Below are 72,089 nucleotides of genomic sequence, written 5' to 3' on the forward strand. Positions count from 1 at the left end.
TTGGTTTGGCTTAGATACATTGATGACATCTTTACCATATGGACTCCTGAGGAGGCTGACCTGCTAAAATTCTTGGAATCTCTTAATATCTTTCCCCAATAAAATTTCACATGGTTCTATTTTGAATCCTGTGTCACTTTCCTTGATGTTGATTTCGTCCTCACTGAAGTCCAGCTACACACTCAACATTGCTAACGAAAAACAATACTTACATTTTTCAAGGCAAAATTATTTGTTAGGATGCTGACTCTTTACAGCCATACACTACCATTTTCACCACAGCTTTCACTGGACGTAATTACTCCACCAGCCAAGTTCGGATTTCCCAGGCCACCACATCCGATCGTAGTACAGCTGATCCCTCCAACAAACAACTTTGGAGCACACCACTGGTCACTCAGTATTATCCTGGTCTGGAATGTATTAACCAGATACTTGACAACACCATGACTTCCTAAAATCATACCCTGAAATGAGATCCACTCTGTCAGATTTTGCCCACCACACCTAGAATAGCTTTTCATCACCTTCCCAATCTCTGCAGTGTTCTTGTCCTAGGAGGGAGGACGGGGGAGAGAGAGGGGGGAGAGAGGGAGAGGGGGGAGGGAGAGAGGGGGGGAGGGAGAGAGGGGGGGAGGGAGAGAGGGGGGGGAGGGAGAGAGGAGGGAGAGAGGGGGGGAGGGGAGAGAGGGGGGGAGGGAGAGAGGGGGGGGAGGGAGAGAGGGGGGGAGGGAGAGAGGGGGGAGGGAGAGAGGGGGGAGGGAGAGAGGGGAGGGAGAGAGGGGGGGAGGGAGAGAGGGGGGGAGGGAGAGAGGGGGGGAGGGAGAGAGGGGGGGAGGGAGAGAGGGGGGGAGGGGAGAGAGGGGGGAGGGAGAGAGGGGGGGAGGGGAGAGAGGGGGGGGAGGGAGAGAGGGGGGGAGGGAGAGAGGGGGGGAGGGAGGGGGAGAGAGGGGGGGAGGAGAGAGGGGGGAGAGAGGGGAGAGGGGGGGAGAGAGAGGGGGGGAGAGAGAGGGGGGAGAGAGAGGGGGGAGAGAGAGAGGGGGGAGAGAGAGAGGGGGGGAGAGAGAGGGGGGGAGAGAGAGGGGGGAGAGAGAGAGGGGGGAGAGAGAGAGGGGGGGAGAGAGAGAGGGGGGAGAGAGGGGGAGAGAGAGAGGGGGGAGAGAGAGAGGGGGGGAGAGAGAGGGGGGAGAGAGAGGAGAGGGGGAGAGAGGGGGGGGAGAGAGAGGGGGGGAGAGAGAGGGGGGAGAGAGAGGGGGGAGAGAGAGGGGGGGAGAGAGGGGGGGAGAGAGAGGGGGGAGAGAGGAGGGGGAGGGGGAGAGAGAGGGGGAGAGGGGGGGAGAGGGGGGGAGAGGGGGGAGAGGGGGGAGAGGGGGAGAGGGGGTGAGGAGAGGGGGGAGAGAGGAGGGGGAGAGGGGGGAGAGAGAGGGGGGAGAGAGGGGGGGAGAGAGGGGGGAGAGAGAGGGGGGAGAGAGAGGGGGGAGAGAGGTGTTGCTTTGTTGCTGCCACTGGCAGGCTGAGTGGCAAAATGCAGTGTTTTTTGGATGAGTCAAGCTTCAACCTGTTCTAGTCATGGTCACTTACATGTTAAATGCTACTTTGGTGAAGGCAGTTGGCAAGACCGCATTCTTGAGGAGCTTAATGGACAATTATCAAGTGTGATGGCTTGTGACACTTTCCTTTCTGCTGGCATCTCCTCACATATTTCAGCAGGACAATGCCTGACCATATGTGGCAAAGGATGTGGAAGCCTTCCTAGTAGAATGACTGCTACCACTGCTTCACTGGCCTGCACATTCACCTGACGTGGCCCCCATCAAAAATGGCTGGGGTACAGTCGGCCGGAAACGTGTCAGTTCTGATCCTCCTGCAACAACTGATGATGCTTTGGGGACACACCTACAAACCACACACGAGTGTGTTCCCCAGCAGCATATTCAGGTCCTCTTGATTCCAAATCACAATGTACAGAATGACAATTATTGAACCATATGAAAAAAATATAAATAAATTAGTTACAAACTATGGCATGCACACACTTTATTCAACAAGTAAACATCATTACACGTATTCGGATTTGGGTTTGACATGTTTGGTATGCCTGCCATCCTTGATGATGATGATGTGACACAGATGACCAGCAAAATTCAGCACGGACAGCAAAATTCTGCATGACCCGCTGAAGTGTTGGAACACTCATGCTGTCAATGACCTCCTGAATGGCTGTTTTCAGCTCAGCAACGTTTTTTGGGTCAATGCTGTACACCTGGTCTTTAATATAGCCCCACAAAAAGGAGTCACATCTGTTCAGATCCAGAGAATATGGCGGCCAATCGAGGCCCTCCCCAGTGGTCTCTGGGTACCCCAGAGCCAGAATTCAGTCCCAAAAGTGCTTCTCCAGGACATCAAACCCTCTCTTGCTTTGCGGGGTTGAGCTCCATCTTGCATGAACCACATCTTGTCAAAATCAGAGTCACTTTGGATAATGGGAGTGAAATCATCTTCCAAAACCTTCACATACTATTCGGTATCACTGTGCCATCAAACAATATCACACTCCTTATTCTGTGACTGGACACTGCACACCACAAAGTCACCTGGGTGAGAGAGAAGAGACTTCTCAATCATGAAATGCGGATTCTCAGTCCACAAAATGCGCCAATTTTGCTTACTGACGAACTCATCCAAATGAAAGTGGTCTCTATCACTAAATCAAACCGTGCATGCACATACTAATTCCCATCATGCACTGCATCCAACCGTGCCATTTGAATGTCCTAACGCAAACCATTCAGAAGTTGACAGTTTTATTTCCTACAGTTCAATAATTTTCAACCTATATGTTAGCTCTGATGCACACGGCAGCTTCACACTGCACTTAATTATGATAGTCAACATGCATCTGCAGAACTGTAGTTCTAATCAGTTGAGTATTGTCATGTCCCTAACCTGAACAACAAATTTCATCGTAATAACATGTCTTTCAGGGGTTGCAATTTTCACAAACATTAGTGCACCATAAGGATATGGCAAATTAAGGATGATTTTTTACTGTAGTAATATTTTACTGATGATAAACAGCAAAATCTCACATGCAGCAACAGTCTCACCAACTCTCATTTCAACAACATCTGCATCCTTTCACCTCAAGTGTCTCATTTATCTCCACCCACATTTTCCTGTCACCTGCCTCACATACAAAGTGGTCAGAAACGGTCTGAAAAGCTTGTATAAGTGTTGTAGGGAACGTTTTGCTGAAAAATAAGTGTTAAGAAAAAAACTGGATACATTACGCCATTTCCAAGTTAATTAGCATTGAAGTTAGCCAATCAGGTCATTACGCTTGCAAATTCAAGTGGCCTGCCAGGCACAGTTAGTGTCTGTTGTTCTCACAGCATCAATGATAGTACACAACACTGCTCACCCTTTGGCTCCCATCCATTCCTTACTACAGTCCCATGTTAAATATATCATTGGGTTTTAGGAAATCAAGCAAAGCGCACACTTGGTGACATCGTGTCTGGCAGGCCGCTTGAATTTGCACGCACAATGGCCTCATTGGCTAACTTCAATGCTAATTAACTTGGAAACCTGATCATCTTCATTGCATTCACTGTCTTCTGTCTCAGTCCTGAATATTGACTTGAGGACAGTTACTATACACACACTCCAAGAAGTCAAACATAATTCAAATCTGATTCATTCATGTTAATTAGCTGTTCAAGTTTCACATCACTTTTTTTTCTACAAAGAAGGCAGATCACATGACAGCATGTATCAGTTTATTACCTGCAATGGAGAGAGGAACAGTTATTGACACCATTGCAATGATAATATGAACTAAACTGTTGAAAACACACACAAAAACAAAAACCAGGGACTGACTGGTGATAATTCTTGGCATCTCAGCAGAACTTTTTAATCAATAAGTCAACTTTGAGATTGTCTCAAGTCTCCTGCATGAACCATTTAGAACAGTTTCTGGAAGCAGTTTACTCATTTTTACCATGGCAGTTAACATCTTAATCAGAAGAGAGCTAGTTCATTTTATAATCTCCTTCCCCAGATGATCCAAGCTAATGGCCTATCCAGTTTCTGCCTGTATGTCAACTGGACAAATATTAGCCACAAGAAGCAATTTTAACATTAAAGTTTATTTCAGTCAAATGCTCACATATGTTATTTAAGGACAATACTGGTTTTGACTGACTGCCATTACCACTAGACCTATAAAACATAAGTAACAGTATAAAAGAAGACATAAGGACATTTTACTGATGAATTATGTATACTAACTGACTGTCCTGGAACCCATTACCACTTGCAGGTTGCCTACCTAACAGCTTCCAGGGGCAACATTTCATCTTCAATTTTTTTTAAATTACTGACTGACTTTACATATTTCAAATGGTCACAATCAACTCTATGAGAGAGAATCTTATGTTAAAAGTTTAACGTAAAAAGAGAAATATTACAGTTAGAAACTTTGTGTTTGTCTTGAGGCAGCATAACTGATGGCACACAGATACCTGAAGTTTATTTCTCCAGTAGTAGAGAATGAGAGCATTTAGCGGCTTCCAACAAATTCAAACCTTTATGAAACTTTTTCTTAATTGACCCCCCCCCCCCCTTTCCGTGCACAAAATGGTGAAATGAAAAAATTATCATTTACTACATTTTTGCTTTACACGCAGTAAAACTTCAATAACAGACATGTTTTAATTTCTTATTTCTTTACTGCTATCTCTATTCACAACACAATTTGCTAAGAGTGTCAATATATATATCACTGAATGTAGATGCAACATTATATCTTTGAACACACAGTTCAGGAGATATCACATCACAAACATTGATATGTGTGAAAAAACTTGCTTTTGCTTAAAATGAAGCAGTGACTATATTTGAGTATTTCATAATGACAGCACTTAGGCCTTCCAACAAATTGGGCTTAACACAATTTCAAACCTTTTATAACTTTTTCTTGTTTACATGCTTAATGTAAAATATTTGGCCCTAACTCCTTTGTAAAATAACCAGACATTTGAAGCTGTTTTATACATGGGAGATCCTTTCTTTGAAGAATTTGAGGTTTGTGGTCCAAAATTAAACTACTAATTATTAAAGGTGATAGCACAAATACTCCTTAGCCAATGGGACCATATGACAATAGGAACTACTTACCTTTTTTTTATCTTTGAAAGTCATTATTTGCCACTGGCTGGGGTTTCTGTGGATGTGGAATACTATACATTCATTTTAAAAGATTTTTAAGCAAACACACTTTTGTGTTATTTTATGGTCACCTCATTTTAAATAAAGCACACAAACCGAACTATAATGGTACCCCCACCCCATCTGACTACCCAAGCAGTTCTCTAGTCTGAGCCCACATTGGCATGTTGACTCTTGGTACATTCTGACACAGCCATCAGCCAGTCCGTATATAAGGGGTATCCAGAAGAAATTGAGTTTTTTAAATTTGTTTATTCACATTTATGCACAAACCTTCAATCCCCTTTAAAGTACTCTCCACTTGCACTAAACACACTAGTCTAACCTTTTAATCCAGTTTTCAGAACATTGTTTGAACTCATCTTTTGTGATGCTTGACAGCACCTCAGTAAATTTTTTTTTTCCACCTCAGTGAAATGCTTTCCTTTCATGTCTTTTCATTCTAGGAAGCAAACAGTTGTGCAGGGCAAGGTTGGGTGAGTATGGGGGTGAGGGACAGGGGTCCTACCAGTTTTGGTCAATAATTATCATACAGACTGGGCGAGCAGGGGCACTGTCATGATCGAAATTAAACAGTCAGCCGACTGCCATAAATCAGGCCATTTCCATCACACATTGTTGCACTATCTTTTCAAAACTTAAAAGTAGAAAGCCAGGTTAACTGATGGACCCTGCAGAACAGACTGAATGGATGAAACGAATCGGTATTGTCTTAATGTTCGATTTCACCTGACAAGCTTTTTTGGAGCAAGGCAAATTTTTAAGTCTTCCACTGGCTTGACTGTTGCTTTGATTTAGGATCTTAAGTGTAGCACTAAGTTTCATCACCTGGGACAATTTTTGAAAAATGTTTGAATCATTTCAGGACTATTCTTTCAAAGCACAGTGTGCTTCCATGCAACGTTGTCTTTGTTCAGCAGTCCGCAATCATGGCACAAATTTGGCACCCACCCTTTCTTCTATCACAATTCACTACACTGAACTCTAAGTCACTCCCAACAGCTCCACAACTTCTTCCATCATCATCATCATGTCTTAACTGATGATTGCATAAATGTTTTCAACATTTCCATGTGCTCAGGCTGTGGAAGGACAATCAGGAGGTGGTTTATTCAACAATTGACATTTCACTATTTTTGAAACTGAAAATAACATTTGAGTTTTCCCCATAGCATCATCCTTGTATGCTGTTTTTAACATTTTAAGAGCTCCTGTTCCAATTTTTCTGAGCAGAGAGCAGGACTTCAACACCACACGCTGTTCACAAAAATCAGCCATTGCAAAAACAACAATTACACAAAACAGTTGTCACTATGAATGCTGCCAAACCTAGTCCTGAACTCCATCAGTGATGGCACTCTGTTCACTGTGTCTAGAATGTTTTCTCCATGCACTACTAGCAGCAAAATGCAGCACTACAAAAGCTCTGCACACCACCAAAAAATTAGTTCAGTTTCTTTTGGGTGCCTCCTTACATATGGTATCACTACAATTTTATGTAGTTACATTATGTATGTAGTTAATCAATGTAATATCATGTGTACTTTTATACTGCACTTTTTTTAACCAACTAAAGCAATTAAAGAATTTACATTATCATTTGACTGAAAAACTTTAAACACTAAAGTTGTGTGTCTGCATATGTCCTCTACCAATAACATGACAAATACGGGGAAAAAAGTTTGATCTCAATCAAGTTAATGTCTAGTTCCCTGGGAAGCCAGTGCTCTTTTTGAGGAACACTATTACCAAGTAGAGAACCGGCATCTGGAGTTGACTGCAGAATGATTCTACAGCCGTCAATTTACACTTTGCTTAAGTGTCCATGAAGATAAAATACAAGAAATTGAGAAGCATGCAAACGCTCTATTTGCTAGTGTAACAGGGAAGGTAATTACTAGTAGCAGTACAGGATACCCACTGCCAAGCTCACAAAGGTACCAAATACCACAAAGGCTCCTCCAGTAACACCACACTGATTCTTTCATTCATATTTACAAAAATGAGTTACTTTTATTCTACATTTGCTATATCCTTATTTTCATATTAATGTTTAAAAAATCTAATATTGAAAGAGATGTGTCATGGATATGTGCACTACAGTAATTTATTTAAATGAAAATTATCCCTGGAGATATAGTAAACAGTGAAGTAAAGAGTTTGTGACAGGCAAGAAAATGAGCAAAAATAACAATAAGTGAATGATTTAATTATATTTATAATTATGTGATCTCCAAAAATTCTCATAATAATAAATAAACAGTCAAGATTTTTCATTACATGTGTGTGACTAGCATGTTACATCATTTTCATACACGAAGTACGTTTTTCTGTAAATAGAATTTGATATCAAGACTTGAGATGGCATGATTACATTGAAGTTACACATTATATAAAAAAGAAAAAAGTTAATAAGGAAAATATTAGTTTTCATGTAACAAAAAGTTATTTATTATAATCAATGTGACAGACAAAACATTAGAATATTTTAACAATCAAAATGTGCAATAAACTTTTTAATATCTAGTTACACTGATTATTTTCTTAAAATATACATCAATACTATCAAATAGAAAACATTTCTTTTCAAAAATTTGACAGTAATTTAGTATGAGATTTTTTGAAAATATTACAGCAAGGCCAAGGTGGATGGAGATGAGTAATTGCAATTTAATGCAAAAACAATATGGTTCCTTTGTCCAGAACAGATCACAATAGTTGCTGCCATAGAACAAGCCCCTATATCACTTAAAATAAAATCAACATTATAGTGAATTATTTCCCAGATGGCTACAGATGAATCAGTATGGAAAACAATTTAAGTTTTAACAACTTAAATAGATGGTTATCAGAGAGAAAGTGACAGCATCATAAATGTGGGTGAGAGATGACCAACACCAGAAGGCAGGAAGTAGCACAAATGAGTGGAAAAAAATTTGTTGTTGCACTACTATATATGTGAAGATAATACCTGAAATATCAATCTGTCTAGTAGTCTTCCTTACTGCACACATTTCAGCTATTAATGATGAACAACAGATGTTTCTCATTTTAAGTGTGTTGTATTATGTAGTAAATCTTGCAGAATAAGAATTATCTGAATGACACTGTTACGCAGAGAACTGACTGTTCAAAATTTTAAATTTTCAGTTACAGGCACAGCCTTGAATATGAAAGCTTCCATTAATTACATATTCAGTAGTTTACATGCAAAGCAGTGTAACAGAAACCTAAGCTGTCGTTACAACACAGCCAAGCCATCGTTTTCTCACAAAAAGCTTTCAAGTTAAATAATGCTGAACTCTAGTGCTGTGACAACACATGAAAGTCACTTCCAATAATTAATTAGCATGCCTCCTAAACATTCTATACAATAGAGTTAGCAATATGGTTATTTTCCCAAGTTGGAGAGTTGATCCTTTCTTTTCATGAAAAAACTTTAAAGTGATTGCTGAATACAAATTGTAAACGACATCTTATTTCAATAAGCATGCCTCTGAAGTTCTCGTAACACCTGGAGTGGACAGTTTAGTCAAACAGTTTATTATGAAATGTTATAGGCAAAAGATACCATTAAATATTGTATTATAAAAATATGTATAGCTACATTTAATGTAATAATTAATAAGTAACCATAAGTTCAGTCTGCAGTAAAGCTGTACCAATCCACAATATACCCAGTAAAGCTGTACCAATCCACAATATACCCATTGCATTTTAAGCTGAACTGAATTAACCATTCCACATCAAGAGGTAAGACGCCTAACTAAACCCAGTTTTTGTAGCCAAACAAGTTATTCCTCTAGGAGAGTGGCTTCTCTTCTGGTATGGTTGGTGTTGTAGCAGGTGTCGAAGCACTGTTACTGGGTCTTCGGTTTGCCTCTGCCTCTCTCAGAGCCTCATCAAAACTCTGAGTTGAGTTGGAGCGTGAAGTCACCACTTTTGTCTGTAAATGAATATTGAAAAGTTTCTCACTTCATTCCATCTTATCAAATACTCTGGCAAATTACTATGGAATTTACTTGTTTTAAATACAAACAACAGTTAAATATTTTAAAGAATATAGTTTGTATGCTGCTGTTCAGTAGGATCTCATTAGACACTTTTGCACCAACCTTCACATTCTCATATGCTGACCCAACCTTCTCTTCTAAAGAGCGAAAAGAATCTGAATTTTTCAGCTGCCCAATTTTTGTTGTTACACTGGAGCCTAAACCACCTAGAAGAGTAGTAGTTTTTTCAGCTGTAGTTTTAATCACAGATTCAGTCTTCTGATACCTAGAAGCAAAAGAATGAAGAACAGCCAATGACCAAACATGCATTATGAAGCTAAGTTCATCATAACTACTTGCTATGCATGGAGACAAATGTAATAAATCATAAAAAAACACACACACACACACACACACACACACACACACACACACACACACACACAAACAGTTACTTGTTGAGAAGTTATCTTCGTTTATCAATGTGAATTAAATGTTATAGTAAATTATTTAGACATTCTGAATTTCAACAAAGAAAAAATTTATTGATAACTGGACTGAAATGATATGTAACTAATCTTTAAAGAAAAATTAGTATTACCTATCTTCTCACAGGATAAACTATTAGAGTAAAAGGTAGAATAAATTAGATAGGTAAGTATAATTACAATGTTTTACGCTGCACCTGAAGTAAACATTTTAAAAATGAAGCATTCACTTAACACAGAAGTAGCACTAATGTCATGTCTACAAGCACATAAAGCAAACATTAGAAACATACAAAACTGAAGGAATTTCATGTATGAAAGTAAATCAGATTGTTTCATAGCTACACTTAATGGTAAAGTTTGTGGACTGAGATTCCAACAACATGAAATAGTACAGAAGAGGTGAGGAACCATGCACTGTAGGTATACATTTTTCGATAACAAATTTTCAGCACTGAGAGATATAGGAATTTAGAATGACATTATGAAAACATCAAACAATGAAGAAGGGTAAATTGCTGTACTCATCTAAACTGGTTGTCATTAAAGAGCCATCACAAAAACTCAATGTGAATCACACTGGGCTTTCATAGCAAGTCTCTAGGTGATGGCAGCAATCTAAGGAGGCAGGGTGAGGGAACACTGGCTACTCTGGCAAGGATACATTACATGACAAACACCCGCAACAGAGGAAACATCAAATATTGAGGAAAATGACAAGTGACTGAAGGAACAGGACATCAAGAGCCACCAAAATGTCACAACTTATGTCTCTGTAACAGCAAATTGTTGACTGCTTAAACTACAATAGCAATGATGAAGGATAAATCAACCTAAAACATGAGGCAATAAACACACCTAGTAACTAAAATTAATTATCAGTGAATGTCCCTACAGATAAAGCTCAACAGTTACCATGAAGTCAGCTTATGAGATACTACATGAGAATATCTTATTAATATTTGTAGTCAACAGATAATGTATTACCAAGCCACTTGGATCATAAGTTGCACATTGAAATACATACAAAAGTGCTTCGAGTAATCTCTCCGAAATATTAATGGGGTTTCCTCCCATTTAAATCATCTTTAACTGTTTACAGTCTCATACACAACTTTTTCTATGAAATAAACACTTTATATCTAAAAACAAAGAAGATGTGACTTACCAAACGAAAGTGCTGGCAGGTTGATAGACACACAAACAAACAAACATACACACAAAATTCCAGCTTTCGCAACCATCGGCTGCTTCGTCAGGAAAGAGGGAAGGAGAGGGAGAGACGAAAGGACGTGGGTTTTAAGGGAGAGGGTAAGGAGTCATTCCAACCCCGGGAGCGGAAAGACTTACCTTAGGGGGAAAAAAGGACAGGTATACACTCGCATACACACACATATCCCTGGGATATGTGTGTGTGTGTGTGTGTGTGTGTGTGTGTGTGTGTGTGTGTGTGTGTGGGCGCGCAAGTGTATACCTGTCCTTTTTTCCCCCTAAGGTAAGTCTTTCCGCTCCTGGGATTGGAATGACTCCTTACCCTCTCCCTTAAAACCCACATCCTTTCGTCTTTCCCTCTCATTCCCTCTTTCCTGATGAAGCAGCCGATGGTTGCGAAAGCTAGAATTTTGTGTGTATGTTTATGTTTGTTTGTGTGTCTATCAACCTGCCAGCGCTTTCGTTTGGTAAGTCACATCTTCTTTGTTTTTAGATATATTTTTCCCACGTGGAATGTTTCCCTCTATTATATTCAAATAAACACTTTATATACACAGAACAAGGATAGGCATGGATGAAGGTATGTGTAGCGACAAATTCCAATTCGAAATTGATAAGTTTTGAATCACGAATTACGCCATCAGTCTCTTGAAACATAAAAACAAATTGATTTCAATAGGTATTATTTCTCAGTTCCAAACTAATTCAGTTTCCAACTGATCACATTACAGCAAACAACTAAAAATAGGAAAGTGTGCATCATGAAAGTAGCATTTACAGTACTTACAATGGTGCTTCTGTAACAGCCCTGCTGAACTTCCCTAGTTTGTCTTCAACATTCTGATAACTGTTACGATAAAAATAAAAATAAGCAAGTAAGGAGTGCAGAACACAAAACTGAATGTGTGTCCATAATCTATGTGGTATTTTCTTTGAAATGTTATTTTCATTCCTTGCTAATATTTACCTCTATTTTAACAAAGTTCCCTCAATGTATAAGACAGGAGGACAGGTGACCACTTGCCTGCAAATCAGTAACAATTTTGAGCTTTCACTCCTCTTACAGCTTTGGTGTGTGCAAATAAACCCAAAACATGCAAGAAAGCAAAAAGCTAGTAAAGTTGTCTCGTCTAAGGTTGCACCACCTACCATTCATCTGCAGATGGGTGGTAACAAGTCTGTATTCTTTCTGTTTCCATCATAATATTACCATCAGTCTTATTTAAAAGAGAACAGTCTTAATGACAAGTATGACAATCAGGTTCTGGATATTCTACTTACAAATAGAAAGTATTTCACAACACAGGGGGTGGAGGTACCAAAAAATGTCATGTTTCTTTATTATGGTACCATCTGAAATACATGAAGTGTATTTTGGGACAGTAAGCATAATTCTTTGTTGTGTCACATTAATTTAAAAATTCTAGAAAGTCAGCCAAGGAAAAAAATTGATTGATCTTGGTTTTCTTCTTTCTCTTTTTCCCCCCTAGCATTTATCCTCTCTAGCACAGGGTCTGCTTTTTGGGAATTTAGCAGTATTATTTAACTATGTGATCAGATGGACTTCCTAATGTCCCAACTGTCAATGCAACCTAAGGGATCAGTAGTGCACTCCATCAGTCTGTGAATCATGTAAATTTTGTTCTCTGTGTAAGTTAACTGTTTGTGTATCGTATTCTCTGAGGCAGAAGCTAGTGACCAGCCCAGAATTTGCCTAAATGAAACATGGAAACAGCTGAAAACCACCCTCAGGCTGGCCCAGGTAGCATCCCACCACATTAATCCATTGCACACATTCTATATGGAAGTGGCCTACCTTCCTGTCTCAGAAGGTAGCACACTGCACATTATGCTGTATGAAATGATCTTTAATGTTTGTTTTAGTAATGAATATTTAGTGTTTTTTATTTTTTTACTATGGTCAGATGAACAAAGTAATTTGAATTTCAGATTATGCTCTGAACACATTTCTAGGTAATTAGGCCACACGAGTGCACAGAATGACAAACATTTCCCTACTGGCCACATTGCTCTAGGTATCCATATATAACTGTTTATGTCTCAACCACTACATCCATTACTGTTGTACACAATTGCAAGCCGAGAGAGTATGCCGTGTGGCTTTCTTTAATGAGATAAACAAAGGCACTTGAATTTAAGTCAGAGAAATAAGGGAGATTCAGAATCCTTATCCACTGTCCAGACACAAATGTGACCACCTGTCAAAATACTCACCTTTTCCAGCGTGGGGCACTGTGAGACATGTAGGAAGAGTGTCAATGATATTCTGGAAGTACCAGTAGGGATGTGGAGCCATGATGAGTCCAGTACTGTGGCCAGCTGCGCTAAGTTTCTTGGATAGGATCCATGGCATGAATAGTCTGAGGTTGTCCCACAGATTCTCAACCATTTTTCTCAATTCCATAAATTTTACCAACAGCCATATACAAAACTTCCTGGCAGATTAAAACTGTGTGCCCAACCGAGACTCGAACTCGGAACCTTTGCCTTTCGCGGGCAAGTGCTCTACCAACTGAGCTACCGAAGCACGACTCACGCCCGGTACTCACAGCTTTACTTCTGCCAGTACCTCGTCTCCTACCTTCCAAACTTTACAGAAGCTCTCCTGCGAACCTTGCAGGACTAGCACTCCTGAAAGAAAGGATATTGCGGAGACATGGCTTAGCCACAGCCTGGGGGATGTTTCCAGAATGAGATTTTCACTCTGCAGCGGAGTGTGCGCAGAAGTAAAGCTGCGAGTACCGGGCGTGAGTCGTGCTTCGGTAGCTCAGTTGGCAGAGCACTTGCCCGCGAAAGGCAAAGGTCCCGAGTTCGAGTCTCGGTCGGGCACACAGTTTTAATCTGCCAGGAAGTTTCATATTAGCGCACAATCCGCTGCAGAGTGAAAATCTCATTCTGGAGCCATATACACTTTAGGTTATTTTATTTTATATTGAACACTACCAGTTTCAGCAATTCATTTTGCCATCTTGAGGCCACATATGCCTTTATCATACCAAAAACCTTATTGTATGATGCCATAAGACTGGAACCATGAATCCGAATCGTTATGCAACTGATTCATAAGAAAGGGCGACACTGGTTCAACTGGTAGCATTCGATATAAAATAACCTAAAGTATATGGCTGTTGGTAAAGTTTATTGAATTGAGAAGTGTGTATCAGCCGGTGTCCCCTGGCCATAACAGACCAACAGAAACTGGAGCTATGCAACACACTGTATTGTCCTGATGTCCAATGTCATCAAGTCAAGGAAAAACAAAATGCATGTGGAAGTGGACATGGTCCTTAAGAATAGATGTATACTATTGTTGATCCACTGTGCCTTCCAGAATTACAAGATCACCCATGGAATCCCCCAGAACATGAAACTTCCTCCTCTGGCCTGGACCCTTCCACCAACAGTTGCAGGGTGTTAGCTTTCAGATGTTTTGTGCTAGACACTCCAACAGTCGTATGTCTGATGGAGTGTAAAACATGCTCCATCTGGAAAGGTCACCTGTTGCTACTCAGTGGACATCCAATTTAACAGCAGTCAGCATTGGCGCACCAGCCAGGTGCGTGCTTGCGGAGGTCAACGTGCGGTAACATTCATTCACTGAATGGTTGCTGAGGAGATACTGTTGGCGGCCCCACGGTTCACCTGGGTGGTCAGTTGCTGAACGGTTGAACATCTATTTCCCCATACATGTCTCTGCAGCCATCATTCACCCCTGTCACCTATGGCCTGTGGTGCACCACAGCTGCTTTGGCATCGGTTTTGCATGGCACCATTTTGCCGTGCACAGTATACTTTAACCATGGCGGCATGCCAACAATTTACAAACATAGCTGTTCCGGAAATGCTCCCACCTTTGGCCCAAAAGCTAATGATCGTGCTGTTCTGAACATAAGAAATCGTTCCATATCTGCATTACGACAATGACTGCACTGTTTCCCGCATCCTCTGACATGCTTTATGTACCCTCCACTGCTAGTGCTGCCATCTGCTGCTGTGAGCGGTTATGGCATGTTGATGTCTAATGGAGCCAGTGGCCATATTAATGTGATTGGAGTGTGTAGAACCTCTAATTATCAAAACTCATTCAAGACACCACATTTGTCCCATAGGAAGAATGTGACTACAGCAGCATACAAATAAGAAACGTATATAATTATCAACTGATCACTTCAGTGTGGATGCACACCATTCTCAAACTCTTAATGGAAATCTGTGAAATGCTGTGAGTAATAAGAATAATAGGCAAGGGGCATTACATTAGTAGTGTGTGCCTAAGTTGAGAATTTGGGCTTGATAGGAAGCTTGCTAGTGTAGCCATGCAGCTGCGATGACCACTTTCCCAACTGATTTTAATCAATGCCTATTGGCAACTAATACCATTAATTTCTTTGTGTCTTACTAAGACAAGGGTGACAAACATGCAATTCATTCCATTACTCCATTAATAAATTATTATACAATGCTTCTTTCATCATATGACTTTTCCTGAAAAATTAATGTGTAGTGCAGATTTTGCATGTGACTGTACATGTTACCAGCAATGGAAAAAGGAAATTCAGTACCAGGAAGAAGATGTATAAAAGTAATCTACAGATGACTTGGAACATTTGTCAAATGCAATACTGTGAATCACAATAACTTCACCATTATGAACTGCACAGTTGCATAAATTACTTTCACTAAAATTCTCAGTCAAGTAAACAAGAAGCGTAGGATATCACTCTGAGAAAACAAGTTTATAGCATTGTCACTGTAGATGATATTCTACACAATTTACTCTTTTATGATCTTGGCTTGTAATAATAAAAATACCACCACAAAAAAAAAAACACTTTTCCGGGGAGGTAATATAAGCAAAAAACTGAATTTAGAGATGGATACAAGAAAAGATTTCCTCCCGTAATGACCAACATAAAATTGAAGTAATAATTGAGAAAAACAATGGAGTAATGTCCACAAACAAATTACCATGACTACATTACTACTGCTGCAACCACCACATAAGAACCACATTTTATTACTGTATAAATTCTTGAGACATCAACTAAGTCATTGCTGCTAATAATCAAGACTCAACCTAGTTATAATTAAGGAGAACAACCTACTAAAATGTCAGAAATTACTGAAAAACTTAGTCATTATGCAAGGGAGGCGAAAGGGTGGGGGGTGGGGATGGGGGGCTGTCAAGAGTCCCGACAGCTGTGGTGCCGAAAGCAATTCAGAAATTATTTGGAGACAAGCTACTAATTTCTACAATAACAAGACTTTTATGGTTACTGTCAAATTATACATGCCTAGGAAATACAATTTTTAAAAATAATGAAAGTTACAATCATTAAAGAGAACAAGTGATTAAAGTAGATTGGCTAGGGGGGTCGCAAACAGTATGCTGAGGAGAGAAAACAGCAAATATCTATGGCAACTTTGTTTTTCTTACATCACTTCCTTGCAGCCATTTTCCCCAATACGAAAAAAAGAGGGGGACAAGTACAATAAGTATGCTGTTTGCTTTTATTTACATGAAATGATATTTGGACCCGTTTCATTAGTAAAAAAGTTATCTGCAGTCTTTGGTTCCATCTGTGCCATCACCACCACCACCACCACCATGTAAGTTTATGGCCTGCACTGCGTACAGATTAAGTTTCTGATTGTTGTTTCCCTGCTTAACTTTTGCTAATATAAACCTTGACTAATTCCACATCCCCCAAAAAGCTATTGCTCATAAGCTAGTATAAGTGCTATTTTCACACACTGATCCGCTGTTTCCCTTATTTTACATATTTCTCCATTCATAATTTCCATTCTTGTTTTACGTGATAACTTGAAACACCCCCAAAACTTCCTTCGCTACAGTTTATTTTGAAGTCTTTCCCATCATTAAAAAAAAGTGAGTCGCGTTACTCTTTTTCATTTTCTCAAAACCAGAAAGTAAGTAGTTATTTTCATCATTCACCTTTATGAGAAAACTAGCTAACTTGGCAACGCTTCCCATCTGCTAAATATGCATGGCAATTGGATGCTCAGTACATTCTGTGATATACCTGGGAATTCTGCAGGGGACAAATTTCTGCTCCTTCACCATTTTCAAATTATAATAAATCATATAGAATCTGAATAAAAAGACTCCTTTGTTTGGGTTTTTAAATCCCTGTTTTTAATTTTTTGTATATGATACAAAACTTCATAATATACAACATATTTCAATTTTTTGAATACTGTGTGGTAAGAGTATGAAATGGTTTTTTGCACCACCAGTTCATGAAAGAGCAACATACAAGTGACTATGCAAAAATTTGTCTAATTGTTTAAATGCCCCACTATTACAGTTAACACTGACTGTGAACAAGAAAACAAAACAGTATATCTAATATAGGTTATTGTTATGTATTAACTGTTGCTTAAAAAATATTTAGCACATGCCCCAATATTGTATAGTTTTAATTTTTCGGATACTGTGTGTCAGGAGTTAGTTAAAGATCAGATATAACTGACAGTGGTAAAACACTGATCATAAATAAACTCCAGCGTGTTTGAATGTTGGATCTTGAGCTTTCTTTATTGTTACTGCAAACGAAACCTGGAGGGGTAAACTGGTTGGGACATCAATATATAGAGTATGAGAGAGACTTCTCTACCTGCTGGCTCTGTGAGGAGAGCACCTTAAATGACATCATTACTTTGCATAGTTTTAATCTGGGAATGGGTAGCGTTACAAAGTTTTGGATGATTCAGATTGCGTAGTAGTATTCTTTTCAAAAACCCGTAAGGTACAAATACAACATTATCAACATATAGGTTTTCTGTTAAAACTGGCAAAGGAAGAGATCAAAACAGCACATAGTTGTGTACATAATTTTTGTTTAGAATTTTATATATAGAAAAGCAAAATGTACGGTGGAAAAATTTGTCTAATGGTTTATACACTCTGCTATTGTAGTTACAACAACTGTGAAAAAGAAAATACACTTTCAAAGCATGGTGCAGCATTTTCTTTCTTGCAGTTGGTTTTAACAGAAAACTTATACACTGTTTTTTTAAAAGAACAATATAGCCTATGTCCGTCCGAATGTTTATTAGAGTATTGTATCAGAATTTGAAGTAAATCAGTCACGAACATTGAGATTTTTTGAGACAATATTTCCTTTTTATATATTAATATGGATTAAAGATCATTGCAGTCTTTAAAGAAAAAACTTGAGAGAAATTGCTTCTTCCTTCTGTATAAAATAGTATCTATAAATAATTCCTTTTACAGTCCCCTTGTGCTACTTAGGGACGATACCATGTACACACATCAAAAAAGAGTCTTTCTTGGTTCCAAGAGTTCCGGAACACGTACAGAAAATTGGAATAGAGAGCAACATAAACGTCATTTCCGCCCTTTTTAATGTTCATGAAAATCACACATTGCATGTTGTACCACCATACAGCAAGACCTTCTGAGATAGTGGTCCAGATTGCTGTACACACCAGTGCCTCTGACACCCAGTAAGACATCCTCTTGCATTGATGCATGCCTGTATATGTCGTGGCGTACTATCCACAAGTTCATCAAGGCACCGTTGGGTCTGATTGTCTCACTCTTCATGGCAATTCAGCGTATATCCCTCAGAGTGGTTGGTGGGTCACATCGTCCATGAACAGCACTTTTCAATCTATCCCAGGCATAGTCGATAGGGTTCATGTCTGGAGAACAAGCTGGCCACTCTGTTCGAGCGATGTCGTTATCCTGAAGAAGTCATTCACAAGATGTGCACAATGAGGGTGTGAATTGCTGTCCATGAAGACAAATGCTTCACCAATATGCTGCTGATATGGTTGCACTATCGGTTGGAGGATGGCATTCATGTATCGTACAGCCATTACGGTGCCTTCCAAGACCACCAGCGACATACGTTGGCCCCACATAATGCCACCCCAAAACAGCAGGGGACCTCCACCTTGCTGCACTCACTGTACAGTGTGTCTAAGGCGTTCAGGCTGACCAGGTTGCCTCCAAACACGTCTCTGACGATTGTCTGGTGGAAGGCATATGCGACACTTATAGGAGAAGAACGTGATTCCAATCCTTAGCGGTCCATTCGGCATGTTGCTGGGCCAATCTGTACCAGACTGCACGTTGTTGTGGTTGCAAAGATGGACCTTGCCATGGGTGTAGGGAGTGAAGTTGCGCATCATTCAGCCTATTGCACACAGTTTGAGTCTTAACAAAATGTCCTGTGGCTGCACGAAAAGCATTATTCAATATGGCGGCGTTGCCGTCAGGGTTAACCCGTAGGTAGCGGTCATCTACTGCAGTAGTAGCCCGTGGGCAGCCTGAGCGAGGCATGGAATCGACAGTTCCTGTCTCTCTGTATCTCCTCCATGTCCAAACAACATTGCTTTGGTTCACTCCGAGATGCCTGGACACTTCCCTTGCTGAGAGCCCTTCCTGGCACAAAGTAACAATGCGGACATGATCAAACTGCGGTATTGACCCTCTAGGCATGGTTGAACTACAGACAACACGAGCTGCATACCTCCTTTCTGGTGGAATGACCGACTGATTGGCTGTCGGACCCCTTCCGTTTAATAGGCGCTGTTCATGCATGGTTGTTTACTACATCTTTGGGAGTGCTTAGTGACATCTCTGAACAGTCAAAGGGATTGTGTCTGTGATACAATATCCACGGTCAACATCTATCATCAGGAGAACTGGGAACTGGGGTGATGCAAAACCGTTTTTTTAATGTATGTACTACAGAACTTGCTTCATGCAACATATCTAATTGCACAGAACCCCTAATTACCAACAACAAAATACAAAGTACAAACTGATTTACACACTTGCTTCAACTCTAAGGCAGTCACACTATGAATGGACCCAGTGCACTGCTTTGGATACTACAATGCTCTTTCACATTCAAGGCTATTAGCAAAAGATTAACAGATGAAACACACACACACACACACACACACACACACACACACACACACACACACACACACTGCCCCTCCCTATCATTTCCGTAGATTATACACTGAAAATTATGTTAGGAAATGGCAATGATAGGTCAACAATTCATATGTTATTGATCAATGAACCAACAAGGCACACCCAAGTATAGTACATGAAAAAGCTGTAAGAAACATGATTCTTCTCAAATTTGCAGTACAGTTTAACAGCAGGAAGCCCTTTATCCCTCCACACCATCACATTTTGCCTCAGCAACTGTGCAAGCCAAATTTACCGAAAGAAACTGACACTGAGCAAATACTTAAAAGTCCTCAATGAAAAGCATAGATTATGAACACACAAGCAACAAAAACTAAACTACACTAATTTAAAAAGCAAATATGAGCAATAAAAAGGAAGAAAATAACACTGCTTAAGTGCTAAAGGTGAATAAGTGACCGCTACAAGTGTCATAGAACGTTAGGTTTCTCTTCGTTTTTCTTGTGATCGTATTTATGTACATTGTTAATTACAGATGTCAGTTGCTGTTGCTGGGTACTCCGCTGCAAAATTACAACCATCAGTAAATGGTATCATTGTTACCTAACTGAACAGCAAACTACCAGCTGTATCTCAAAAACAGTGATACCCATTGTAAATTGAAAATCGTGTATAAACATAACACATACAACTTTCCTTACATGAAAAAATGCAGTGGTCCTTAAAACAATTCATAGGTTTACCATTAGTGATTACAACATGTTGCCATGAATTCCCGATCTCATCTGTTACAGACAAATTAAGTGTATTGTTTATCCAAAGGCCTACTGCCCAATTGTTAAGAGGTTTTCATAAAAGTGCCATTTTTAAAAAAAAATTTCCTTCTTTGTTCTGTTTCTTATTAAAGAAGGAATATCCTGATCTAAAGTTCGGGACTTGGACTCTACTCTTATCAGTAACAATCTATCAATAATTTCACCTCCTGTGAGTGCGATTTTGTTCCTTATTTTTTTTAATAATGTCTTCAATGATATTTTTATTTAGGTATAGAAATATAATTACAGCAGTTATGGAGAAGACTATGATTTTTGGGTTAGGTAATTTAAAATGATGGCATTATTAACACAAAATGATAATCCTGCAATGAAATACAAGTACAAAGTATGGTGTTCATCCAGATTAAAAAGACCTGCAGACAAATTTCTTAAAAGATAAGAAATGCATTTCAATTGTCTGTAACCCTTGCTGGAGGGCGACAGGCAGCACCATAAGAAGACACAGCAAATTTGAGTTTGTCTTCTTAAATCTGAAGGAGGACTTTACATGAAACCACAGTAAAATTTCCCATTTTTTATTCACCCTCTATTCACCCAGTCATTAGTAAGTACTGGTTTACTCGATGACAACTGGCATATCATATACACTTTATGTCCCATCCCAAATTTTCCAACAATTAATACTGAGCAATCTACTAAATAAGGTACTCAATCCTGAATCTTTACACAACACAGACTGCAGTTTGTGCTCATATGTGGATCAATAGGCATGACAAAATACTTCATGATTTGTAAAGCACTTTAGAATTCAGGCTAGCTGATTACATTAAATTTCAGTGATAAGGCAGCTTTCCACCTGATCATGACTGTCAGTAATCAGAACTTACAGATTTGAGGCACGTTCTGCACAATGAAGGGGCTCTTTTTTTCTTATCATAGCCCACTACTAAGTATACATGGTAGCCATTCAGCTTATAACGTCTAATACAGCAGTTTAATACGACCATGTTCCCACCCGCATGTTTACCAATCGTGGAGTAGTACTGGACCAGTCACGTAGGAGATTAGGATTTTATTCTCCTCCTCCACTGCTAGTTTTAGCACCTCTGCCTATGTTACTAAGTCACCTTTCTTGTAAACCCACAGTAAATGAAGTCTGAAAATGCGCATCTCCTACACAACATATCTGATACCGTGTAATATGGGAACCCCACATGGAGAGATGTGGACCACTAGTTGGACATGAGTAGGTAACATGGTATGGCACATATCAACCAACATTTACTGAAAATAAGTTTAATTTGTGGTTCTGTACCATTACAGTTTTTTGTACATAGTTTACCAGATATGTTTGGAATTTGAAATAAGACTGTACACAACATTCATTTGTTAAGAAGGCCTTTTCCTTGGCAGTAATTATTTGTGAACTTTGTGAACTCACTACCTAAAGTTATAGAATTGGAAACACAAAGGAAGCTAACATAAATTAAGGGTATTGCCCTTAATTATGATTCTAATAATTAAGTAATTCTGTAGTAACTAATCAATCATGCATCTATTTATGATATATATTGAAGTAACATCTATTGGCAGTCACCTCAGATACTCAAGCACATGCTCTACAGAATATTTACAAAGACAAAGGCGGTGTATAGCCTGTACTAGAGTGCATGAGAATTAATAATCTGCTAATAAACTACATTTCAAAGTTTAAAAAGTGTATCTGTCATCATAAAATAATCAGTAAATAGGTACACCAGCAAATTGTGAACAAATTAGTCATTTTCAACCCGTATACTCACATATTTGATTCCTTCACATTTCGAATGCTCTGTGACATATCATCTTGAAATTCCTTCCACACACTTATCCCAAGTTTACGTTTAAGTTCTTGAGAATGTTTTATTTTTGATGCCAAGACATGGCGGAGAGTCTGAATTTCCTCTTCAACCTGAAAATGAAGAACGTCACTAACATTTTCAAATAACTGTTCTACCTCACTAAAGGAGATTATGTACTTGCACATTTTTCACCTAGATCGCCTGAACACTAAATTGGACAAAGAAATTTTTTATAATCATAGGCATCAATATATTCATAAAAGGCTCACTATTTAGGTATAAGGACTTATTTGTGCATAAATACATTGTTGTATTGTCTCAATCTGTGACTTCATTCGATTGATAGGAATAAATAATCAGATTTATACAAGTTTTTTAAAATTGTATTTGTACTCTGTATTCTTGCTTTTCATTATTTAATCACACTGCATTTCAGAATCTATGATCCACCTTCAGGTGGTATTCAGATTCTTTTAATGTTTAATGTACTCTAGTTTCTAATGACATAACCGAATTATCTTTTTATATAAAACAAAAATTCTGCCGCCGGCCGAAGTGGCCGTGCGGTTCAAGGCGCTGCAGTCTGGAACCGCAAGACCGCTACGGTCGCAGGTTCGAACCCTGCCTCGGGCATGGATGTTTGTGATGTCCTTAGGTTAGTTAGGTTTAACTAGTTCTAAATTCTAGGGGACTAATGACTTCAGCAGTTGAGTCCCATAGTGCTCAGAGCCATTTGAACCAAAAGTTCTGCCATTCAAATGTAACAGTGAATTTTGAAAAACATCACACATCATGATTTTTAAGCCTGCCAGCAGCTGGCAATCCTGCAAATGGCAGGGTATGTGCTGGATTTCTTGTCTGAAACACTGTTGTTCTAGCTTCAAATTTAAGCACTTGTCAGTCAAGAAAACTTTTCACCACATTTGCTTTTGTTTGACAGCTAGACATCTGACATTTATGGAGGTATTTTTTTAACTAAACATCATAAGCATTCAGAACTAACAACCTCGAGTTATGGTATTGTATGATCTTGTCTTCTGGGATATTCTGATAGTGTTATTTGGTGGTGAAAGTTGTTTTTAATGCATACGTACGAACAAACAAAAAATTACTAACTAGTTTCAGGTAACTTTTCTCACCTTCGGATGGGCTAACAAATTGTGTGTATTTAAGTTCATGGCTAGCACATGCATGATTTTTGGGAGCTTCACAATTCCACACAAAATGACTCATTTATTAACATTGTTTATTTGGCTTCTGACAAATATCTGATATTTGTCCTCTTAAAAGGTACAACCACTGACATCTTTTTATGCAATGTCCTCTGTTGTAAATCACATTGTCAGTAGTTCTCATTTCAATGCATGTTTATACAAGTTATTTAAACTTGAGCCATGGCCCTTCTACACAAGCTGAACAGTAATCTTTCCGAGTGTGTGGCATATACCGCTAACCAACCCAAAAGAAAAGCAACATCAACCACTAGCCTTGTTAGAATATCACAGGGTTTTACTTGACATCATACTGGGAGCTACCTTCCCGTGATCTGACAATTATCTGTAATTTGTCCTCTTAAAAGGTACAACCATTGACATATTTTTATGAAATATATTTCATTAAAACACACAATACAAAATTAATAAAAATCACCAGTTTAACCATGGGCTTTCTGGTACACTAAAGGCAAAAACTTTGATGGAAATAATATGAAGAGAGGAATAGAAAGGTAAACAACAGTTTGGAAGTGCAGATTTATCAAAAATAATTATTTGGTAGAAAAATAAAGATATGAAAAGAGAACATAATAACAATAAATAATAGTGATGGAACTGCTAAATACAATTTTTACACACAGTTCATTTCACAATAACTGCTAACATAATTCCCAGCAGTGCATTTAATATATAAGGATTCCTTGTTGGCTTGTAAAAAAATTGTGAACTCTTTGTAAATAACAGCACTTGTGCAGAAATTCTACTTTCAGTAGCCTGTTTCTTTCTGACTTTGTGCATGTCAACAGTATGTAGTTAATGTTACCTTCTGCAGACATTGTGTGGTCACACTATGAGGTTGGATTGATTTGAGTGCAGCGATGGTGTGGTAAATTATAACAACACAAAACAACAGACTTTCAATAGTTGGTGTGCTGACTACATGTATATAATCACTTTGTGGGGAGAGGGCCAAGTATTTGTACATATAATTATAAAGTGCTTATGCTACGAGGATTTTTGTGGTCAGGTGACACAAGGTTTGAAATATGTAGAGCATGATCTGCTATACTATTTTGGTAAATCAAGATGACGATTTGGGTTTTGTGATCAGATGGTTTTTTGAAGTAAGTGTTTCTGTATGTAAGAATTTGCCTGCCAGTAGCTGTCTCTGAATATATAATGGCATTTCTGTAGCTTCAATTAAAACGGCATTTGTGGAGGTTGAGACCACAGCATCCAATCACTGACAAATACATCTAAACTTAAGTATGTATAATTTCCACAGGCTATCCTTGCACCCACTGTGGACTGCCAAAAATCTTAGTCCAAACTGTATGCAATCTTGTAGAATCAGTGGTGGTAGGGTGCAAGACAAACCAAACCTGGGAGACCAGATGATATTTGATGCCTTTTCAAGATCGATAATTTTGGTCTTCATGTACGGAACCCATGAAAACTATGAATCAAAAACAATTACTAAATATAAGGACTTCTCTGACACTAGATATCAGTAATGTAGAAGTATCTTCAGGAAGGCATGTGTATCATCAAGAAGGCATGGATATGAAGGCTTAGAAAACCCAATAAGATAAGATTTATCTGTCAAAGCTTACAAGTTGTTAACTCATCGCCAGCTTTTCACCGATGCAGCGACTACATAGTGTTAAAGACTCTGGATCGTTCCTTGTAGCAGAACAGTTTAGCCACTGCAAAGGAAAAATCAAATCTTATTTTCCATAATCACACAGTCAATTCTGCAAACATCTTTTTCCATGAAGCCTAATAACATTAGTTTGTGTAGTAAAATGTCCACATTTACTTGGTCATATGCTCCTTTGATATCCAGGAACATACCTTGCTAACTCTCTCAAAGAGACACATGATTGCAAGTGTCAGATGACAAAAGGACAATATTGTCAATTGCACCTTTTCCCTTCTGAAACCAACCTGAGAAGAGGCTGAGACATTCTGCAATTCCAACCAACACCCTGGACTTTCATTTCCCTAATTGTTCCAGTCTTTTAGCAAGACAAGACGAACATGCAACAATTGGTATGAAATTGCTGTACCATTACCTTTTCCCTTTTTCGAAAGTGAATAATCATTCGAGTTGTTAGACTTCCAACACTGATTATGTTTGCAAAAGGAGGAATAAATGTTTAAAGGTATTTCATACCATCAAAGCTGGAAGGTATTCCAATACCAGTGAAGCCATCTGTTGATGAGTAAATACTCCCTCAAATTCCTCTAAAATAAAGGCAGAAGTTAAAGAGTCTTCAAAATGTGGATGTCTGGATGGTAAAGGAAACAATTTAGTAAGTACTGAAGAGTGATATAATTGAAAATTTTTCGAGACAAGCTGTTTCTCCATTACGAGAATTAACAGAATGTTTGTTTTTAAACGCATTTATCTTGTTCCATAACTGTGATACTAATTTTCCTAGTTAATATCTGTTTAATATTTTTTCTCAAATAACTTACTATTTAACTTGTGTGGTTATAAAGGAAAAATTACCACACTGAAAGCTAAAAAACACCAAGATTTGTTAGTAATTATGTGTCTGTGATCTTTACATTTTAGTAATTAACGTAATTTCCTGAAAGAATGTCCAGAATGTGGGACTTAACACACTTTTCAACTGTAAAATGGCTCTGAGCACTATGGGACTCAACATCTTTGGTCGTAAGTCCCCTAGAACTTAGAACTACTTAAACCTAACTAACCTAAGGACATCACACACACCCATGCCCGAGGCAGGATTCGAACCTGCGACTCAACTGTAAAGAAACATCTGGTACCCTCACAGTACACGAACACAGATGTGTCTACACACTGGTTTTAATTAAGTAGTGTCTTTAGAAACAGTAGCAGACATTTTTGTCCACTGGTGGGTCAAGGATTTTGGAATATTAAAGCTGCTAAGTTTTTCCTGCTACTTTTTCATGCATCCACCTTCCACTAAGCACCTTAGTCAAATATGTATGAGTCAGTGTGTTTATATGACCAGTCAATTTCAATACAATAACCATCTCAATGAAATTCTGAACTCCCGCTCATCTTCTGTCTATCTCAGATGTCCCTACAATTGGTTCATGTCATTTTTTCACTACTAATAATATTTTTATGATATTATGAATTAAACTGTAATACAAAAGTTATGTAAATAAGTAACTCTGATACGATTTAAGCAGATCAAATAAACAAATTAAATATGACTTTCAGGTCCATTTCATTATTCACAACATTTTCTTTCTATAGTGCATTGCACAATTTGCATTTTGCCCTTTATTTTATAAAGAAATAAGGAAAAAAATACATTTCACTTTCTTCCAAAGGAGAGAAACTCAGGTTATTATTTATATTCAAATGCAATTGCTGTGCTTCTAAGAGAACACACCTTATTGAGAGCAGCACTCTTGTGTCATCAACAAAAAATCTCCCGTGTATCTTTATCCCAGTACCTTTTGAAGGGTCTCTGCTTCTGAATACAAATATTCATTTTGGCTCACTAATGTATCACCAGCATTTCCACTCCAACATTGACACTACTACTGCGGAACAGCTTCCAATAGCATGTTGAGTACTTCAATGCCTCACTGTCTCCCAATCAGAGACCAGCATGCTTCTGGTATAATATCAGCAGCACAGCTACTCCAATATGTGACTTTTTTCTGTTTGATAGTGGGCCACATAATGCATTACATATTTTTTCACTGTATCAACACTAGGCAAAAATTTTATTTGACTCAATAAATAAACTAATTCTTCTTTTGAGCAATTTTCTTGTAGCTCACCTTGGGTTCATCAAACCCTCAAGTTGCCCAATGAAGCTACTGATAACCTTCAATGTTTTCCTTTCAGGATACTGATTTTATATGGTTTTTGTCTTTAAATGTTAATTTTGAACACTACACTCATACTAATTTGAATGAGTTGTTGGACAACTGTGGCAGTCAAAACTAACCGAAGATATTTTGAATACAGAATACTGACAACACATTTCATTCTCCTCACAGTTTAACGACTTGAGCACCTCCCCACATAGTTGAACATACTTCTGGTGAAATATCACCTTATCTAACTCATTCTTCTGTTCTGTTGATCTCATCTCCAGGCTGGCTGTAATGATGCCATGTAATATCTGAACTGGCTGAAAATTACACCCAACTAGCAGAACTGCATGTTTTGATATGTTCATAATTCATCTTTTTTCTCTTATGATGGTATCATTATGCTTTATGATGCACCTCTAACTATCTGAAAAAATATCCTGTTAACAATGAGGTCATTAGACATACTGCAATCATGTTTTGTCTAGTGTGGTAAATACTAAACTGCTTCTGTTGAAGCTTACTTGTACATTAGAGAGAGATACCTTTACAAGCTCCTGCTGCCATTCCTGTTTCTGTCTCTCTTGTTCCTCAGGACTCAAACCCTGAAGTTCATTGATACCAGAATCGGGTGAGACGTCAGTAGGGGCCTCCTCAGCTGTAAACAGAAGAGGATATTTTAAATCATCTTACTTGTAAAGATTTTAGCTGTCACTCATGTAAAATTATTTACACGGATGCCATCATTTTAGATATGCTTTAAAATTATCATGCACATGGAGAAAGTAACACATCAAAATGCCTGCAAATATTCCTGCCCTGTTCTACAACAACAACCATTTACAGGTAATAAAAATAAAAAGGTGTAACATTATTCTACTTTTTTTGTATCTGCTCTTTAAATCTCCCCCTGAAGGAGATACAGTTAAGAAATCAGCTTTTCCAAGTGAAAATTAAAGAAGACTGCCAGTGCTGAACTGTCTGCAAAACAAAGGGAAATGTGCTACTGTAACCTTTCCACAGGTCACTTCTGACAGTTCATACAATTGTTTCATTATATCAGATGCTATTAAGATAATGCAAAAAATACCAGCACAAAACACTAATGCGGAGCGAATATTGTAACCGCTCAAGGGAAACTTTGCTATCATTTATAGAAGCTATATGAGCTGTAATTAGTGCACGTGAATCCAATATTTATGCATGCACATGAGGAGGAATATTTATCTCAACTTCATCGATCTACCCTGGGTTACATAAATGTAAAGAAACCCTACATGTTTCCTACACAGCATAAAGGTATTATTATTAGACATATAAGAGACACTGTGAAACTGATGGCAAAAATCAACATGTTCAGCGTAGTGCTATAAACAAATCTTAAGTTTCAATAAATTTGTGACTGCTTACTGGCAGAAATCTCATCTATAGTCATGTAGTCATTGCACGACTGATTTTTCATTTGATCACCTCTAACAAACTGCCATTCACTCAAAACTGTGTGAGAACACATGACAATTGGAATGGCCAAATATCCAAACTGTATGCTGCATTCTTCTGGGCCTCTAGCTGAATGCTCTGAAGTGAACCAGACACATTATGTGTGGGAGATTATATTTCTATGAACAACAAGAATGAGTACGCTCAATTTCTGAGTCAAGTGTTTGTACTGGATTTCTATTATTACACATGAGAAATACGAGTAATTTTCAAGAACTTAGTTGTCACTGCCACATTGTTGCACCTTCAATGTGTGTTTTGTATCTGTGTCCAGTTCATTTTAACATCAATGGAGGTATATAGCTCTTGCTAATAACATGTACTTTCATTTTAATCTGCTACAGTGAACTAAAACTATGGAGCACAGTCAGTACCTCTAATATCCCGCAGTTTAGAGACAAAAAATCTCTTCCACGTGTTATTACTTGCAAGAAACATTTTGTATTAATAGCAAAAGTCATAATTAATAAATGACAATTTTCCTTTATTATGAAAAAGTTACAATCCCATTAGGATGCAAATTCACCGAGTGAAATGAAACAACATATGATAATAAAATAATTTTAAAATAAATACAGCTCCCATTTAAATGCGGTGAGAAAAATTTAGGTTGGAGTGGAAATATGCTATATGCACAAATTACTGAACACTGTCTGACATACAGATTGCTAAGTACGTATGGACAAGATTGAAAGCAGATGTTGCAGCATTTTATTTTTTTAAATTCTCTTTCACACACTCAAAGATGAATGCTGCATTATAAAAACTGAATACCTTTCACAAGTTGCAGAAAACGCCTGTAGTTTTTGGGGCTGCTGACACGAGCAAGATAGGGCTTTGAAATATCTTGAAATGTTACTTTTACATTATGTGGCTTTTTCTGAAACTCCGTTTCCACACTACATGACTCTGTTTCCAGGGATGATTCATCATGTTCATCAACAATACAGAAAGTACTTGAATCTACATCATCTGGCCAATTATGATCAAAACTTGGTGTTCCCGATCCTGATATGTATGCATAGTAGCAATCTTCTTCATATTCGAGGGACTGAGGCTCATCATCCATATCTTTGGTAGTTTAAAACATTATAATGTGTTTAAATAATATTCATTCGGATGCTATCAATTTAATCAGTGGTTCTCAGTCTATAACCTCGTATGGGTCTTTTATGCAAACTATCATGCATGTGCACTGATAATGCTTCAACAGTTTTTAAAAGACATACAGATCTGACTGTAAATTCTCTCTCTGGAAGATTATATGAGAGGTACAAACATTTCAGTATACACTTTAAATGCAGATGCAACTGCATTTACTATGTGATCTGTAATGTTTTATTTACAAATATACTTACTGGCAATTACAGCCAAACGAACTGTGTGTCAACTTTTTTGATTTTGTATTTCTGCAAATAAACTAAGTTCCTTTGGAAATGTGTGTGACGTTTTAAATCTAAGGAAATGAAAATGGGCACACATTACTAGTTTGTGGCACAAGCATTAAGCTAATCCATTATAGTTTCTCATATTACACTATATGGGAATTAGTTACGCTTGAGTCAAGATGAGCAGTTAAAAAAGAATGTAACTTTTTTTTAACATACATGCTTCACTGGCTTAGAAAAATGGACCTCAAGAATAATAAATCACGGAATCTTGGCTTAAGCTCCGACTGAAAACTGGGGGAGAAGCAGAGTTCTGACTGAACCAATTAAAGTTCAACGCCTATAGCTGCACAATTGTTAATAAAATTTGTCAATGTTGGATCAAACAATGCCTGCTAAACATTTTAGAAAGCGGAAATATCATTCAGTGAGCTGATATTCCTGATCTATTTACTGTCAACGGCATCTTTACAGCAAGACCACCGAACTGGGACGCAATATTTTTTGCTCTATGTTCCGTATTTGTGCCCCTGTCGTGACAAAACACTCAAGTAGCTTCACTGCAAGTGATATACTCGCAACTATGTAAAGCGATAACAGACTAATTTCCAGAGGCCGAGCTATCCCTCCATACGAAATGTATCATCACTGGTGCATAGTGAATTTCAACAATTCCACACGCAAGTGCTCTGTAAAACACTTTAAAAGGAAAATCGTTTACTATACGGCGTTGACACCTAGTGCAAAGCGCCTGTCAGATTGGACTCCGCACTGAATGCCACGTGTAACGGTACACAACGGCACAGACCACACGCGCACTATTCGCAGGTAAAACAAGACTGACCCGGCACGCTGGATCCAGCTGTCTGGCATTCTCCTCCCACGTTTCTTTTTCTCCAGCTAGCAGCCGCTACGTCACCACACAGGTATTCCGCCCCGCCAGCAACTCAACTCTCAATTCGCCCTTGCGTACCCAAACTATTGGAAGGAGTTTTGCTGTACGAGAGATTTTTAATGGTGTCCTCTGTTTCGAACCACCTTCTCCACACAAGTTCTGTAAGACACCGTAACCAGGACAGACTTTTATTCGCATCAAATGAGGCATAAATGTTGCACGCAAATGCATTTTGCATTAAAGGTCTCCGTTACGCTGACCCATTGTGCGTTTACATTTTTTTCCACGAGGGAAGCGCTGTTTCCTCCCTCCAGTCACAAAAATGGTTCAAATGGCTCTGAGCACTATGGGACTTAACTACTGAGGTCATCAGTCCCCTAGAACTTAGAACTACATGAACCTAACTACCCTAAGGACATCACACACATCCATGCCCGAGGCAGGATTCGAAACTGCGACCGTAGCGGACGCGCGGTTCCAGGTTGTAGCGCCTAGAACCGGACGGCCACTCCGGCCGGCCTCGCTGAGTATCCCTGAGGTGATACAGACCCCATGTAATATACACCGGATACATTGGCAGTATTTTAATGATGTAACAAACACGTTCATTACAGTTCTTCAAACTAACATTAATGATTCTATTTTAATAAAATTAAGCTCAAGAAACAAAAGTAAATTTAGGTTGGGGTCCTACTGGCCCCAGTGGTACTCAATGCAAAAACCATGAATAAATTTTAGTGTGTTGTAAACATAAAAATATATGAAACATCAGTGGTGCAATTGACTCAGCATATGAATGTCATTTTGCAAATAATGGCTTTGAAAACACGGGAGGTATGTATTTCCAATGTGCTTGTGGGGTCATATTGACCACAGTGGCATTAGGAGCGTTAACGTGGATTCAGCCCTCGAAGTGCACTCAGCGATTTCATACGTAAGTTTAGACTATAACTGCTGCTTACAGGTTCATGTTTTAGTCTCTGGTTGTATAACCTGCAAGTGCTGACAGATTCTGAGGGTCGTGCAATAAGTAAAGCCCCACATTTTTTTCTCACTACATATTTATTGTTAAGAGTCAGAATTTGGTGACAATATACCGTCAACATGTCTCGTCCCTGTCCAATTTATCTAGGTAGTCTCCATCACGTGCTATGGCCGTACGCCAACGTTGTGGAAGAACATGTATTCCCTGCTGGTGAAAGCTGTAGCCCTGTACGTGTAGCCATGTTTTCACTGCATAACACTCCCGTTATCTTCAAAATGTGTTCCCTGTAGAGAATTTTAAGCGGTCCAATGAGATGGAAGTCCGAGGGTCTGAACTGAAGCGTGGATGAGGCAATGGTGTCCAGCCCAATTTGGCGATGTGTTCCCAGGTCCTCAGACTTGGTTGTGGGCATGCATTATCGTGTTGGAGCAAGATTTCGGCTGGATTCTTGTCTGATCGAATACGTCGGAAACGATTCGTGAGTTTATTCGAAGTCTTCACGTATACCTCTGAATTTATGGCTGACCCTCTTGGCATCAACATCCACGAGAATGACTCCATCACAATCCCAGAAGACTCTCAGCATGACTTTTCCGGCAGAAGGGGTCGTCTTGAATTTCTTCTTTTGTGGTGAATAACGATGATGTCACTCCATGGACTGCCTTTTTGTTTCCGGCGCAAAGTGGTGCACCCAGCTTTCGTCCCCTGTAGCGATCCGTGACAAAAAGGCCTCTCTCTCTCTCTCTCTCTCTCTCTCTCTCTCTCTCTAGGTCTCAATGTGCTCCAACAATTCACATGAAATGGCCTTTCTTTGAATCTTGTGGTCCGCTTTGAGCATTCGGGGAACCCATCGTGAGCACCTCTTTGAATATCCGAGATTCTATCATTGCAGACGCGCTTCCAATGCTGACCGACAACCTAGAGCCATTATCGAGTTATGATGCGCCGATCGGCACGAATAATGGCAAACGCACTAGTCAGCACGTCTGGAGCAGTGGCTGTAACAGGACGTCCCGAGCGTGGCTGATCATGGAGCTCTGTTTCTGCATTTCCTGAGGCTTTAACTTTCTTTACCCATCGTCCAACTGTAGTCCTATGAACCGTAGCATCGCCATACACTGCACACAAACGTTTACGGATGCTCAGCACGGTTTCTATTTCTGCACACAAGAATTCAATAACAGCAAGCCGCTTGTAACGTGAGTCGAATGTAGACGCCATTTTGTCTGCCATCTGCCAGAACGGTTCGAAACTTCACCGGCGCACAGAACATCAAATGTGAAGCATCAAAAGGACGTTTGTTTATTAATGTCTTTTTTTAAACGTGGGGAATTATTTATTGAACGACCCTCGTATGCTGTTCCGCTGGTGATATCTGTGCTGTTGCCGGTGTTGACGGCGAAGCTGTACGTGATGCTATTCCTTTCGTTGCTGGTGGTGGTGGTGGTGAACGATTGATGCGCATGCCGTAAGGCAAGACGAAATGCAATGTGTTATGGGCCTGCCTGTTAGATTTCAACTTACCTTTACAACGACGAGACTGCAGCATTTAAAGCAACAAACACACTCTGCAAACCACTGGAGTGCAGCACCTGGTAGACGCTGACTAGCCAGGTACATGTTAAGAGTTTCTTCTGCTTACAATATCTTACGGAGTCCGGGAAGAACGGCTGTTCAAAAGCCTCCGTACGAGCTATAATCAGTCTCATCTTTTCAGTCCCTACGGGAGTGATCGTAGAAGGATGAGGAATATCTCTAGATTTTTCACTTAATATCAGTTCTTCCACGTAAGGAGGCTCTTGCATCGCAAGGCGTGCAGTACTCTACTGCATCCGTTTTCAATTAATTGCCACAAGAATCTTTGCAGTGGTTTTCGTGCTTTCGAATCCAAACTGGTTTCCTCATCTGTCACTCCTATTTTGCCAAGGGGTTCCTTGAAAAATTAAGCTAATTCCTGAGTTACATTGTTGACCGCGCTTGTGTAAACTTACAGCTTGTCTTTAGGATTCATAAACATTTTATTTTACGTATTATTAATTTTCTGTTGTAATTGCATGTACTGATACGTTCTATGACCAGATTTGCTCCTCAGTTCTGTCCTACGTAACTAAGCGCGTAAAATAAAATAGAAGTTTAACGTCCTATTGTGCCGGCCGAAGTGGCCGTGAGGTTAAAGGCGCTGCAGTCTGGAACCGCAAGACCGCTACGATCGCTGGTTCGAATCCTGCCTCGGGCATGGATGTTTGTGATGTCCTTAGGTTAGTTAGGTTTAACTAGTTCTAAGTTCTAGGGGACTAATGACCTCAGCAGTTGAGTCCCATAGTGCTCAGAGCCATTTGAACGTCCTATTATGGACGACTTTACCACATACGGAACAGGATGGGACTGGTTGTGTAAATAAACTTTTATCGGACTAATTTATTTTCTCGAGAAACAAATAATACGAGTGGTGAGATCTTGATCATCTTTAGCCTTTCTATTTTTGTATCTATATACTGTGCGAAGATGGGACCACAGACCACATTTATTTTTCTTCGGGTGAAATTACTCGACGACTACACCATTTCGCTCCAACTTTTTTGTACAGAATTGGACGATATCGGACTCTTGTTTGAGAAGATGGTATTTCCAATGCTCTTCCAGTCACCCAGATGTTGGTTTCTCGTTGCTTCACTAAATCTCTGAAGATAAATGTCAGGGTAATTCCGTTAAAACCATGCCCTGTCCCAGTGAAATGATTTTATTGTTGAAACGTCAAAACAGTCAAAAGATTTTAATATAATGCGTACGAGAATTAGTACGAATCATTTGCGTCGTGGTGGCGGTCGAATATTATAAAAAGGGAGAGACAGTGTGCCAAATGAATGATGTACGCTTTATTAATAAAGTTATTTTTCACCCCGCTTGACGTTTTAACAACAAAATCATTTCACGTTTAACAAACAGGTTTGTTATAACCGTCTTAAGTCTTGCTCTCCTCGTATGAAGTGGCGCATGAAGTTACCACAAACAGCACCGCTGTGAGTGAAAGGCATGGATTCAGTCACCTAAAATAGTCAAAGCATGGGCAACTACTACTGCAATGTCACTGCTGCAATACTTTTGATTTAACTCATAAAGTTGTCAATGTGGTGATCAGGACCTGTGTTTCTCGACACGTGGTGAATAATGAAGTTCTTCCTACCGTCATGATTCGTACTTGAGCAAAACTCGAAATCTCGCGTCAGAGCGACCACGTTGCCCTTACAATTTCGCTTCATCGACCAAAGACACGGGCGCTACGAATCAATAGTTTCCAGTAACACTTTTCGGCTACCAAGAAGCTATTTTTGACAAACTTTATCAGGGACTTAAAAGTCCGTCCTGTAAGAACTGATACACAGACTAGTTCAGCGATTCATGCTTTGGAAAAAGATATTGTCTTTTCTCTATGCTTCGTCAGATTTTGTTTCGCTAATAAGGCACGCTTTCCTCTTGTTGCTCCGTCTTGCACGTATGACCCCCTTGTTGAAGCAGGACTACCTTGCCAGCTTGTAACCTCCGTCGTGTGGCCATGAGATGTTCCCAACGAAACACTGTGGAACGCTGCAGGGCATAGTAACAAGAATACTGAATCAGCGGTGAGCGTTCGAGATCAATAGAAAGACGAAAGATTTTACGGGTCACTCACAGACAAGTGATTTCAGATGTTATACACGAAAGTGTCGTAAGTCTCTGCACTTTATGACCGCATGTTAATAATAAAGCGGATAATATTTGTCTGCGGATGACGCGGTTATCTATGAGGGAATGTTACCTGATGTAAAATCATTGCAATTCCTGTCACATCTTTATGAAATACAAACGTATTAAAAAATGGAAAACCACAAGCAATCAGCTCTCGGTGCTGAGAAATGCAGACTAATGGGCTTTAGAAAACAAAACTGTAGTAGCATTTCCGTAAATGATTGGCGAGTCTCAACTGGAATAAGTGAATTCATCTGGGAGTGAAAATGTGTAAGAACACGAAGTGCGTCCAAGCGACGGAACTACATAAGTGACCGACAGCTCTGCCACAACTGTGACCAATACAGTTGTAACAAGTGCAAGTAAAACAGTTCCCAACTCAGAAAACGTCTGTGGGGAAGCAGATGCAGGACTCTTGCATCGCTGTTCATGGCAAGGTCTTCGTGGAGGTGATCTGCCTCTTAGATTTGTTATGAGTGTCAAGTGTGAATGACACGAATGTGTGTACAGTGTAGCGCTGGGTTTGTGTTATGGATGATGAGAAGGGAGAGGGTGAAACCGGAGACAGCACACAGCTACCTCCTCTCTGAAAGTATAAAGGGGGCCGCCGAGGTTAACGACGTCATTAAGAGCGTCATCATGCTGTCACTTCATGAGTCAAGGCAGTGAGGCTTGCTGATCAGGAACTTCAGGCTACCAACCCCCTCCTTTCGTCGTAAGGTCAAAGGAAAAACTGTCAGTAGCGCTTGGCACACCCAAACGGTCACCCACCCAAGTACTGCCAACGCCCGACGTTGCGTAACTTCGAAAATCCGACGGGAACCGTGTATCCATCGCGGGCTGTTGGCCCGCTAAATAATTAATACTCTTATTTCAGTTTTTGAAGTAAAAATAAGGCCGAGTTTTATTATCTAAATATGCTCGTCTTTCAACTGCTTTGTTGCTCTTTGGATTGTGCAATTCTAAAATAGAAAGTGATCAAATGATCCATTAATTTAAAGTCCGTGAGTACTATTCTCGTAGACACTTAAGTCATTATATGCGATGCGTATTAAGTTTAAACGTACGTGGCCATGACGAAGCTTTACTAAAGAAAGTAATTACAGCAACCAGCCGAGTACACGGGTGCAGATTATCCGTGCATAGTTCGGCGATTTCTGGAAGGCTGAATTACACTGTTGTAATTAGAACAAATGTTTTCGTTTACTATACACTATTATGCTCGAGACTCGTGTTTTACCGCGGGAAGACGAGCCCAAATCCCACCTTCCGAGAGCCCTGAAATACTTTTTCGTTGTTCCCATTTCATCTCCACGTAAATTCAGGGATTCTGTCCTATTAACATGCTCGAAACCGATTTCCTGTTCATATGTTTGCCTAGCCATTTCCCGAAGAGCTATCAGTCGATCGTTTCCAGTGAGCAACTCGCAAATAATGATTCGGATTCAAATATGAAGTGAAACGTGTCTTGTACATTCAGCACATAGCAGTTTTCGTTAATGGCTCTGAGTACTTTGGGACGTAACATCTGAGGTCATCAGCCCCCTAGAACTTAGAACTACTTAAACCTAACTAACCTAAGGACATCACACACATCCATGCCCGAGGCAGGATTCGAACCTGCGACCGTAGCAGTCGCGCGGCTCCGGACTGAGCGCCTAGAACCGCTAGACCACCGCGGCCGGCCTAGTTTTCGTTAACAGCACGTCTATTTCGGATTATCCGTGCAATATGGGGGTCTGCATTACACCAGATAGTCGGGAGCTTGCTGTATGCAAAAATTTCCTCATTGCCCGTCAAAGCTACACGCAGGTGTTATCTATTTGTTTATCTTTTGCTTTAGCTGTAGCAATAATTTGTCGCTCTCATTCAAGATACCAACGTGGCTCACCCAGGAGTCGCACGTTCTCTCGGTTCCGTCGCTCTTGTAACAAGCGACCCAAGGTTTTAATGGCAGCACTGACTTAAGTGACAGAGTGATACGCGTACAAGGTATAAGGAGAATCGACCACTGCCTGGTGATGCTTAACATGATTCCGGCTAATGTGAGAACACTGGTGCCAGCAACATCAATCCCTTTTCCACAATACTGTTAGGACAAATGTCACAGGGGCGCGTCAGTTGAATGGTCGGTGATAAGCACATTCCAGACTAAACCGAGAGATTCGTGAACAGAACACTACCGACACTATTCCTGAGAGCACCCGCGAAGTACAAAGCACCACGTTCGCTTATGCAAACAGAGTGCTTGTGAGCGGAATGGATTTGTCAGGTAGATGCGTATGCAGAGTAATCTCTTGAAGCCGAGAATACATTCTGACGAGAGCTGAGAGACCCAGAGGCTGCACAGAAATCTCCAGCCCCGAAGTAGGTGCTATGCTGGTTGGATGTTTACGCCCGTACTGCCGTTGAGTATTTATTACGTCTAGGAATCTTGTCCGTAGCCGCAACATGAAACTACGGACGACATTCAATTCGCTATCCACCTCGTGTCAACTATGGCTAGTCTGCAGTCTGACAATGACACGGTGACGCCTATCATCCAGTTGCCGCTACTTTGCCATCCTGCTTCTGCACGAAGCCACGTTGCCTCACAAAAACAAAGCGCCCAAACACGGTCGGCTGTCAATGTAACTTCGCACACGTACACACCAACTGCGGGTACTTAAATGATCAGAGTTGCAATTATTTGTGACAAGTAAAATGATCAGAGAACATTACTGTTGTTGTTCCTGTTTAGTGTTCTTATCGGGCCTGGTAAGGATATATGGGCGTGAACAGCGTCAGATGTCGAGTTATCACTGAATGACACGGAGATCGGACATGACTTCAGCTCACGACTGGTAGTGTTTACTGGAGCTCTGACATACCACTGTACCGTCAGACATCCTGTGTCCTAGAGGGTTAGCTCTCATGCGACAGTATCATGGCGCCATTTTTCAACAGCAAAATGCTCTTCCACTATTGGACGTGTCACTATGAGCGTGGTGTTGAGGTACCCATGTGGCCAGCAAGACCCCCAGATCCCTGGCCTGTAGAAAGCGTGTGTTCGACAAGTACGGACGTCACTTTCGTTCCAGTGCCATACCCAAGGTATCAAGGACCAGTTGCAAAAGGATATCATAAAACGGCCTTATGAAAGCCTTCCCAATGGAATGAAAGCATTCATCTCTACCAGAGTAGGTGAAACGTCGTAGTAATACGTGGCTGACACTGTAAAGCTGACTCAGTTTTGTAATCAATGCAATATGACGTAATCACTCAACCCGTATAGTTTCACTACGTTTCCTTCCCCCATTCTCTGTGATTCACTTTTGTCAAGAAGTGTATACAATGCGATGACAAAAGTCATGCGATAGCGATATCATAACATAGATAACGGCCGTATCACGTACTCAAGGCATAAAAGGCAGTGCATTGGCGGAGTTGTCATTTATACTCAGGTGATTCACAAAATGGTTCAAATGGCTCTGAGCGCTATGGGACTTAACATCTATGGTTATCAGTCCCCTAGAACTTAGAACTACTTAAACCTAACTAACCTACGGACATCACACAACACCCAGTCATCACGAGGCAGAGAAAATCCCTGACCCCGCCGGGAATCGAACCCGGGATACTCAGGTGATTCATGTGAAAAGATTTTCGACGTGATTATGGCCGCACGACGGGAATTAACAGACGTTGAACGCGGAGTGGTATTTTGAGCTAAATGCATGGGACTTACCATTTCGGAAATTGTTAGGGAATTCAATACTCCGAAATCCATAGCGTCGAGCGTGTGTCGAGAATACAAAATTTCTGGCTCTTCCTCTCACCGCCGACAATGCTGTGGGCGACGGCCTTCACTTCACGACTGACTGCAGCGGCATTTCCGTCGAGCTGCCAGTACTAACAGACAAGCAACCCTGCGTGAAAACCACAGAAATCAATATGGGGCATGTCAAAAATATCCGTCAGTACAATGAGGCGAAATTAGGCGTTAATATACTATGGCAGCAGTCGACCGATTCGAGTGTCTTTGCTACCAGCACGAAATCGCCTACAGTTCCTCTCCTCGGCTTGTGATCATTTCGGTTGGGCCCTAGACGACTGGCCGGTTAGGCGAGTCCTGATTTCAGTTTGTAACATCTGAAGATAGGGTTCGAGTGTGGTGCAGACCTCGCCACGCCATGCATCTAAGTTGTCAACAAGGCACTGTGCGAACTGGTGGTGGCACCATAATGGTGTCGACTGGGTTTACATGGAATGGACTCGGTCCTCCGGTCCAACTGAACCGATCACTGACTGGAAATGGTCATATTCGTCTTCTTGGAGACTACTGGGAGCCATTCATGGACTTCATGTTCCCACACTACGTCAACGCGCCCCAACTGTTCGCGACTGGTTTGAAGAATATTCTGGACAATTCCGGCGAATGATTTGGCCACCCACCACCCGATATTAATCCCAAGAAACATTTCTGGGAGATAACCAAGAGGTTCTGCACAGGTTATATAGGCAGCATGACTGCAGGGCATTCTGCAGGGGCTTCCAATGACAGAGTCCATGCCACGGTGAGAGTTACTACACTACGCCAGGCGAAAGGATGTCCGACACGATATTAGGAGCTTTCCGGCGCGCGCGCGCCTACACACACACACACACACACACACACACACACACACACACACACACACACACACACACAGAGAGAGAGAGAGAGAGAGAGAGAGAGAGAGAGAGAGAGAGAGAGAGAGAGAGAGAGAACTTCTCTTAAGTTTTTGAAGGCTGTAAAGCTGCAAGTGTGTGACGTGAGTATTGCCCGAATAGCACAATCAGGAACAGCATTGTCCGGGAAAGCTAAGGTTCAGATTTCGTGCCTTGTCCCAGCAATTTTCGCTTCCCACGAAGTCCCTAAACAACGCACACTCCGCTACACAGTGACAGATTCATTCCAGCTTAGAATTATTTTCGTAGTACGTGTTTTAGATACTGTTTAATGCCGAATGTCGTTTTGCTCTTCGTTTGCCTTGTTTTGCGACTGATTTCGATGTACTGTTCAAGAAATATGCTCTCATTTCTTTATTCTTAACTTTTAGGCACCGTGGCAACTCGTAAGAGGAAGCCGCAAAATGATGATGCGCACTTTTACTATTAGACAGATGTACCTCATATCTGGTAACAATGTTAGCTTAAAACCAAATCTACTTAACCCAAATAGTGCGTCGATCGCAAAACGAACAAACGATATTTTGTCCTACTCGCAGTGCTAATAGAATTCCGTCACAGGTAATAAGCGGTTTGCGTCATATGTGCGTGATGCTTTCATTCCTGGCGACAGTTCTGTGCGCACGCAACCCTAAACGGCAAACCGCTTCTGAAAGCGCGTCGCACGTCTTTACTGCAGCAGGCACGTATTTACGGAGAATTAACTTTCGCTATGGATGCATGATTAAGCTGTGACTGTAGTTTCCTACATCGACACTTTCCAGCACGGTTTCATCGTGAATACAGGCGCGGCTTCCAACGCCTTCTGCAAACATGCTACAAAAGTTTTCTCGGATGTTCTCTAAAGCTTGAATGCTAACATCTCTCAAATTCTCTGAATTCTGTCATATGCCAAGCAATGGAGACAACTTCAAATCAATGACACACTGTCGGAGTCCCAGTGCCTATTCGCAAATAACTCTTACTTTGCTGCAACATTTCCTTTCGTTAACCAATTAACTTCTGCGGTTATACTGGTTGGAGGGACAAGATCTTTTAGTTACATTTTATGTATGTAATTACAAACAAACACGTCTAAACAGAAACCTGCAATGACCTGCTTGTCTGGAGTGTCACACTGTAAAAATTTCCTCTCAGTTTTGAGCTAATACACTTCCATGAGATGAATAAGGTCCTTTGCTTTATGAGTTTAGTTGGGTAACTTCTGCTATTTAAGTGCATAAAGCTTAATGAGTGAGGAGTCATTATTCGTTCGTTCGTTCGCTCGCGCGCGCGCGCCACACACACACACACACACACACACACACACACACACACTTATTTCAATTGCCTCATACTATAATCTGAGACTTTTCGAACCGTTCCACGTGTCCACCTGTATACTCTAAGCCTGCCTTAAACTGCAGATGGACAGGTAAAGTGTCTTAATTTCGGCAAGGCGTTCGATACCTTACTGGAATTTTTCTGACAGCGAAGATACGACTTTAACAAATACTTTCTGAAATGTGACGAGCTAAAAATACTTCTGACTGACTGAACTATGACATACGGGGCGGCGGATGTTCAACAGAAACGAAAGTAATATCGGGTGTAGTCCAAGGAAGTGTAGTACGCCCACATTTCCTATGTGCGAGGTGTGATTAAAAAGTAACGCGAAGTTAATTTCGCGGGCTTTATACATTCGATTTTCAGTTTTTTTTTATCTTGTCGGTATACATGTTCCTGGCGTATGCTTGCCTTTTCAGCAGTTTTTGACAGTCGGAAAAGTTATGTGTGCTTTTGAGAGCTCTGAGAACTGTTACTTTCAAAGAAGGCAGATCAAAGAATTTGCATTAGATTTTGTTTGAAAATGGAATAAAACGCAGCTCCGCATTCAAAATGTTTACTATGGTTTTTGGTGAATCTACTACGCGTAAGATAGGAGTTTACGATTGGTATAAATGTTTAAAAGAGGGCCAAGAAGACGTTGAAGACGAATACTGCCCTGATCGCCCTAGCACAATTACTGACGACACTGTGGAACAACTAATGAAAATGGTTCTGGAAAATCGTCGAATCTCCATCAGAGAGATTGCTGCTGATGTCTGTGTATCCGCTGGCTCATGCCAAGCAATTTTTACGGAATGAAACGTGTAGCAGCAATGTTCCAAAAATTACGCTGCGTAGACGTCGCTCAGGAATTGCTGAATGAGTTCGACAGAGATCCAGAACTTCTAAAGAAGGTTAAAACAGGTGCCGAAACATGCGTGTATCTGTACGACGTTGAAATCAAAAGTCCAGTCGTCCCAATGGAAACTGTCTCAAGAGGCAACACCGAAAAAAATTCGACGACAAGTTCGACTACATGTGAAGGTTTACCTCATTGTTTTCTTCAATTACAATCGGATACTGCGCCATAAGTTCCTGCCTTATGATCGTACGGTCAGTAAGGAATACTAACTCTTATGTGTCGTTGATGTGAAGCATGAAGCAGTCCAAAGAAAACGAGCATGATTGTGGCAAAACTACTCGTGGAAACTGGGTCACGATAATTCTTTCGTTCACACGTCCATGCTTAATCGCGATTTTTTCGAGGGGAAAAAAAAGTTGTGCCTTAGCCATTGCATTCGCCGGCCATGGCCCCCTGCAATTGCTTTCTATTACTGCGTCTCAAGAGAACCACGAAAGAACGTAGTTTTGCCACCATTGATGAGATGGTAACTGTATCGCTGAAGGAGCTGAACACCCTAACGAAAAGTGAGTTCCAGACGTGCTTCCAAGACTGGAAAAAGCGCTGACAAGTGTACTGTATCTGAGGGGGGGGGGGGGGGGGAGGGGAGAGAGACTACTTTGAAGGGGACAAAATTGGTACTCATAAATAAAGGTTTTTAAGAAAAACTAAAATTTCCGTTCTTTTTTGCTCACACCTAGTATAATTCATCAAATAATTTCAAGTAGCACACTCCGGTTTCTTGTTGACGAACCTGTTGTGTACAGAAAAATATCGTCGCTGACTGGTTGTACGAGCAAACGAAAAGACAGCTATCATTAAATGTGGATTAATGCAAAATAATGCCTCTAATAATAATAATAAGAAGAAGAAGAAGGAGCAGAAACTAGCGAAATACACAAAGCAATCACATATATAAATACATCGGCTACACCATTGCAATTTCATAACCACTTCTACAACCCTTTAGATCACATAACATCAACAGATACGAAGAAAGTAAATTGGAAAAAGAAAACACTACAAGGCAAGCCCCCGTATCATCTAACACAGCCACACATCGATGCATCAAACACATGGCTAAGAAAAGGCAATATATACAGTGAGACGGATGGATTCATGATTGCAATACAGGATCAAACAATAAACACCAGATATTACAGCAAGCATTTTATTGAAGATCCCAATACCACAACAGATAAATGCAGACTTTGCAAACAACAAATAGAAACACTAGATCACATCACAAGCGTATGTACAATACTAGCAGATACAGAATACACCAGAAGACACGACAATGTAGCAAAAATAATACATCAACAACTTGCCATACAACATAAACTAATAAAACACGTCCCCGCATACAAGTATGCACCACAAAATGTACTGGAGAACGATGAATACCAATTATACTGGAACAGAACCATTATAAGAGATAAAACAACACCACGTAACAAATCTGACGTCATACTCACCAATAAAAAGAAGAAATTAACACAACTAATCGAAATATCCATACCCAATACAACAAATATACAGAAGAAAACAGGAGAAAAACTGAAAAATACATCCAACTGGCTGAGGAAGTCAAGGACATGTGGCATCAGCATAAAGTTGACATTATACCAATTGTACTATCAACTACAGGAGCCATACCACACAATATCCAACAGTACATCAACGCAATACAGCTACATCCAAACGTATATATACAACTACAGATATCTGCAATTATTGATACAAGTTCAATTACCCGAAAGTTCCTAAATGCAATATAACATATACCGTACAGTTAAAAGGAAGTCACACTCGATCAAGGTTCGCGTCACTTTCCATTTTTAACCAGACATAACGTCTGAGAAAGGAAAGAAATAATAATAATGATGAAAAATATAGTACCTGGTTATATGGTTACTGATGAACTTCTAGAGCCCATCACATCGCTTAAATAGCCGATGGTAATAGCACGAAATGACCTGCCAATGAACATGTATAATCCGTAGTAGCGAAAGCGAGTGGAAGACTTGGTTCTGTCAATTGTGGGAATATGGCGTGCACCTATTAGTAACACGGCATTCTTGATAAGGGGCCTAATCGAGTGAGACGGACGAAAATATCTAAGAAACAACAGCGAGCTTGTTACGATCGTAGGTAGCCGTTGCAGCGCATATTGAAGTGCAACACATACACAGGAAGAAAGGCGACTGTTCTCATGTAACCCTCTTGGCTATATCTAGGGACGCGGTATCCAAGGTAGACTGCAACAGTCCAAAGGATATTTCAAGTAATGATCGTGATAAAAGTGTGAATATGGTGCATGTGGGTGCACACAGAGAGCCATTTTTCTCTTATTTCGTACAAGAACTTGATACATCGTTGTGACTATACTGGTACAATGAAACCTCCGTCGAGCAACGTTTATGGGACTTAAAATACAGAGTTAATACACAGTTTAAACAATGGGTGGCTTTGGGGATTTAATTGTTTCGTTCACTACAAAGCCGTTTTCCCCTGGCGTGCGCACCACACAGGAGGTGACGGTGAGCGAAGCAGTGTGCTGCTTTCGCCAGCTGACCGGAGTGCCGAAGTCTGTCGACCGAGACGTATAAGAAGAAAGAAACAGAGCAAAACTGTAGTTTTCACGAGTTGGCCATACTGGAGAAAGCCCACTAGTTCTTGTATGGAGAAGGTGCGACGAGTTTCTTGTAAGTTCGCAGCACCAGTGCCTGTTACAATGCATTCGTTAGTGGCACAAACGAACTGTGTGACCAAAAATGTAAGGAGCGAAAGGAAGACCTGCACATAAATTAATCAATTGTCTTTTACTTCAGGACAGTGCCAAAAAATAATGAGGTATTGCACAATGATTGAACATATGCTAGCATCCATTAGTGTTTATTCACAGTTTAAAGAATGACTCACAAGGAGATTCCACAGATCAAAACTATTTACAGCAATGCTACAGAAATTTGCAAGTCCTTATTATACTCTGAGAATCAAGAAGGAACACTGCTACCTGTAGCGTTTACGTTTCCCGATGGTATTGCACAGTTTGACTCAAGTGTAATGATCGTCACAACGTATCGGACAGGATAAAAATAAGCCCGAAGAACTAGACAAATACTAAAATAATGGACAATGAACAAACAGAGAAAAAATTTGTTTAAGTTAATTAACTCGCGGAATCTACTAATGAGTTTTTCGGTGTAAGACTGCGACTTAATAGGCACTAAGAGAAACCAAACAAGAACTGGGTTTGACGCCCCGTTGGCGACGAGGTCACTGAGGATAGAAAAGAAGTAACTGTAAGAGTAAAACCATCCTGAAGTGCTTTTGTTGAATTACATAGTTTTAGAGATATCTGAAAACGAAACTCGCTATTAGCATATGTCACTAGTTTTTACTTTCGATCATGAGACACAAACTTAAAAAAAAAGAAGAAGAAGAAACGTTCAAAATCTGAGGACTAGCTCAGGCATTACAAGAAGAGACAGGTAAAAGGCATGGATCAGGGAACGCACCCTGGGGGAAACCATGTGGGAGGTCGGTCTACATGTAACAAGGGCGAGAGATTGTAGATGGCCCAAAAAAATTCTTTGTTGGCTTCCAATAGACAACAAAAGACGGTGATGACGTAAAGGTAATCCGGTACGTGCCATCATTAGGAAACATGTGGGAGTAGTAGAGTTTTCGTTCCAGGCATAATCCGAGTTTAGTCGTTACCTAAGTCTACAGGGTACTTTTTGTAACTATTTAGTTGTCCATTCCTGTTCCTGAACCGTAGCACCAGCCACAGTCACAATGGATACCTAGACTTAAAATTATCGTCTTTCCCTGTACTGTGCGGTTCTCGTTAGGAGTCTGCATTGTCAGCAGATAAGACGGTCTCTCCGACAACGTATGGAAATTTTAAAATATCCTCGTTATGCCTTCTCGTTGGATGAACGAGTTTTTCGTGATTAATGAACTTCAACGCAACAACTAGCATCAGAACGGGACTACCGGCCTGGTAACTCGTTCCAACTACAATGAGGGTACACTTACAATATTTATACCAAACTTTCGGTGACAAAAAAGTGGAACGACAGAATACTTAAAAACACCACTAACTGACGACGAGAAGCAAATGGCTGCGTTGTATGGAAATAACCTTCGACGAGGAATGGTGTTGAAGTTAAAATCATCTGGGTAATTAGGCCGCGTCAAATTTCTACTAAAATGATCGACGTTTCGACCCCTCTGCTGGGATCTTCCTCAGGATCTTATGATGTCCACTACTGCTGGAACACAGTGTTCCAGCAGTAGTGAACACCATGCCTGGACACTTCCCTTGTTGAGAGCCCTTCCCGGCACAAAGTAACAATGCGGACGCGACTGAACCGCGGTATTGACCGTCTAGGCAAGGTTGACCTACAGACAACACGAGCCGTGTACCTCCTTCCTGGTGGAATGAACTGATCGGCTGTCGGAGCCCCCTCCGTTTAATAGGCGCTGCTCATGCATGCTTGTTTACATCTTTGAGAGGCTTTAATGACATCTCTGAACAGTCAAAGTGACTGTCTGTGATACAATGTCCACAGTCAACGTCTATCTTCAGTTCTGGAAACTGGGGTGATGCAAAACTTTTTTTGATGTGTGTATTATTCACAAGTAGCATGAATTTTATGTGTACCATCTTTACACTTTCAGAACAGGACCGCGACGAGCACAGGCAATTTTTTGAAATTTTATTTGCTTTTCCAAAAATATATACAGAAATTCTGAAGTTTGCTGCACCTGAACAGATGATGAAAAGTTTCGATTAATGTGACTGATCGTTACTTTCTGTGATTAAAGAATAGACTGTCGGGTCTCGACTTGGATAGGATGTTTTAAAGCTTATCTGTAGCTTTAGACAAATGAATACAAAGGCGACGCTGTTGCTAAGCTGACAACTGGAAGATTCTCTCTGCCTGCCTGCCTGCGCGCACGTCGGTCGCTGCACGTCGTCACGGACGATCTGGTGTCGACGAATGTGAATACTGCATCGTTTTTGGTAACAAAGACGAGCTTAACGGCCTGCCGAGGTCGAAGTTACAGAACAGGTTCGAGAGAAATAATAAGAGTGCAGCAGGACGTCGACTGGAACCTAACCTCGTTGAAGGGATCATCCAAGCATTCACTATGAAATTATTTGGGGGTGGGGTGGGGGCGGAGGGCATCGCATATAAACATGTGCTCTTCCGTAAGAAAGTTCTTCCGATGACTGAAGGTGAAATGACAGAAACAAGGAAGGCAAATAAAAAAGAACACGAACTGCAATAGCTGTATGGGTAAATGTTTCTCGGCGCTTAACATGACGGTGTTTACCATCGTCAAATCAAGTATATGAAAAATTGTTGATCTACGAGGACCGTTCGATAAGTAATGAAACACTTTTTCCCTCGGCCAATTTCGGTTGAAAAATGCGCAATTTATTGTGAGATCGCGGAATACACACGCTTAACCCTCTATATGGCTCTGAGCACTACGGGACTTAACATCGGAGGTCATCAGTCCCGTAGAACGTAGAACTACTTAAACATAACTAACCTAAGGACATCACACACATTCATACCCGAGGCAGGATTCGAACCTGCGACCGTAGCAGTCGCGCGGTTCCGGACTGAAACGACTAGAACCGCTCGGTCAAAGAGGCCGGGGCTTATCATCGTTTCGATTTCCTCTGTCTACAATTATTTATCGTTTGTAAGATCTGTCATTTCTGGAACGTTATGGGCCGAACTTATTTAAGGAATATGGAAATTCGGCAGAACATTTTACTTCAGTGAGACACCCCTAGCACCCTTATGTATGGGAGCAGATGTCAAGGTGGTGACATTTTAAAATCTGAAACCAACTATATTACTGACGAATCCATTGTTTTCTGGTTTGCTGGACTGACTGGTGATAGCCCCGATGATATTTCTCTCCTCACTGAGCGTATAGGGGGGAGGATGTACTACAAACAGCTAATCAGCTAGTATGTTCCGAAAGAAGATAAAATAACTTCATACATGTATGCGCACGCACACACACACACACACACACACACACACACACACACACACACACAAATATATTACTCCGTCGGCATTGTGTCTAACCGGCAAAACTCGGGAGGAAATGGCAGTCGATCAAAAGATGAACAGCAGGTATGTATCACAAACGCATCTTAGAAACTGTTTTATCTTGTCTGCGATATTATAGAACTACCTTCCTACAAATTCTGGCAGGCATCTTGCCTCCGTGCCAGATGTCAATGTTTTCATTACATATGTCATCCGGAACCGGAGTTATGTTGTTATCTAGACCCAGAGATGACCTCTTATCTGCGAACACTGTTTCTATCATAACTAAATCCTATTCAGTTTCCGCAAAAGGCCATAATGCCGGTGAGCAAGTAGACTTGAGGTACACGCACGAACTACCTCTGTAAAACGCACAGCTGCCAGGAACAAATAGCGGTTCACTAATGCAGACCTGCAGTCTACGTGAGCACCGGTGACTAATGGTAGTTTCGATGCCTCCATCAATCTTCGTCATCTAACTGAACACGCATGGAGTGACAACGTGTCAGTAGCGCCTGTAGTGACCGGGTGTTCCAGGGAAGTGGGCTCGCGTTCCTCTCTCTAGACAGGGGCCCGCTGGACAGGTTCCGGTTACCCGAGGAAACAAAAGAGCAGGAGAGCGCGGTGCAGTGTTTCTTGTGGAGACACCGAAGCGGGCATCAGAGCGCGACGACGAGAAAGTGCAGCTCAGCGGGAAACGGCACGAGGGGGAAGGGGCACACTATTCCTGCATTGCAACTCGTCCACAGGTATATCGATCCAGTTACCTATACTGTCAACAGCACGAAAACGCACCTACGAGAATTCTGGTGGCAGAGACCATCTTCACGTGTTGTCGTTGTGGTTTTCAGTCCAAATGCTGCTGATGACGACGACGACGACGACGACGACGACGACGACGACTTGTGGGGCGCTCAACATCGTTATCATGAGCGCCCGTACAAGTCCAAATCTTTCCATTTCCAGTCTCGCACTTACCGAATGACGATGAGGACAAGACAAACACCCAGTCCCCCGGGGGAGAAAAACTTGCGACTCGGTCGGGAATCGAACTCGGGACTCCGTGATCCAGAGGCAGCAAGCTGTAGTACCCAAAATCCATCTGAATCTGCTTACTTTAGCCAAGTCTTGATCTCCCTCTACTATTTTCTCCCCTCCCCTTTTCCCCTCTAATTCGATTCCGCCTTTCTTCGTATGCTATTCAATCTACCTATCTGATCAGTATCCATCCATCTGTAGCATCACATTTCAAATCTACTACTGTTATTATCTGAACTGTTTATTTGATTGTCCGTATATCAATTCCGTACAAGCTACACTTCAAACAATATCTTCGGACAATAATTCGTAACATTTAAATTTCTATTCGATGTCAAAGTTGTGTAGTGAGGCCACGCTCCTTAAAGTGAAGCAGCAACAGAACTGGTGGTACGGGTGGCAACTGTGGAATACTTCAAACATTATGTCACTCGTAAGACCTCACAAATTAAGTTTATGTAAAGCATCGACCACGAGCAACCAAATAAGGTATGATGGATATCTGTTAACTTGTCACTGACAGAACGTCCTCCAAAACTATTTCTGAGTATGTATCTACCCTGTAATCAGTACTACGAGGCGCAAACGCCTAATTTGAGGCTTTTAAGTATTTCTTCCGGTTCGTCTTCGCGTTTTCCGAGAACCTGGGCCGGCTACCAAATTCCATTCAGAGTGAGCTGTGCACCCAGCAGACATTTGGAGATACGAAAACATTCGCATGTTAATCGTGCAAAAGTGTGCCGAAGCCTATTTTGCACTATCCCTCACTAACTTTTGTTGGTTTTATTCTATCATTGCAAGAAGGAAGGAAGATTAGGTTTTAACATACTGTCGACCAGGAGCTCCTTTAGAGACAGAACACGATATGTCTCGGGGAGGAAACCGGCCATGATCTTTCAAAGGAACCACCACGCCAATTGCCTTAAGTGATTTAAGGAAAGACAGGAGAACCAAAATCTCGATGCCCGAACTGGGGTTTGAAACAACATTCTCCCCAATAAGAACTGTGTGGCTCACCAATGCGCCATTTCACTCAGTTTTTGGCAGCCACGGGTTAGTAGTACGTTCGGAGCAGCGGTAACTATGTTTTGTGTGGGAAAAATGGCCATCTCCAAAAACAAAAACAAATCTAAACAGTTTCCTTTTTCAAACCTAACAATTTTTTATATATAAAAATTACGATATACCGAAAATATCGCTAATTTACTTTTAACATACGTTGAACGAAGACATTCAATGGGTCCGAAGAACAGTGGTGGGGCCGGGGGGGGGGGGGGGGGGGGGGGACGATCGCTCTCTGAGACATGGGATTGTCATACCGTGACATTTCGGCTCTTGAAGGGCAGGTTGCCACAGCAGCAGTGCGTGCATGGAACTACCAGTGGAGACGAAAGGCTTGTAAGCAGATACGAGCCGGTACTGGACTACCCAATCTTACTACCGACGCTCTGTCAGCATTGCCATAACGGGCCTCATAGCATCGTCCAAAAGTGTTGGCTCGACGCAGGAGCGTGGCAAAATAGACGTGGGCCTGTCTGGATCGACAGTTCGATGCCGTCTACTATGGGCTGTGACTGGCGGTGTACACACCTTACGTAGGTTTTAACTTCCCTCAAAAGCAAACATGCCTGCGATCGTAACGGTTGCACGACCGCAGTTGCTTCCGTGCTCGGAAAATGTAATTTCCTCGGTCCAATACCGATTCAATGGCTGCACACTTGTTACTCACTACCGCTTTGACTGGAATCTAGCATTCTGTACTGTCGACCGACAGAGGATGAATGTACAGTGTAATTAACTTTTAGGGCCACTGATTCCAACATGCAATCCGAACTCCTATGTACTGAAGGTATTCTGAACAGCAAGTGCAACATCAGGGACATTTTATAACACCCCCCCCCCCCAAAAGATACTGCCCTTTTTCAAGCAACTCCGCATGCTACATTTGAGCAAGACAAATGGCCGACTACAAGTGTCAGAGAATGTGGAAGCCGATCACGCAGAATTACACTTTACATGGCATACACGTTCGCTTGACATGTCGTCTACTGCGAATTACTGGGAAATGGTTGTGCTCCAACTTTATCACTACGGTCTTCCAGCAATCACTGATGTTTCGTGGACTACCATACAAATTGAGTGGAGGGAGGTTACACAGGAACATTTTCAGGTTCGATTCCATTTCACGAAATTGTGACATTTATTTCATTATCAGAGTAAATTGAATCACATTCGTCCTAATACAGTGTTTATTTACTTCCCAGCCTTGATGACAGGTCGGATTCGCTGAGGTATGGCTGGGTCGTGCAAGCGTGTACGAGGTACCCAGTGTCTGATCACTGCTCCAACTCCCCCACAGGCGTAGGAGACTGCTTGGATGCCGTCTCCAGCGTTCTTCGGCGCCGTCCCAGACACTCCAGTGCGCTTCACATTCGAAGACTTTACAGGACACATTATACGTTTGATTACTTCTGAACGCTTTAGTCAGACGGATGGAAGGCCTGTTGACTTTAAAAGCGTTCTTACTATTAGGGCCCTCTTTATGACCATTAAGATCCAGCAGCTTAATACAGCCATTGCGGTCTACGCTGTCACCCAGAGAACCCATTTCCGCGTAATTAAACGTCACGCAGTTTTCTCGATTTGGCCCCACTCCGCTCGTTGTCCGCATCTCTGACGGCTTCATTAGATCTACAACAAACACGACGCTGTACTTCAGCTCGACACAACGTTCATCTAAGGTGGTCTGTCCTTTCAGACTTTCACTCTCAATTACTCTTATCTCAATTTAATAGAGCCAAGTGAAGCCACTACCCAGAACAAATGCCACCGGTCACAGTAGGCCTTGCTCGTATATCGCGCAGCATCTCCGACTGTGCTTTGTACGCTGGGATGCGCGCTACAGCCAGTGAAACCGTAGGGAAGTACGCAGCGGTACACCTCAGACATCCATCACACGATGGCCTTTGTTACGCTCTAAGGTGACAGCCCGTATTCGCCATCACATCGCCCTTGCACGCTACACAAGAATTAGCACAGCGCTGTATCATCTCCGTGATCATACTGAACACTTCTCTATCAACTGTCCTCCCCTCATCCCCTTTACCACGTTCTACACCACTTGTAAACAGCTGTAGTTATTAGTTTCAACGAATCCTGAAGATATTTCTGCAATAAATTCACGGAGAAATCAATGAAACAGTTTTACGACAGATATGGCCAATTGCATTTTTCAATTTACTCACCAGTATTTCGCAGGAGGACTATCATTTTTCTTATAATTCCGATTTTCGTTTACTGAGCATACACACAACATTTTCATGCGACACAAACTGGTATATTTTTGTACTGTTTGTAATACATGGTTCTTTGAAATTGGATATCTACTTAAGACCCCTTTTTTTGCTGCTACATCACTGCTCAGCAGTGTGCAAAATAGTGTCCCTTCTCATGGAAGTTCTAATGAATCAATTGGCCTAGTTGTAGAGAGGTTAAGTCGCGCGCCTATCGAACTTGGCAATCTAATAAAGAAAGATGTTAGGCTTTACAGTTGGGCTCAGAGCGAAGCTTGACAGTGCTTCAGATATTGGACTCTCATCCGCGAGGGCTATAGTTAAAATCCTCTTTCGATGAATTGGATTTAAGTTACCTGCGGTTACTCTAAATCGCGTAAGACAATAGTAGGAATAAATCATTTGGAAAGGACACTGTCGATTTCGTTCCCCGTCCTTCCCTAATCCAAACTTAATCTTTGTCTCTACTGGCCTTCCTAACTTCCTACCAATATTTGGCTGTTCTGTAAAAAAAAAAAAAAAAAAAAAAAAAAAAAAAAAAAAAAAAAAAACGGGCTACACGAAAAAAAGAGCACTGGAATGACCGTGACCCACATAAGCTTAATAGTAGCATATTCTGCAATTACAAACTAGACGACGAAAACCTCCGCCCCCCAAGGTTCTAAGAAACTCACTTTCAGTGCACACTCCAGTCTGCTTTTGTGACATTAAAGAGGTGTTTATGCTTACGAGAAGTAATTAGTTAATGGACATACAAAGGATCAAAATATGCCAGATAATTACTTTTAACGAGGGTGGGGGGGAGTGGGGGGAGGGGGGGGAGAGAGAGAGAGAGAGAGAGAGAGAGAGAGAGAGAGAGAGAGAGAGAGAGAGAGAGAGGGGGGGGGGAGGGGGAGTTAGGAGTAGAACTGAACTTGTGTAAACCAGATCCTGACGGTTAGGACCACATGTAGTTACCTTTAACTGTATCATCGACGTTGACATGCCCACATTCGCAGAAGACGGAAGTATATAGATCACGAATCTATTACATTTATCAGCGTAAACATGCCTAAACTTTTAAAATGGCTCATTTTTTAAGACACATATAACCACGGAAGTCTGTAGAAGTAGTGAGTGGGAATAATCCGCATTAACAGATGCAAAATTAAGGCGTTTGCGTGCGGTAACGACGCCTTTGAAGTCTTTCCCGCCTAGTGTTGCCGCAATCAGTCGATACCACGAACGTCCACCGGAAACAAGAACTTCTCCTTGACCCACGTTTGTGATAGCTCTTCCTACTGGCTTAATACCGGGTCGATCACTTCTCTAAATACTGTTTGAGAATAACTTAAATCCAATTCCGGGACCTGGCGTTAGCTACACTGTTGAGACGATAATTTTTCTACTAATGTGTATCGTAACTTAATCGCACTGTATCTCAGCACGTTGACAGGTGAGTGTTTCAATTTCGGTTTCGTTGCCAAGGAGCTCTACGAATATATTAATGTAGTTAGAAATCGACGGGCAACGCTCGATAACAACAGGGCACCGTCTGATGGCGATTGTACAGCGAATTCTCCCATTGCCTTCCCAAAAATGGTATGCTTTAAACCTTACTTTAAGCTGTTGCAAATACATGAAAATGGCACGCTTCAGTGACGTTGATTCACGTCAAAGTGTAAGTGTCTAACGTGTTCGGTGGACACGACGTCAACTTCAAGGAAAATGAGGGCACAACACACAGCATCCTTCCTAGGAATTCAAGGCGCTGTTCAAATACCCCTTCCGTTTGATGACTGCTTCATATCTCATCCTGAGAACGTGGCGACAGTAGCAACATATTAAGCAAGAAGCAAGTTCCGAAACAAGTCAACTTTTCGGCAATAATGAAATGCGATCGAATAATGTTCAGTAACTTTTGTGTGCTGCTTAATCAAACGCGCAATGAATATAAAAACTCTCTGCATACCTCAATATTTTCACTATGTAACTTCTTGTCTGAAGCCCTCAATAATGAAAATTCCACTCTTTGAACTTCATGCTCTAGTCTTTAACTTTTATATTGTTCTACATATAACCTTTGCTCTTTTACGTGGTCTGAAAGCAATTTTATTGTTATATTACGTAGACTTTCTCGATCGTCAAAACCTTTACATTATCGATAAACGCTATATAACGATAGATATTGAACACACTGCTTCTCGATAGTCTATGCATGACCACCTCTAACGAAAAACGTGACAAGTCTCCGACAGAAAGCATTAAGTATATCACTTGCAAATAATGATGTCTAAGTATTACAGTAGATGGTTCAAATGACTCTGAGCACTATGGGACTTAACATCTGAGATCATCAGTCCCCTAGAACTTAGAACTACTTAACCCTACCTAAGCTAAGGACATCACACACATCCACGCCCGAGGCAGGATTCGAACCTGCGACCGGAGCGGTCCGCGGTTCCAGACTGAAGCGCCTAGAACCGCTCGGCCACACCGGCCGGCTATATTATAGCAGAGTTTCAACTGACTAATCCCAGCTTAATTACTGCAATTCTCATTACCTTATGTACAGTATGTAAATTATTGTTTCTTTCTAGTCTTTCAATATTTTTTACGCAGACAGGAGGGAGGCCTTTCGTCTATTGACGGACTTACCTTCAGTTTTAAGAGAAGACGAAGTAATAAAGTAAGCTGTTGACATTTTATATGGCGTCAGGACCCCTACCCAACTTAACTGGACGATGCTTTAAATGTGTTTTTGGGTGACTGGCTCATCCTATTATTTCCACTATCAATCAGCCCTCTTAATACTATCCACTGTTTTCTTAATACTGTTAACGTATAACAACGGTAAGCATAGTTGTACTGGAGACTGTCCGTGAAATTGAAGTTATAGTGTTTTCCATTTTAGTAAGTGCGACTGCTCATGCACCAATTTCACAATCTCGAGATAGGGCGCTGATGACAACGCTGTTTCGCGCCCAAGTTTTAAATCTACCTATCCATCCACCTACCCTTCCATTTAATTGATACGATATACCAGGTATCTTTTTTTGTTTGTTCAACCACAGTACTGTATTGTTCTAGTGTCAACGTATTCATTGTTTTCTGCCATCCCGATATTTGTATCTTTCTTACTTTTTCCGTTAGTCTTTATTAAATATTTGTTAGAAGAGTGATTGGATTTATTGAGACTTTATCCACTTATTTAGATATGTAAATAGAGTTTATGTAATTTTTAAATGACTAGCAAAAAATATGGTTAAGGTTTCGCTACATAAGGACAAAAGCCAAAAGCAACATTACGCAATTACGAGCTGCAGCAGTGGGCAAGATTCTCTTCAAAAATCTTTACGGATACGCTCATAGAGTGGAAGCAGAATAAAATCTTTGCGGCCAATATACATAGCCTTCACAGTAATGGGTTTGAGGTACTTACGATAACCAACTGCTCCTCCTGTAACGTATTTTGATTGCATCCGTAGATATAACGATTACTGAACACTGCTCTTACTAATCAATAAATGCCTAAAACCAAGTCAAAACAGTGTAATATTGAAACTCGGTCACGCGGCAAAATGTAAACAAAGACCGTTATGTCAAAAGTCGCATAACATCTACCATTTGATATTTACGACGTGCGCAACATGTTATGCTCACTACCCATACATTTCTACTCTGACATGGAAAAGGGCCTCCTAGACAAACTATTTGTCAAGCATCACCTGTTTGTTAAATTATTTGACAGTCTGTCGTAAGTTTGACCATTTACGCATGCGTTTGTCAAACAATAACACGTTGTTTGTCCGACTATTATTTATAACTTTGATGTATCTCTGAGATTTAAAGGATGCTGTATCATGCATCCTGCATCGCACCTCTTACACTGTCCACAATGGTCAAAATATTTCGCTATACGATACGCAAAGTGCGGCAGCTGCTTCAGAAGTGAGGTTACGTTTGACGAAATTGGTGGTACGTCTGTTCGATTGTTTAACAAACCCGTGGATAACGAACAGCTAATTTGAAAAATTAGCTTTATCGCTTACAGAGGCGTCTTTAGACACTCACTGAGAAAACAACGCAACGTTGAAGATAAATGAAGAAAAGAACGAGTAAACGCGTCTGTAAATGGTCATACTTGTTCGTCAAATTCGCTATTTCTATCCACCGGTCTTTCAAACAAATTTGGCAGACTCAGTTGGCACTTCAGCGCGTTTAACCCACTTTTGAAGCAGCTGTCACGTTGTGCCTATCGTGTCTTAAGTATTTTGACACTAGTTGGTAATGTACAAGGTGCAATGCAGGATGAAAACATTAATATGTTCGAAATCGGATCCAGTACAGTTCAGATATCTCAAAGTATGAGTTCGGCTAGCACCTGGCTATTGTTTGGCAAACACATGTATGTACTGTCTAACTTGGTGTCAAATCGGCCCTTCGTCAAAATCTCTTGAAACGTTTAACACAGCATCATTATGTTCGACAAACAGGTCTAACAAACAACGCAATTGCAAATTATTTGACAAACAAGTAGTGTTTGACAAATTTTTGATTACAGGGGCCTTAAATGAAGTCCTGTATTTAGAATGTTGAGAGACCACTGTAGTTCTGAAATAGTATTGTGTGTGTGGTGCAGTGTCTCGGTGGGTAACAGGGAGACTACGAAGCTACAGGGAGACTACGAAGCTACAGGGAGACTACGAAGCTACAGGGAGACTACGAAGCTACAGGGAGACTACGAAGCTACAGGGAGACTACGAAGCTACAGGGAGACTACGAAGCTACAGGGAGACTACGAAGCTACAGGGAGACTACGAAGCTACAGGGAGACTACGAAGCTACAGGGAGACTACGAAGCTACAGGGAGACTACGAAGCTACAGGGAGACTACGAAGCTACAGGGAGACTACGAAGCTACAGGGAGACTACGAAGCAACAGGGAGACTACGAAGCAACAGGGAGACTACGAAGCAACAGGGAGACTACGAAGCAACAGGGAGACTACGAAGCAACAGGGAGACTACGAAGCAACAGGGAGACTACGAAGCAACAGGGAGACTACGAAGCAACAGGGAGACTACGAAGCAACAGGGAGACTACGAAGCAACAGGGAGACTACGAAGCAACAGGGAGACTACGAAGCAACAGGGAGACTACGAAGCAACAGGGAGACTACGAAGCAACAGGGAGACTACGAAGCAACAGGGAGACTACGAAGCAACAGGGAGACTACGAAGCAACAGGGAGACTACGAAGCAACAGGGAGACTACGAAGCAACAGGGAGACTACGAAGCAACAGGGAGACTACGAAGCAACAGGGAGACTACGAAGCAACAGGGAGACTACGAAGCAACAGGGAGACTACGAAGCAACAGGGAGACTACGAAGCAACAGGGAGACTACGAAGCAACAGGGAGACTACGAAGCAACAGGGAGACTACGAAGCAACAGGGAGACTACGAAGCAACAGGGAGACTACGAAGCAACAGGGAGACTACGAAGCAACAGGGAGACTACGAAGCAACAGGGAGACTACGAAGCAACAGGGAGACTACGAAGCAACAGGGAGACTACGAAGCAACAGGGAGACTACGAAGCAACAGGGAGACTACGAAGCAACAGGGAGACTACGAAGCAACAGGGAGACTACGAAGCAACAGGGAGACTACGAAGCAACAGGGAGACTACGAAGCAACAGGGAGACTACGAAGCAACAGGGAGACTACGAAGCAACAGGGAGACTACGAAGCAACAGGGAGACTACGAAGCAACAGGGAGACTACGAAGCAACAGGGAGACTACGAAGCAACAGGGAGACAAAGTTCCATTTGCAATAGGTGCTACGATTTTTTCCGTCACCTATTTTTGTTTCCTACATTTCTGGCAGTTATTCGTTAACGTGAACAATGTCGAGTTGCACCGTGGTTCAGAGTTCTCTAGAACTGTACGGCCTCTAATAACTTGCTCATTAAGTCGATTCAGTAACTGGAGGAAAGCTAGGGCATACCACCTACAATTTAACAACATGTTTATGCCGCGTCAAACCAACTCTTATTCATGATATACTATTCATAATTTTGGAAACGTTTTTGCATGCAGATGTTAATAAGCTGTCTACTAACTTTCAATGTTCTTCATGTGACGTGTTCCGTGATACTGAACGAAGTACTCCAAGGACATGTAATAAATACAATGTGGCCTTTCTAAAATTTACTGTTTAGACTGCCCCGCAACTTTAGAGAGGGCAGAAAATTGCACACTTGCTACAAAAATACTATGCGTAGAACGTCCCCTAAATCAGAAATTACAGATAAATAAAAAGTGTCACCATACGAAAAACCAATTCAAGAAGGAACCCTGAAGCGAACAACAGGGCTTGAACGCGAGAGAGAGTGGGGAGGGGGGGCGGGCCACGGGCAGAAGGGGGAAGGGGAGGGAGGGAGAGATATTAATCCTGTTACAGTGGCTCATATTGGCAAACCCGGGCACATAACGATATGCGGTGCAGCGTATTACGAAGTTCATGCCTGCTACGTTGTATCCATTATCCTTGCGGACTGAACAGTGGAACAATAAATAGTGACTGACGCGACCACAGAAAGGAAATGGGGTGCGATTCATCGTCTCGTTGAGCACACTATTGTAGACTTGGCCTGCTGCAATGACGTACTACATACAACTGCGCAGTCTGGTTTTAAAACCTAGCAGCATTAACAGGGTCCATGTGCTGAATTGGAAACAACCCGCATTAACTGAAACGCAGAACTCGTTTTTAACTGAACACCGTTATCTCCAGAAACTATCCATTTTTTAAAAATATGCCAACATTAAAGAGGGCCTTGTGGATTCCTGACACTTTACAGAAAGCATGAAACAGACATATTGTAAATTGGAAAGAAATTGTGCCGACTGTACAGAACTCACTGACAGTTTGCAAAGCGCTGTAGCCGTCCTACAGAGTAGAACTAGAAAAATCATAGCAGTAAGTTACATGACCTATCTTTGTGCCCTTTATGCCACTTGGAAGAGAATAGAACACACAGTACTGAGCTACGAATGTTGTTGTTGTTGTGGTCTTCAGTCCTGAGACTGGTTTGATGCAGCTCTCCATGCTACTCTATCCTGTGCAAGCTTCTTCATCTCGAGCTACGAATGAGGAAAGGAAAAACTATGGGTTGTAACAAAGTTATCACCATACAGATTAACAATTGGAAATATAGTCTGACGAAACAGCCAATTAAAAAAATGAATAAATAACGTATACTGCCGGTTACTATTGAATTATACGTTTGTATTAACGGACAGAGAGAAAAGCTGGAGTACTTTCTATAACCTAGCTGCATTAATAGATTAACTCTCCAAAACAAGGAAAATGGGTCCTGTTAGTTCCTATGTCATACTAATTAGTATGCCATAACGTTAATACAGAGATAAAAAAAGGAAAAGACTGACCAGCTTCAAGCCAAAAAGAGAATCAAAAGGATGGTGCAACATGGAGAAATGTCTTCTTATCAAATTGACACACATGCTTGGAATGACATGGGGTTTTATTAGAACCAAAAAAATACGAAAGTTCAAAGAAGTCCGACAGATGGCGCTTCATCTGATCAGAATAGCAATAATTGGCATAACAAAGCAAGACAAAGCAAAGATGATGTTCTTTACAGGAAATGCTCAATATGTCCACCATCATTCCTCAACAATAGCTGTAGTCGAGGAATAATGTTGTGAACAGCACTGTAAAGCATGTCCGGAGTTACGGTGAGGCATTGGCGTCGGATGTTGTCTTTCAGCATCCCTAGAGATGTCGGTCGATCGCGATACAGTAGCGACTTCAGGTAACCCCCAAAGCCAATAATTAGCGGTCTAAATTTCTCACCAAGTGCAGTGCAATGGTTTCGCTCATACATGACGTCTCGTCAGCAACGCGTCCTGTCCGGGAATATAAAATCACAATGGCGGCAGGTAGTGTCAGGCGTTCCCCAAGGTTCAGTACTAGGTCCCATACTCTTCTCTCTGTATGTCAATGATGTGTCATCGGTTCTGACTTATTGCAAATATCATATGTATGCTGATGACCTTCAGTTGTATCTAAGTGCGGAACCAAACAATCTGAAGAAAGCTATTGAAAACTTCAATACTGATCTCGATGCACTATCAAAATGGGCACAGGACTTAGGACTAAAACTAAACTCATCTAAAACCCAAGCGGTACTTGTTGGTCACTCTAAGCTCATTAGCCCAAAACATCGGGAATCCGTACCATCTCTTATCCTAAATGGAACAAATATTAACTTCTCTCCCTCAGCAAAGAGTTTGGGAGTAATAATAGATGAAAATCTAAATTGGACAGAGCACGTAACTGCAGTGTGCAAAAAAGCATCAGCATCCCTTCATGTCCTACAAAAATATAAAAAACTCTTCCCTTTCGATCTAAAAAAGAAATTAGTACAAACGCTTATATTCCCAATCATTGATTACAGCGATATTCTCCTACAAGGCCTCTCTCAGGAAAACTCGCGACGTCTGGAACTGGTCATGAACGCCTGTGTCCGATATATCTGTGACATTCGACTTTTTGATCACATTTCACCAGCATATGTAAAATTGTTCTGGCTGCGTGCAGACAAACGCAGAGACTTCCATACACTCTGTCTCATCTACTGCCTTATAAATGTACACTGTCCCTCATATCTCTCCTCGTCCTTAACGCTTATGTCTGAACAACATGGCAGAAACACACGTTCCCATCATAATAAAATCCTCTCTGTTCCACTGCATCGCTCAGTCGCCTTCTCCAAGTCCTTTACAGTAGCGGGAACCCGACTCTGGAATAACCTCCCTCGGTATGTTAGAGAACTTAAAAACATGTCTAGCTTCAAAAAACAGCTAATGACGTATCTACTTAAGCAACAGTAATGCTTTCCTTTGTACACAAATGCACTTCACCTCATTACTTCCCTCTTTCCCCCTCCTTAAGTCTCCCTCCCCCAAAACTCGCTATACTAGTAAACATCTACCTTACACACCAAGATATTAATGTACATCTGCACAAATCTTCATTACTATTGCCAATTTTTCTCATGTTTATCATTATTATTTAATTTTTTTTACTGTTACTATTATTACTTTTATCATAATTTGTATGTATAGCATCTGTCGTAAAAATACTGCCAGTACTTACTTTATTAGGTCTTAGTCATTATTCTTTATTCATATTGTGACTAGAGTAATCTAATTTTCTTATTTAAAGTATTGTCATGATGTAACTCTGATGTGTGAAATGCTGCATGTGTGAAACACTGATCCGATGTAAGAGAGGGCCTGATGGCCCTAATCTGATCAGGTTAAATAAATAAATAAATAATCGCACGGACTGAGGTCTGGGGACCTGGGAGGCCAATCATGACGAAAGTGGCGGCTGAGCACACGATCATCACCAAACGACGCGCGCAAGAGATCTTTCACGCGTCTAGCATTTTTTTTTTTTTTTTGTTCTAATAAAACCCCATGTCATTCCAAGCATATGTGTCAATTTTTACCTCTGTATCTACATTATTCCGTGGTTTATTAAGTTTTCAAATTTATACTGACTTTTTGATCACCCAGTAGGTAAAGAGAAATTGCATACAAGATGCTCTTTTTTGCATAAATTACATTCGTTTGATTTTATGTCATATCTTTACATTCTGTTTTTAAACATAAGTTATTATGTGAGCGAATCATTATGTCTGCACACTAAGGAAGAGGGAAAACATCTGTTTCACTGTTGAAGTTTAACTATTCATCTTTGTAGACCGCAGAAAAATAGAAATGCCGAAAATACCTACAAGATTTTATCTGAGAGTGCCGTTTATTTGTGTTCCCATGTACCACGTAAGGCTCGGCCCTTGAATGAACCCATCGCAAAATAAACTAACTCACATGCGTAGCACAGCTTCTGACTACTTTACAAATGAGTTGCTGTATTAAATATTTGACGATGTGTATGTAGGTGAGATGATGTTCAGAAAAGATCTGAAATTACATGCTAACTCTGTTGGAAGTTGTTAAGTACTCTTTTTCTCAAATGCTGGATGTATATAGTCTGGGTATTTGCTTGTTGTAAGTTACAGTACCTCAAGACATAGACGCAGATTCTAACATCTCTCTGTGTAACGCTGTAACACACTATACTCAATGAGTAGATTATGACGGTTTTTTAAATTTTCAAATTCGGTTAGCAACTGTATGTGATGCTAGCTGTTACCCGCAGATGCGCTCGCATATGAGTAGTTTTGTTATCAAAATGTTCAAATGTGTGTGAATTCCTATGAGACCAAACTGCTGAGGTCATCGGTCCCTGGTCTTACACGCTACTTAATCTAACTTACGCTAGGACACACACACACACACACACACACACACACACACACACACACACACACAGAATCTGCCTGGAGCGCTTTAAGGAAATTGCGGAAAACCTAAATCCGGAAGGCTGGAATCATCGTCCGCCCGAATTTAAGTCCAGTGTGCTAAACACTGCACTACCTGTCTTGGTGAATCTTATTCGGGAGCCGAGTATGACAGAATAAACTGAGCAGTTACAGCAAATACACTACATAACACTTGTGTTACAATTTGTCACGGCAGACTAATTTGTAGCAGAGGTCTATTTTTTTTCGAGTCATCATCATCAGTGTTCTGCCAAACGGCAGGTTTTCACTTTGTAGTTCTCCAGGCTGTCCGGTCTTCAGGTCCGCATAATTTCCTCTTCCCTCTATGTTGTCTGGCATTTGTCTTTCCTTCATCCTCTCAGTCTTCTCTCACAAACCAGTCCTTCCAAAGCATCTGCCAGCAAGCACTCTGTTCTCAATGAATGTCTCAACCAGTTCTTTTTCCTTTCTCTTATAACCTTCAGCAGACATCTCTCACCAACCCCTTGTAACACATGTTCATTATTCACTCTTTCCATCCAGCTTATCTCCATTCTCCTCCACATCTCACACATCTCATATGCTTCTGACCTTTTTACATCAACTCGTCTCAGCGTCCTTGTTTCTGTCCCATATAGTACCACACTCCAGACCAGGCGCGGCTCGTGGTTTCTATACTGGGGAAGGCTGCGGTATTTATCGATCGGAGCCAACATAGACGTCGGGTTACGCTACAGATTAGTCTGACAAACAACTAAGGATTCAGGGGGAGGGGGTGGGCATATCACTTTCTACCTATAATTTTACGTACTGTATCTTCTATAATCAGGTATTAAATATCATTAGAAGCTAACCTCGAGTTAAAATCTTTGGTTAGTGTTTTTATACGTCATCATTACATTTTCTGACACTTTGCAGCAAATCATATGAAAAGACGCGTTTCGGAGAGATCTTTAATGCGACGAATCTTAACTTTGCAGCTGCTTAATATTTTAATATTTTAGGTGTTTTCAGTTCTAAACTTAAGGCGTTTATTGTGCTTTACCTCCAAAGCTCGAAGTTTACGAGTTCGCATGACGATACTGTGATGTTCTGGTGACGTCACAGGTCTTGTGCAAGTAAAACTCACTAAAATCTTGCAAAATACACTCCGAAAAAGAAACTTGCTAATATCACACGATATCAACAAAAGCAGTCAGCATCAGCAAGCAAGGAAAGTAAAGTAATGGGACAAATTTCGCGCGCTTTGTCCTCTAATCACTTATGAAACTCTCGCTAGATGGCAGTACTGTTATGTTTCTGTAGTCTAGTGCACTCTGGCGGGATATTTGCAAACTTATTCTAAACGTGGATAAAATAGCCAATGGCAGAAACAAAATAACTATGTAAAACATTATCAAAACAATAATACTAAACGTCGATTAATGGCACATCGAAGCGTAGTAGAGATGTGCAGAGACAGAGATTGGATAGCGAAGTTTCGGCCACTCTACATTCCTTTATTACATAGATAGTGGAACGTGAAAAACGTGTGGTGGTTGGTATGACACCCTTAGGCTGCAAGCTCTGAGCCTTCGGGTCGCCCGTAAAGAGCAGTACTATGTAGAAGCCACGCCCCCAAACCGCTACTACATGCAGCTTACGGACGTTCCAAGGCGCAGCCTAAACATTACTAACCGTTCGGAAAACATCAATCAATACAAGCAGTTCCAAAAACGTTGACCGTCGTTATTTTAATTGGAATGGGCAATATGCGAAATTCGTCCTGATAATTTAAATTATGTAATACGTTCTTGCGAAATTTACTTTAACATATATTTTGGGGCGGCTCCGCCTCAGAGCCTTTAATTACGAGCCGCGCCTGCTCCAGACAAAACTTTTGCCAAGCCTTTCCCTTAGACATTTATCTAATTGTGACATAACAGACTCCTCTTTCTGTTGAATGCCTCTTTCGCTATGGCAATTCGACGTTTCACCTGGTGACATCTCAAGTCTTCAGTTATTGTGCTTCCAAGATATTTAAATGCACTTACTTGGCTAATGGCAACTTGTCCTATTTTAATATTTGACAGTCTGCGTCTTGTACTGATGACCATACTCTGTTTTTGCTGTATTTATTTGCATCCCATATTCCACGTAAGCTTCATTCAGATCTTTCAGCATGTCATTCACTGTCCGCTCACCTTCTGCCACTAATACCATGTCATCATCAAATATAATACATTCTATTCTCTTTCCAATCTTTATCCATACTTTCTGATGTAAATATAGATTCTGTATCAGTCGTCTCTCTTTCCAATCTACTCCTTCCCTCTTCAAAACATCCTTCAGCTTGTTCCACTGAACTCTCTCAAAGCCTGTTCTAGATCTATAAAAACAGCAAATATCTCTCTTTTTCCCCTGTAGTTCTTAACAGGCCAATAGCATCTCTTGTTTCTTTTTCCTCTTCTAAGTGCGAACTGATCCTCTGCAATCCCTCTGTCCAATTTGCCATATAGACTTCTATTCAACAGTTTAGCTGCATGAGAAATTAGACTGATGGTCCTATGCTCTTCACATTTTTGTGTGTCTCTTTTTCTCTATTGATATCTTAACTGCTGCAATGAAGTCCTCAGACCATTCCCTATGTCAAATATCTCATTACAGAGGAAGACTCTTCTTGCCTCGTTTCCTACACTCTTCAACAGTTCTGCTGGCATATCAATTCCACATGCCTTCCTATTCTTCATCTCCTTTTCTACTTCTGCTTCCAAGATGGTGAATCCCTTTCCATCTTCCGCCACATATTGCTCCGCTTCAACCTTAATTCCGCTTTGTATTTCATCCCCCATATACAGACATTCAATTTATTCTTGGTATCTGTTCGAAACCTCCTGTGGTTCTTCTGCTAGAGTACCACCCGATCTTTCTATTTCCACGTTATTCGTCTTTCTCTTACGAACAAAAACTCTCTCATTAGCCAGTCTAAACACATTTCATACTTTCCCTCTTTCTCCATTTTCTCTACTTCGTCGCATTTCTGTTTCATCCATTTTTCCCTTGCTTATTCAGTTTCTCTTCTTAATTCATTATTCAGTTTGCTGTAACTCTTTTTACCTTTTCGGATAAAGTAATGTAAGTTTAATAAGATTCTTGAAATTACAAGCAGCAGCTGACTGTGATTTTATTACCTTTGCGGTTACACTAAATAGAGGTTTTTACACATTATCAGTAATTACATAAGTTTCGAATGAGTATTCGGTTGGTACGCCAAATTTATTTTTGATGTTATGAATGTTCTAAATACAGAAAAAGTAGGTTACTGCAAACTGATACGAAAATCAATCCCGTAATGTTCGAATATAGCATTAGTAGTGCGCTGCTTGACAGTCACATCGATTAAATTTCTAGGCGTGACGTGGCAAAGCAATATGACATGGAACGCGCATGTAATGACAGTAGTAGGGAAGGCTAATGGTAGCTTTCGGTTTATTGGGAGAGTTCTTGGAAAGTGTAGCTGATTAAAGGACGGCATCGAATCAATACAGAGATGTGCTGCTACATTTGTTACGAGTACATTCGATCATTACGGAGATGCTTCGTTAACTCAAATGAGGTTCCTTGAAGGGAAGACGACTTTTTTTCCCGAAACCCTACTGAGAAAATTTAGAGAAGCGCCATTTGCACCTAACTGCAGAATTATTCTTTTGCCGCCAATGTACATTTCGCTTAAGGGCCGCGAAGACAAAAAAACAGCTAAGTTCGGACGGAGGCATGTAGGCAGCCGTTTTCCCTCGCTCTATTTGCGAGTGTAGCAGGAAAGGGAATGACTATGTAGTAGCGGTACGAGCTACCCTCCGCAATACACTACGGTCTGCGGAAGTATGTAGGTATATTTTTCTAGATGTAGAATGGTTAAATATGGAGCGACTGCCGGTTGCCAAGAGTAACCCAACTTTCACTCTGTAACCTTCAATCAAAGCAAACTGTGTGCTGAGGCAGCTCCAGTCTATGCGTCGCTGAGTTACGAGCGCTTAAGAGGCATCCCCAAGCTGGTGTTGAGGTTAGACTAACTTGCTAATCCAGTTCTAGTATTCAAAAAAATATTGGATATTAAGGTCATTTGCTAGTGAATCTGCTTCAAAAATTGGAATTTTTTCCATCTGAAATCAGTATTTAGAGTTTTGTGAACTTTATGGTAGCTAAATGAATCCATTCGGATATCGGGAACATATTTAAAAACAAATTTAAATATAAGTCGGTATGCGGCAACGACCGTGCTTCCGCTGCGGTCGGATGTCAAATGGCGTCCGTATTATTTTGTCACTTCGAAAAGATACAATGCGTAATCGTTTTTTGAGTTAGTAGCCCTGTTAGCACACACGCTTTCCGATGTTCGTTTGTTTTCCTTTGTATATTATGGTTTTCGAGAGTTGCTTGTGTTCAAACTTCTGTACGTTGTTGAGTACTTGGTGCTGTGTCATTCTCGGAAGTAGTTATGCCTCCAAAAAAGTGTTTTGGTACGTGAATACTTAAGTTTTATTGTAATGGATTTCCTTCGTTGGGAAGTAGAGACACTGTACTTACACCTACAAACCAATTGGACGCTATGTCGACTCCCCCAAGTGCCTCCATGCAGAAGCAAAAATATTTGAGCACCCAGAGAGACATTTCTATAAAATAAGAACAAAACAGTGTAACGGAATGTGCTTCCATAATTGCTGAATTGAGTGCTTTATGTTCGCTTTTAAATTATGCTGCTGTGTGTGCGCTTTGTGGAAAAGGGTATAAAATCGTCGAAGATTTTGAAGCAGGAAAAGTGTGGCTAGTAAGTTACAAGTGTTTTGTGATTTCTGTGGGGTAACTAAAACTGTGTAGTCTTCCTGATTGTGCAAAGTAAGAGTTTATAACACAAATATCAAACTTGCATATGGAATGGGGTGTATTGGGAAGGGTAAGAAGGCAGTTCAAACATATTGTGCTATCATGAATTTGCCCCCACCTACAAGATTTGAGGAGTACACACAGTCACTTCTTTAAAGTCTTTGTCAAATGAGTGCTGCGTCAATGAAGAAAGCAGTAGAAGAAACTGTGTTATGCAATGAAGGTGACACTAATATAGCTGCAGTCTTTGATGGGACATGGCAGAAGCGTAGTCACCTATCACTGAATGGTGCTGTCACTGCAACATCCCTAGAGAATGGAAAGGTGATTGACATAGAATGTATGACAAAGTACTGCCATGGTTGCTAAGTAAATAACCAGGATCATGTTTGTATTCAGAATTTTTCTGGGTACAGTGGTGGAATGGAATCAGAGGGAGTTCTCAGAATATTTCAAAGGTCAGAAGAGAATTGGTGTACGGTATGTGGAGTTCCTTGGAGACAAACTCCAAAGATTTGCGAATGTGTTGGAAAATACGTAAAAATTGGAAAGTCAGAGTGTGTTGGTCATGTCCAAAAGATGATGGGGACACGTTAACATAAGCTAATAATATATATGAATGGGAAAAAGCTCAGTGATGGCAAACCAATTGGGTCAGGGTCGTTTTACTAAGAAAGAGATGGACAAACTGCAGCTCTTTTATTACGGTTTAGCCGTAAGAAGGAATCGAGACAATATTGAGACCATGTAGGAAGCAGTATGGGCTACCTTTTTCCATAAAGCTTCTACAGATGACCATCCACAGCATGCTCTCTGCGACAGTGGTGTAGACACATGGTGTGGATACAAAATAGCAGCAGCAAATGGTGAGACTTAAGCACACCATCACTCCCTGCCATCTGCAGTATTGGAAGCAATTAAGCCCACATACAGGGACCTAATTGACACTAAACTATTGTCACGGTGGTTATATGGAAAGAGACAAAATGTTAATGAATGTTTCAACCATGTGATATGGGAACACCTGCCTAAAACTGTGTTTGTTGGTTTCAATACCATGAGATTAGGTGTATTAGATGCAGTTATTTGCTTTAATGATGGGGCAGTCAGCAGATGTGATGCTTTACAATTGTTAGGACTAACTCCGGGTTTCAATATGAGGCAAGCACTGATGGCAGTTGATTCCTTACGTTTGGCTGATGGCGAAAATGGGTTCTTGAGGCAACTAAAGAGGCCAGAATAGCAAAGAGGAGCAAGAAAAGGTAGAGAGAAGATGAGGAACACACAAACCAAGAATATTATGCAACTGGAGGGTTTTAAGAATAACAGAGGTGAGTAACAGATGAAATGTACCTTTAAACTGAATTTCCGAAGAAACTAAATTTTCTGACATGTTTACTTTATGCAAAAAACTATTCAAGCTAGAGGTCTGAAATTTTGTGACATTTCAGGCTACCATTTGGAGAAAAGTAGACTACAGGCACCAGTTTACTATCACCAGGAGGAAAAATATACTCTTATTAATTATAAAAAATTACCTTAATTTCGATTGTCTAATTTATGTATTTATAGTATAAAAACTATTGTTTGTAATCATTTGACTGAAGTCTACTTTTTAGATAACAATGTCAAATGTGTGCACAAAGTTTTAAGCATCTAAGAAAAGTAGTTAATAAGACTACAGAGTTCAAACAGACTGGCAGGAATAATTTTAAATTACTGACATAAATGTTTAAATAATAAAGTTTATATCAAAGCTGTTCTGGTTATTCCTATACCAAAATCTTCATCCTTAAAGTACTTTCATTGTCCTAAAGTTTCTTTGTATTCAGAGTTCACATTATGTAGTTAGGCCCTCATAAGCTTCATGAGAATTCTTACTGTTTTTCCAGCCGTACACTGGCAAGTTACTTTAAAGTTGTTTATTACGACGCATACAAAATTAAAACTTACCCTCAGGAGCCGATGCACCTCCTTGAGGGTTAACAACTACCGGGATAGTTTGGCGCCAAGCTTTAGTTTGCTCGGAATGTACATTTATCGTTTCTTAATTCACGTTTGTTATTTAAATGGAGCCGAAGATGGGTTTACTAATCTAATAATGTTTCTGTTTTCAGTACCGTTAAGTCTGCCCTTTTAGGTAGTGCAGCTGACTGTTCATAGCTGACTATAATAAAGAATTGCAGGTGAGTACACGATTATTTAGAGTGTCCACTGCTTGTCTTCAGGAAAGATTGTCAGCGGTTTTTCTGTTCTTTCCAGATACAAAATTCCGTCGTATTTCGTTTCAAACACGGTTAGAACTTGTCAAGGAACTTGACTATAATTCAAGCAGAATTAGTTCTTGAGCGTCCCAAGTTCATTACTTTTTACAGGGTGCTGTTGTCTCTGGCGCTGTTGTCTCGCTCTAGCGACGGAAACCGGTACCTGTGATGTCGAAATCTTAACGCGGCACATAATCAAACGCTGCCACACAGCTCACGAGAAAGTGCCATTACGCCGCCGCCGTGTCGAAATCGGCAGCGGCAGCAGTAATTCTAATGATTCTTATGTACTTAAATTTGGAAAGTAGTAGTCTGCAAGTAGCTCGAACGTTTTGATCCTTTCAAAGAGGAGGGGAAAAAAGGCCAAGTGCGAGTGGAACTCACTCTCTTACGGTTCCGTACGGAGTTACGTACACAGATAGCTACTATATTTCATTCATCCCGGGAATCTAGAATCTCTACGCTTTTTGCCTGTTATCAACATCGACCTGGTTAGATATCAGTACAGGGAATTTAAAGACTTTCGAAAATGTTGAGTTCTTTGTGATTTCGTATTTGCCATTTTAGCTCCTGAGAAAATGGGATACAGACGAACAGACAGGGAGATAAATGACAAAAAAAAAATGACTTTTTCGTGTGATGTAAATACAAATTAACAATTATCAGATTTTTTCCTTTACTTGTACCGTGAAACAATGCTGCTTACCAAATTTCGTGATCCTAAGTCATCATTTGATGAGTGAGTTTGCGACTATTAAAATATGTGATATAAATTGCCGTATCTTTTGACTTCATTGACTTTGAAGAGTTTCCTTCGTTAAAATTACCGGTTTGTGAAATTAACTTTAGAACCTCCTTTACACACACCGCCGGTCTACGTCAGTCGACCACAAGACGCATGAAGCCATTTGTGGGAACGTACCATTATTAAAAGGTTTTCCCCATTAGCAGAATATTCGTAGTTTTGAAAACATTGTTTAACACAATATAATGCTTACAATAATTGTCATATCTATGCGGGTGATAATACTGAATTGTGAAAACGTACATATTTTAGACTTCTTATTGCTTTTAGTAAACGTCTCTATGCATTTTCTCCGATTTTATCACGCGAAGTTTATTGAAGTCAACTGCTGCTCCCAAAAGGTTTTTTATTTATTTTCGTAAGGGCTTAACGCCT

The 72,089-nt window shown here is 40.7% G+C and overlaps 1 protein-coding gene across 2 annotated transcripts; it reads right to left on the reverse strand.

The window, feature by feature from the left end:
- Positions 1–7,640: 7,640 nt before the first annotated feature.
- On the reverse strand, positions 7,641–31,266 carry LOC124775763 (tumor protein D54). 2 transcript variants are annotated; one of them, XM_047250593.1, is made up of 7 exons: positions 29,820–31,266; positions 28,091–28,203; positions 22,462–22,610; positions 11,712–11,771; positions 9,348–9,510; positions 8,925–9,178; positions 7,641–8,894 (listed from the first exon to the last, which is right to left on the reverse strand). In XM_047250593.1, exons 1-6 carry the CDS (start codon positions 30,112–30,114, stop codon positions 9,035–9,037), a joined length of 924 nt encoding a protein of 307 aa, XP_047106549.1. In that variant the 5' UTR covers positions 30,115–31,266; the 3' UTR covers positions 7,641–8,894; positions 8,925–9,034. The 2 variants fall into 2 exon arrangements, with proteins under 2 accessions (XP_047106549.1, XP_047106551.1); XM_047250595.1 differs by lacking the exon at positions 11,712–11,771 and having other exon boundaries at positions 29,820–30,391.
- Between the last annotated feature and the right edge of the window lie 40,823 nt (positions 31,267–72,089).

This window comes from Schistocerca piceifrons, chromosome 2 (genome assembly GCF_021461385.2).
Source record: "Schistocerca piceifrons isolate TAMUIC-IGC-003096 chromosome 2, iqSchPice1.1, whole genome shotgun sequence".
Lineage (NCBI taxonomy): Eukaryota > Metazoa > Arthropoda > Insecta > Orthoptera > Acrididae > Schistocerca > Schistocerca piceifrons.

What these genes read in the sequence shown, in the direction of transcription:
- LOC124775763 (XM_047250593.1), bottom strand. Translation starts at nt 30,114, where the DNA reads ATGGATGATGAGCCTCAGTCCCTCGAATATGAAGAAGATTGCTACTAT. An exon ending in GGCAGCAGGAGCTTGTAAAG is followed by an intron (nt 22,611 to 28,090) that starts GTATCTCTCTCT and finishes CTTCATTTTCAG; the next exon opens with GTTGAAGAGGAAATTCAGAC. An exon ending in AATGTGAAGGAATCAAATAT is followed by an intron (nt 11,772 to 22,461) that starts GTGAGTATACGG and finishes TTATCGTAACAG; the next exon opens with TTATCAGAATGTTGAAGACA.